Source organism: Humulus lupulus, chromosome 5, assembly GCF_963169125.1.
Source record: "Humulus lupulus chromosome 5, drHumLupu1.1, whole genome shotgun sequence".
Lineage (NCBI taxonomy): Eukaryota > Viridiplantae > Streptophyta > Magnoliopsida > Rosales > Cannabaceae > Humulus > Humulus lupulus.
In genome coordinates, this window is record NC_084797.1 from 243,134,952 (window position 1) to 243,207,037 (window position 72,086).

The window sequence follows — 72,086 nt, forward strand, 5'->3', positions numbered from 1 at the left end:
TTATTTTTAAGGATAATTGTATATTTTTGATGATTTTTGGTTGAATGATGATTTTGTAGGATTCTAACCATTGGAGTAAAGTGTTAAAGAGAAGAAAAATCGAGAAAAGAACAAAAGTACGAGAAATCTGAGAGCTTGCCGCTACAGGGAAAAGTCCCTGCCGCTACAAGAGAAACAGAGAGTCTCGTGCCGCGGCAAGGAAAGTTGCATACCGCGGCACGCAAAGCCTATATCGCATATCTGAAGCCTCGTGCCGCGGCAAGGAAATATGGCTGCCGCGGCACGCGTTTGAATTCAAATTTAAATTCGATTTTTCTTAATTTTTGGACGGGAAATAAAATGGGGATTAGGTTATATTCGTGAAGGGAGTTTTTATTTTACGTTTTTAGAGAGAGAAACTCAGAGAGAGCCTTGGAGGAGAAGGAAGATTGCAATCAACATCTTAATAGTTTTCTTCTTCCCCTACTCTATTATTCTTTATCTATGTTTATGTTTTTAATCATGATGAAGATTGTTGGCTAGTTTCTTTTAGGTTAAGGGTTATTCAAAACCCAGACATGAATGTTTGATTTGAGATGTGAATATTGTTCTTGATTTCCATAATGTTAAATTGCTTCTATTCTTCTATGCCTATTGTATGAAATATTGTGATTCCTTGTTAGGGTGTACAACTAATTAGGGCTTGCATTATTTTACTGTCATCTTAGAATTTCTATTCACCTAATAGTTTAGGATTCTAAGTGTTTGTGATAAATTGCAATTGATGATGTGGTCAAAAGCATTGTTGATTGTGATGAAGAATAGAACCTAGGTTAAATGAATTAAATGCTTCATTGATTTATTGCCTAGATTAACCTATCTCCACTGTTGTTAATGCTTTTCCTAAATTGAATGAATCGTATGCTTAATAGGTTTGTTGTTTGGTAAAAAGAATTGATTATTGAGCGCTTAGCCGTAATTGATTGTGATAGGGAGATTGGGATAATTGACTGCTTAAGCGTTATCTACAGGGTTAATAGTTTAATTGGGAATCAGAATAATATTCATTATTGATATTCATGCATGATTGTCTGAGGTGGAGAATAATTCTTAACCATCTTTGAAATCGTTGTTAATCTCTTCTTGCTATCAATTGTTTTCTTAATTCTTGCTTTTATTTTTACTTTCCAAAACCCCCCTTTCCAATTTAACTTTGTTAAGCTTTTGTGAATAATAAACTGAATATAGTTCCCTTGGGTTCGACCTCTATTTGCCGTTATACTAAATAATTGGTTTTAGAGTAAATAAAATATTTGTTAAATTTGGTACGCAATACGACACGCATCACTTGCCCAGAAAGATCATTTCAGACAACGGAACCCAATTTGACAGCGACTTATTCACCGACTTCTGCGAAAGGCATGGAATTATTAAAAGCTTTTCTTCAGTTGCGCATCCCCAAGCAAACGGGCAGGTCGAAGCCGTGAATAAAACTCTTAAAAACACCTTGAAGAAGAGGCTTGAAGATGCTAAAGGAGCATGGCCGGAGCAGCTGCCTGAAGTCCTCTGGTCGTATAGAACATCTCACCGAACAGCGACAGGTCATACCCCATTTTCCCTAGCTTACAGATATGAAGCTATGTTACCTGTCGAGTTGGATCCCCCCTCACATCGACGCCTAACATACGACCAGGACCAGAACAGCCAACTAATGATGGAATCCCTAGACTCAATTGACGAGATTCGGGAAAAGGCCCAGCTCCGAGTTGCTGCGTACCAGCACAAAGTCGCTCGGTACGTTAACTTCAAAGTTAAAGAAAGAAAATTCAACGTCGGTGACTTGGTACTACGACGAGTTTTCTTAAACACCCGCGACCCCACTGCTGGAGTACTCGAACCTAATTGGGAAGGACCTTACCAGATTGAAGAAGTCCTTCATCCGGGCACCTACAAACTTGCACGCCTAAACGAATATCTTGTTCCACGTTATTGGAATGGCGAACACTTGCGCAAGTATTATCAGTGAACAGTCCTTCTTAAAGGACTGGCTTGTATTAAATTTTACTTTTTACAAGTTTTGCAAAGAGGGTTAGCCACGTTGTATGGCTAATCGCTCGTATATGTAAGATTCTATTTTAGAATCACTTGTAAAGACATGTTTAGTCCATTTTTAATACGAGATTATAAGGGACTGTGCGCAACCAGTCATTCTTGCCAACCTTTGTAAATTTATATTTACAAGTATTTGTTCATTACGTGTGTTGTTTTGCTGTATTACAAGTATTACTTTTCCACTCGAGCAGAAATGTTCGAACAGGTTATGGTCAAGGCAAGTGACCAAGGACCTAAAGCTCCTCGATCACTTGGGGGGCATATAAGGCACATCGATAGCAAAGCGTACCATGAGGTATGTAAACACATGAACAAAATGAGTGAAAACATGCTAAGGTACTTAGAGTATTTTTCAAAGTTTATACTTTGTTAAATCAATCCAAAGTACTATGCTAAGTTCGGTCATGCGGACAGATGTTATAGTAAATGAAAATATTATAACATTATAAAGCAATCTTTTACACCGCAAGTATCACTGCTTGGATGTAACTGTTCAAATAAAAGGAAAAGTTTGCTGCCCATGCAGCAAATTCAAAAAAGGTATTGTCTTTACATCACAACCCGTGGGTCGTGTAATCAAAAGAAAGAAAAAAATAAAGATAAAAGCTCAAGAGGCATTAGGAGCAGGAGAGTCTTTATCAGCGTTCTGGTTGGTCGCATCCTCGACGACTCCTTTTTCCTCTGCGCCAGCAATGCTTGGAGAAGCAAGGATCCTTGCTCTTGCCTCCTCTTCAGCCAGTTGAGCAGTGCAGCGAGCCAGCTCAGCAGTTGTGAAGCCCCACATCACTATGGCTGCTTTCTGGAATGACGACTAGCCCTACAAACCAAGACAAGTCTTTCCAGCGTGCTTTGTCCTCACTCGCACACTTCCTGGGAAAACTTCCCAGGAGGTCACCCATCCCTAGATTACTCCAGGCCAAGCACGCTTAACCATGGAGTTCTCAAGTGATGGGCTACTGAAAAGAAGATGCCCCTTCCTGATATAGGTAGTATCCATCAATCCATTTAAGCCATCTTCAACTGTGTAGTCCCATACCTACACAGTCTTAGAATCATTACACTTGACCTTCCCCAGGCGGTGTGGGATTGCATAGCTTACCCGGTCTTTCCCCTTACGGATCACGGGATTCTGACTGTCACAGTAGTCCTGACATCTTTTGAAAGATAGCCGAAGTTGGCGCCCTGATTGTTTCTCCAGAAGTTGTAAAAACACCGGAGCGTCGCGTTCTTATACCTTTCCAGATTCTTGGAGTTGTCAAGCTTCAGCTGCTCCACTTGGCTCTCAAGAGTGGCGATGGCCTCATTCTTGGACTTGAGCTCCTCGCCCAGTTTCTTGCATTCTCGAAAATGGACTCGGTTGGACTCCTGATACTCCTCCCTCTGCTTCCTTATAGCTGCCTTCGAAGCTTCAGCCTCCGATAGCTTTGTCACCGCAGCATCCCTCTGCTGAACGATCGCCTCCAACTCCTTTGCATGCCTGGCCTCTGCAGCTGAAAGTTCCTCGGCTGCTTTCACCTGGTACCTCTCGATAGCCTTAGCCCGAGCCTGTTCGATGGTGGCTTGGGTGCGGGTACGAGCAGCCGTTGCAGACAGCAAAGCCTGGGGACAGAAGATAAAGTTAGAACCTGTTGCAAAGAATAAAAGACTAAGGCCAAAGAGATAAGAAGCACTTACGCTGGCTATTTCATTTAAGGCCCTGTTCAAAATCTGGTCGACCCCCATGGTCTCCGCCTCAGCCATCACGTCCTTGCAACGATCGTATTTCACGATGTGTGCAAGGTGGTCCTTGGCCGCTCGCAGAGCGTGGTTCAAGAGTTTGGTCCCGAGGGCTTCGTCCCGCTGAGTCTGTTCCTTGGCAGCCGCAGGTTGAGGAGTCGTCGTCGCAGGCGAAGTTTCCTTTTCAGCAGGAGCCGAAGGCTGAGCAGAAGTTTGCCCCGTTGGCACGTCCTTGGAAGGATCTTCTGTTTGACCCTTCTTGGCAGGTCCCTGGCTTGTTTCGCCGTTGTGTCTCCTAGACGACTTCCGCCGAACCAGAGAAACTTCTCCTTCCTCCTCAGCATGGTATAAGTAAAAAACGTTGGGAGTAGCCATATCTGCATACAAGTAAACACATGCAAATGATAAGATAAAGGCATATAAAAACTCTCAATAAAACAGAAAAGAGGTCACAAAGTTAATACCTGAGCTACAACTACTGGTCGCTACACTATTGACTCTATTAGTCATACATTCATTATCTGGCATGAAGAAGTCTGGCCCTAGATTTGGAGTATATGTAAAGTTGCCCTCCCCGTCAAACAAGTGACATGGAATTGGCAAGCTATTTAAAAGCGAAATAACTTTACCGTTATCATCGGAGGATTCCCCCAAGTCCACAACCGGCTCTTTTGCCTTTTGTTTCCCCTTGCCTTGGGGAGCAGAAGGCATTTCTGCGGAAGGATTGCCCATGGGCTCTCTGATTGTAACCCCCGTCGGCCTCCTACGTGGAGGGGACGCAGGGGGTTGCTGCTCGGGAACCCCCTCGGCAGTAGCATCGGCTACCACGGGTCCTCTTGTTTCATGGCGAGGAGCCAGAAGGCGAGCTAGCCTCAGATTATCATCAGTGACCAGCGACTTGACGCTTTTTTCTGCGTCCGTCATCCTGGCCAGTGCATTGGACCTCAACACCATGTCTGGTGTTGGGGTCGGATGTAACCATGGGCCTGAAAGACAAAACACAATTTAAGAAAATGAAGGGAAATTCGCTGATGAAAAGTATCGACCAGTAAAAGCAGCACTTACCTCCTCGAGCAAAGGCCAAGTTGTTGCTGGTTATGTCCGGAGTAAGAAAGTACTCCTTGCTATACTTCCCCACGTTGGATATATGCGTGGTGGCACTCAGGAACGTCCGATTTATCTCCTGGTGACAAAGATGGAAGAAGCCCGTCCCGTACTGTTGAGGGTTGGACTTGAGGTCAAAGAGATAATTGACCTCATGGGCGGTAGGTTCTGGCCATTTTTTAAGTTTGTACAAGATATAGAGTGCGGCCAGCATTCTATATCCATTTGGAGTAATCTGGAAGGGGGCGACATCGAAATTATTAGCTACCCCTGATAAAAAGGATGTAGAGGCAGGACGGCCCATCAATCCATTTAAGCCCTCTTCAACTGTGTAGTCTCACACCTACACAATCTTAGAATCATCACACTTGACCTTCCCTAGGCGGTGTGGGATTGTACAGCTTACCCGGTCTTTCCCCTTACGGATCACAGGATTTTGACTGTCACAATCACCCCCCTTACGGGCCCGACGTCCCCGTTGGCCACACTTCCGGCTGGGTCAATGCTTTGATACCATTATGTGACGCCCCACATCACTATGGCTGCTTTTTGGAATGACGACTGACCCTACAAACCAAGACAAGTCTTTCCAGTGTGCTTTGTCCTCACTCGCACACTTCCTGTGCTTTGTCCTCACTCGCACACTTCCTGGGAAAACTTCCCAAGAGGTCACCCATCCCTAGATTACTCCAGGCCAAACACACTTAACCATGGAGTTCTCAAGTGATGGGCTACCGAAAAGAAGATGCATCTTCCTGATATAGGTAGTACCCATCAATCCATTTAAGCCCTCATCAATTGTGTAGTCTCATACCTACACAATCTTAGAATCATCACACTTGACCTTCCCCAGGCAATGTGGGATTGTACAGCTTACCCGGTCTTTCCCCTTACGGATCACAGGATTTTGACTATCACACTAATTATTATACATCAAAATAAAAACTTATATGTAATTACTACTTGATATTCAAACACACTTTATATTTTATTTTAAAATATAGTTATCATGGATAAGAAATACCTGTGATATATCGCTATTGATGTAATTTAGAAAAATGCTAAAGAGCACCATTGGTGCCCTAACGAACGTGGGGAGCCACCTCGTGTGGTGTTTGACACTTTAAGATGCAAAATACCAATACCTTGTAATTTATTATCGGATCTCACATATTTTAATTGATTTAATTTAACACTCTAATATATTTTAAAAGTACTTAACTATGTAATTCTAAAATATACTATAGTGTTAATATTTGGTACCTTAAGTAATTTACTCATCCTTATTAATCCCCTATATTTAACTACTTCCATTTTTGGTCTTAGTTACACCATTAAATCAATTTCTTCTTCTAATAATCTAGTGTATTAATAATCAGCTCTAAGCTAAATTATTTATTTATTTTACTATTACTATTAGTTTATTAATTGCTTGAATTTGTTCATGTTCTTTAATAAACTAATAATAATAATTATTAGTTTATGGGATATTTGCGGCATAAGTACTTCAAGTTTGGCATTTGTAACCGGCATGGACCCAATCTTTTTTTTTAGTAGGGAAAGTACCCAATGTCATTAAAATTGTAATTCCGTCCAGTTTCATCCGTTAGGTCTGTTAATATGATGACTAGACTGACATGTGTCACCTTCTTATTGGTTTACCTAATAAGTATATAATTAAAATCAATTTTATTTTTAAAATTTTATATTATTTAAAAATATATTTTTTAAAATAATTATTAGGTAGACCAATAAGAAGATGACACGCGTAAGTCTAGTCATCACATTAATAGACCTAACGGATGAAACTGGACGAAATTACACTTTTGGTGACATTGGGTACTTTCCCCACTAAAAAAAAGATTGGGCCTATGCCGGTTACAAATGCCAAACTTTGGGTACTTATGCCGCAAATATCCCTTAGTTTATTATTCAGTTTGAGTCTTTTATTGATTAAATAGCTTAATATGATGTTACAATATGAGTTATAACATCTCTTCTATATAAAAAGTGTGTAGATAACATAAATTATTGGTTTTAACGGTTTTTTATTTTTTACCGTTAACTTTAACGGAATATTCTTATATTTAACAGGATATTCTTATATTTAATGGTAGATTGTAAACATGACTTAAACTTAAATAAATAAATAATTAAACAAATTAAAATATGATATTTTTGAGATATTTTACAATGATGATTATTTAAAAATAATAAAATCATACATTTTATAACTTAAATAAAATTTAATTAAACTTAATATTACATTAAACATATAATATATAATTTTTTTTTGTCATTGATAATTTCAAAAACTATAACACACATAAACTTAAACAAAAATAAATTAATTTATTTATTAAAATATGATATTTTAATATATTTTATGATAATTTAAATAATTAAATCATATTTATTTAAAAATAATAAAGACATTCATTTCATATTTTTATCTTATAAATTTGTGTGATAGTTTGTTTTTTATTAAGCGATTTGAGCTTTTTTTCTTCATCAAATTAACTAAAGGACATTGCGAGATACATTAGAACTAAAAATAGTTAATGCATGTATACTATTGTCTACACTATGATTTTTTTCTATTATTATTTTATTTATATTATTACTTTCTTTTTAAATATTATTGTATTTTATATATATGTCATGTAGCCATGTAAATATATATCTATGTCAACGTTGTGTTTAGATGTGATATATGTAGATATTATTGATATAAATATTTATATATACTATAGAACTATAATTCATTCTATTATATATATATATATATTTAAAAAAACAGTGAACCCGTTTTTATTAAAATTATAGAGAATGTTTACAACTTTAAAACTAAGAAAACGTTGCACGTTGCTTCTACCTAGTATATATATTGCATTATATATTAAGAGGAAATTCACAATATTATAAATTAAAGGGGTATTTGCGGCATAAATACCTAATATTTTACACTTGTTACAGTTAAATACCGAATCTTTTATTTTTATGAAAAAATACCCAATATTCAATATATGTTAAAGATAAATACCTAATATTTTTTCTTTGCGGCAAAAAATACTCAAAGTTACTAAAACATTACCTTTATCAATAATTCATCTGTTGGAGTTGTTAAGTGTTGACTCATTAGATATGTATTACTCCATAATTTGGGTATTTTTATTCTAAAAAAAAATGTATTTTTCAAATTTGAATTAATTTAAAATTAATTTTTAATTTATTTTTCTAATTTAAACTATTTAAAAAAATATATATTATGAAATGGACCGATTGCTGACAAATGTCTGGTTAGTCAATATGTTTAACAGCTCTAACAGATGAGGTACTTAAAGAAACAATGTTTTATCAGCGTTAGTTATTTTTGCCGCAAAGAAAAAAATTAGATATTTTTCTTTAACATATATTGAACATTGAGTATTTTTGCCGTAAAAAAATATTAAGTATTTAACTATAACAAATGTGAAACATTGAGTATTTTTACCACAAATACCACTAAATTAAAATAGGTAGATTTCAAATATTCACTTCTTTATCACAATCAATGAATGAGCCAAGTGAGGAAAAAATATAATTTTTTGATAATTAATTATTTTATTTTTATGTATAATCATTTTTAAAATTATTGTGCATTTTTTTATGTGTATGATGGAATTATTATGTGGATGGAAGTTATTTTACATTTTTGTAAGGGTTTATATTATTTTGGATCCTATGTTTTATCTCATTACTTGTTTGAACATTTTGTTTTGAAAAATTACTTTTTGGACCCTATGTTTTGTAAGATGGTTAAACGGAACCCTAAACTCAATTTTGATGAAGAAAATATTGAATATAATAACATAGTTTTTAAGTAGAATGATTTTATTTTTATTCTGAATTATTAGTTTGGTAAATTATTTGTGATTTTAGTTGAAAAAATATTGACCAAAATCGAGTTTAAGGTTGTATTTTAACAATTTTACAAAATATAGAGTCAAAAAAATAATTTATCAAAATACAAAATCTAAAAATGTATAAACTTTTTTTTTTTAATAAGTGAATGAATTTGGGCAAATTTAAGGTACTATTGGACAAGTGAAGACAGTGGCTGGTGAGTGGTGACTATTGTAATTATTAGTTTTATTAAAAAAGAAAACATAAAATATTAAAACAAATTTGCTTTGGTGAGTGGGTATTGAAACAAAACAATAGTGCAACTTGCCAAAATAAATAGACAATAACAATAGTGTTAAAGTTATGTACTTTTTTCATTTTGATGTGATGTCTTCGGTAGGGAACCTTTTCTCCTGTTCACATCCAACTTATTATGAAATATCTATTTATAATAAGATGTGGAATATCTATTTATATCTGTTCTATATAATAATTGTGTAGATAAAAAAAAATTATTTTAATAATTTTTAATTATTTTAATATTAACTTTAACGGATAATTTTTATATTTAATAGAATATTTTTATATTTAATTGTAATTTGTAAATTCTTAAACTTAAATAAAATAAAATAAATAATTAAAATATGATATTTTTATAAATATTTTACAATAATAATAATTTAAAAATAATAAATAATTAAATAAATTAAAATAATATATTTATGAGATACTTTACAATGATAATTATTTAAAAATAATAAATAATTAAACAAATTAAAATAGGATAACAGACTATTTTTATATTCAACTATAGTTTGTAAATTCTTAAACTTAAATAAAATAAAAATAACTAATTAAAAAAATGAAAATAGGATATTTTTTTTAGATATTTTACAATAATAATTATTTTAAAATAATAAATAATTAAACAAATTAAAATATGATATTTTTGAAATACTTTACAATGATAATTTTTTAAAAATAATAAAATCATGTTTTATAACTTAAATAAAATTTAATTAAATTTAAACTCACTTATTAGAATAATATCATATTAAATATATAATATAATCTACTGTCAATTAGCAATAAATGACTTTTTTTTAATCTAGGAAGAAATTTAAATTTAAAATCCACATATAATATTTAACATTACATTAAACATATATCATATGATCTCTTGTTGTCACTCTCAAATTCAAAAACTATAACAAACATAAACTTAAAAAAAAATATTATTTAATTAAAATAAGATATTTATTTGAAATTTATATGACATTAATATAAATTTAATAAAAATAATTAATAAGTTTTATAAATAAAACTAAGCAAACGTGCATTTTACACGTTGTTTGTATCTAGTATATATATATATATAAATAAGGGTTTATACATTTTTGGACCATGTGTTTTGTTTAATTACTTGTTTGAATCATGTGTTTTGATAAATAACTTTTTGTACTCTGTGTTTTGTAAAATAGTTCAAATAGAACCCTAAACTTGATTTTGGTCAAAGTTTTCTTAGCTAAAATTACAAACAATTCACCAAACTAATAATTTAAAACAAAAATAAAATCATTCTGTCTAATAAATGTGTTGTTATATTCAATTTTTTCTTCATAAAAATTGGGTTTATGGATCTATTTGAACCATTTTACAAAACCCAGGGTCCAAAAAGGAATTTGTCAAAACACAATGACCAAACAGGTAATAAAATAAAATACAAGGTCAAAAAAAATATAAACCCTATAAATAAATAAAGCAACTCTTCAACAAAAAAAAATACGTTCCAGTAAAGCATCGTGAAAATAAGAACATGTTTTAGACACGTAAATTAATTTTGATCTTAATTTTTTTATATGATAGTGTTCATGGTAATCATAGTAGATCTCCTATAAAATTTCATAAAATTTACTATATTTAAATCATAACTTAAATAGTTTGGTGCACACACATATTTTTTTTAATATGGATGAAATAAAACTATTTAAACTTAGTTTTCACCAACCTAAATTATTCGAATTTTGTTATTCGAGTAGGAGGCTATAAAAAAAAAAGCTTTCATAAAAGGCCTAAGACTTTATTTTACTGTCCCCACAAAAAAATAAAAAACTGTATTTTATTGATGCTTTACCGAAGCATACATTACCTTAGAGCATCTCCAACCCATTACCCTATTATGGTGCTGCACCAACACCAAAACTAAAGAATCTTAGCATCATATTTTTTTTCCATTCCAACCATAACACCAAAAGTTACACCAAAAAATATATTATTTATTATTATATTATTTTTTAATAAAATAGAATATTCTTTTTATTATTATATTATTTTATTTGATTTTAATATTAGGATGTAAGTTTGTAATATTTTAATTAACTTTTGTATATTTAATCAATTTCAATGTTAATTTTATTTTGTTATAGTGTAGAGTAAGAATTTTCACACAAATTAAAATAAATTATATAAAAAATTAATTATGAAATATTTGAAATTTTATTTAAAAAATTAAATTATGTGTATTTATAATTTAAAAAACCCAACATAAAATATAGACCCAAATAATACTCATATGTTTATATATATATACATATAAAAGATATAAATATATTTATATTTGAAAAAAAAAAAAAATTTGCCGTGTGAACAGTACACGGCATATATGCCGTGTTACTGTTCATCAACGGGTAAATGCAGTAAGTTTTGGAGTTGGGTTGGAGCTAGATTTGTGCTCTCCACGGCATATATTGCCGTAATCTCGTGGGATTGGAGATGGCCTTAGAATTTCCCATTACTAATTACCCATTTTTTAATCGAAGACATTAGTACTTTGACTTTAATTTTTTGGGAAGGGTTATTTGTGTTAACTCGAAAATGATCATGAATTATTTTTTTTTGGAAAATTTAAACTTATTTATTTGAGATTACTTATTTGATTTCGTATTTTGATAAATTATTTTTAAAATTTTATATTTTGTAAAATAATTAAAATAAAATTATAAACTTAATTTTGATGAAAAAAATTGAATATAACAGTTTTTAAGCATAATATTTTTATTTTTATTTTAAATTATTAATTAGTAAATTGTTTATGATTTTAGTCGATAAACATGGACCAAAAAATTCAATTTAGGATTATATTTTAATTGTTTTACAAAATAACCCTTTATTTTATATGGATATTGGGAGTCGAATTATCTTGCATAACCCATTTTGTCACAATCATTTGGTAGCCATTAATTGATAATATCCCAAACTGTTCAATTTGTTCTCCATTGCCATTTTGATAGGAAAAAGACGACGGCGAAATCCTAACGGACGGCCGTCTCCCCTGCCTTCCCGTCGGCATCGAGGAGTGCTACGTGGCTTTGGATAAGATCACCGGAAAAGGAAGGAAAATGGGTGTGATCTAGCACTGCTTGATATTTTGCTTCCACAAACTCAAAAGTATGATTTTTTATTATGATGTGTTTTGGATTATGCAAATTACAACCATGCAAGTTGGCAACTACCAGCCAGGAATGATATAGAAAAAGCAAAAAAGAAGAAAAGGCTATTTATGTCATTTCATCTTTGGCCCCTTCTCTCTTCGACATACTAAAAGGTGACGTATCTATGCATATTCATATCTAGGGTGAACTTCAACACAACTTTTAACAAGCCTATTAATGGCATAAACAAGTTTAATGAAGCAATGTCTAGATCCTATTATATGCAATAACCAATGCTTTTATCATTTTGAAATAATTTAAATACCTGATAGAAGATCCTTGAGAATACTTGAAATTTCTGAAAAAGATTCACCTTCCCCTTCTACTATCGCAAGGTGTTTTTAGTAATATATTTTGTTAATAAACTTATAAAATATTAACCCATTTTATAAGTTTATGAAGTATTTATGGGATAGCCTCTGGTTTTTCCTTTCTCTTTCCGTTTTTCTTCTGATGAACGTTAAAGTAAAATTAGGAAAATGGCTAAGGCCTTATATATAGACAATCAGAGGTGGAACAAAGGGATTAATCCGAGCCATTGGTCAGGATTCTTATCAAATCTGACGGTCAGGGACAAATGACAAGATGGCGCCGAAAAGGTGGCAGGTGAACGATCGTGGGCGGATTTCCAAGGTACTCGAGTACCTTGAATGAATAATACCCAACTGACGCGTGTCCATTTTCAAGTATGTGACAGTATGGTTCCCGAAGAAAGTAGTTCAAAAGTTTCCTTCTCATAGGATTCGAACAAATACTTTTGATGGGGCAAAATGTTACACCCAGATTTCGAGCCATAAGAATTGTGACCTCGAAAGCTGGATTCGTAATGAATGAGCTCGTAATGTCTGGAACATGTCCGAAGTCTAGGCATCGAGCCTGCAAAGCAGAGACGACCTCGAAGATGGTAGCCTCGAGATCCTTACAAGCTCGAAAGACAGACCCCGAATTACGTCTGTTCTCGGGATGGCCTCGGATCAGGGCTCTGAGCCTAACACACGTATGAGTTCGAAGTCATGTGATCTCGGGAGGATGCTATAGCTCGAAAGTCAATAAGAGACCTGGGTGAATAGGGCCTTGGTAATATAAGATAATAACTTTGAATATCCTACTAAATCATCAATGAGAGACGCAGTCTACATTGATTGCTATAAATTCCCTATAATCAAGGGATATTGATTGTTCAGTTATACGCCCCCTGATCTTCAGGGGACGTTTTCTTGTATATAGGATTACAGGCTTTGAATGCTATTAAATTTATTTGCATATACAGAATAACTTCCCGAAATATGTGGGATAGTATTCTGAAATCCTCTCTATAAATAGAGAGGTCATGTACCATTGTAAAGAAAAAATAGAAAAAACTTTGGTGATCTTGAGAGAAACTCTGGAGAATTCATTCTTAAAGAATTCCCAGAAATCATCTTAAGTCTTAATAAAAAAGACTCGTGGACTAGGCAGAGTTAACTGCTGAACCACGTAAAAAATCTCATTTGTGTTATCATATTTATATTGGCCATAACTGATTATTGTTTTTGTGCTCTTATTTCACTGTTGACGAAAAACGGCGTCAATACCTAAGACTGTATTTTATTGTCCCCACAAAAAAATAAAAAACTGTATTTTATTGATACTTTACCGAGGCATACATTACCTTAGAATTTCCCATTACTAATTACCAATTTTTTAATCAAAGAGAATAGTACTTTGACTTTTATTTTTGGGAATATACTTATTTGGTACTCTATGTTTTTATAAAATATCATTTTGGTACCCTCTGTTTTCAATAATGCTCATATGGTACCCTGGATTTTAAAGTTGTACATATTTGGTACCCTAAACTCAGATTTGATAGATAAAATTTTGTCAATATGATCAAACTGTCATCAGTTATATGTAATTATGTAATTAAATTTAAATTTGTAACTTGCATAATTGACAGCAGTTTGATTAAATTGACAAAATTTTATCTATCAAATCTGAGTTTAGGGTACCAAATATGTACGATTTTAAAATACAGGGTACCATATGAGCATTATTGAAAACAGAGGGTACCAAAATGATACTTTGCAAAAACATAGGGTACCAAATAAGTATATTTCCTTTATTTTTTGGGGAAGAGTTATTTGTGTTAATTCGAAAATGATCATGATCCTTTTTTTTTTTGGAAAATTTAAACTTATTTATTTTGGGGTTTATACATTTTTGGACTCTGTGTTTTATCTTATTACTTATTTGGATTCTGTATTTTAACAAATTACTTTTTGGACTCTATGTTTTGTAAAATAGTTAAAATAGAACCATAAATTTAATTTTGATGAAAAAAATTGAATATAACAACACTGTTTTTAAGCAAAATAATTTTATTTTTGTTTTAAATTATTAGTTAGTAAATCATTTGTGATTTTAGTTGATAAATACTGACCAAAATTGAGTTTAAGATTTTATTTTAATTATTTTATAAAATATAGAGTCCAAAAAATAATTTATTAGATCACATGGATAAAACAATTAATGAGAAAAAATAAACTGGGGAAGAAAATAAAATTATAAACCCTTTATTTTATATGGATATTGGGAGTTGAATTATCTTTCACAACCCATTTTGTCACAATCATTTGGTAGCCATTAATTGATAATATCCCAAATTGTTCAATTTGTTCTCCATTGCCATTTTGATAGGAAAAAGACGACGGCGAAATCCTAACGGACGGCCGTCTCCCCTGCCTGCCCGTCGGCATCGAGGAGTGCTACGTGGCTTTGGATAAGATCACCGGAAAAGGAAGGAAAATGGGTGTGATCTAGCACTGCTTGATATTTTGCTTCCACAAACTCAAAAGTATGATTTTTTATTATGATGTGTTTTGGATTATGCAAATTACAACCATGCAAGTTGGCAACTACCAGCCAGGAATGATATAGAAAAAGCAAAAAAGAATAAAAGGCTATTTATGTCATTTCATCTATGGCCCCTTCTCTCTTCGGTTTGCTATCTCTGTTTTCTCAACAACTGAAGCAAGCTCACTTCCACATAACCTAATCAAAAACCTTCCCAAGTATCACTTTTTAAAGGTTTTCTTGCTGAAAATCTATGGTTAAAGCTGAAAATTCTAATCTGGTTGACTCTGTTATTGATTTTTCTCCCTATTTCTCCAAGGTGAGTTGCTTTTCTTTTTTGATTTAATTGCCTATTAAAAGTATTTTCTTTGCCATGTAGAAAGAACCCTTGATTTTTTTCCCTTCTTTTTATTGGGATGGTACCCTAATGAATGAATATATCATTTTTATCAACACCCTTGTTATCCATTTGATACTATTATTTAGAATGAGTTGCTTTTCTTTTTTGATTTAATTGCCTATTAAAAGTATTTTCTTTCCCATGTAGAAAGAACCCTTGATTTTTTTCCCTTCTTTTTATTGGGATGGTACCCAAATGAATGAATCTATCATTTTTAACAACACCCTTGTTGTCCATTTGATTCTATTATTATTATGTTCTCTTTTGATTATTATTTAGAATGAAGAATTGACTATACCCTTTTAAAGTCAGTGATTTTTTGTGATATCAAAGATTGTTCATTTATGCCATTATGATGAATTTGGCTTGTTTTATCATATGTTAGTATTCTGTCTGTGTTAATTACTATTTAGTATTTACAATCAAGAATTTCATATACCCTTTTAAAAGTTGGTGATTGATTAGATTTTGTTTTCTTTTGTCATTCTGAATGTTTTGTGATTAATTAGTGATTGTGCTGATAATTATATTGTTCATTTCTGGCATTCCAAGTGTTCTGTGATAAAGGTGACTTGTTTTATCTTATAATCAAGATTTGTATAGAAACCCTTTGAAAAGTTAGTAACTGTTCTGATGTTTAGATTGTTCATATATGCCATTCTGAATGTTTTGTGATGAACTTGGCTTGTTTTATCATTTGTGAATAGTGTTTGGCCATGTTAATTGTTTAAATTATTGTTGGATTCGTTTTCTTTTCTGAATAAGTTGATTGTATTTCATTAGCTTTCATGCTTAGTTGATTTTAGTGATAGTTGAAGTTGAAGTGGATAAATGTTGTCGATTTTTTTTTTTTATGAATAAAAGCAATTTTATTTTGTCAGGAAATATACAGGCTCAATCATAGATGGTTGAATCAATACACAGTACTTGTTTGTGAATTGATTACTGAGTCTGATCGATTTTCGTTTGCGTAACAGTTTGGGGGTTTTGCTTTACATTTCTGCGAAGCATGAACTTTTTTGTGAGCCTGCTTACACATGGACAAAGCTGCAATAGCCAAGCCTTTTAAACTTGGTGAACTAGGAAGAAATGACATTGTTATATGTTTGAAGAATAAAGAAGGAAGACCAGAATGGTTCTATTGTCACTCCTCTATTCTTACAGATAGAAGTAAATACTTTGCTCATCAGTTTTCCTGTCCAAACGCCGGTAATCTTATTGAACTCCAGTGCTCGAAATTCAACTACGATCATCATGTCAAACTCTTGAGGTTGCTACATCTTCCAGCGCACTTGATTTTGGATTCATTGAGCTCGGTTACATCTGCCATAGGTGTTCTTGAATTAGCCGTTTCTTTTCAATGTGAAGAGATCATACAGTGTTGCATTCAGTACCTAGAGGCGGTTCCTTGGGAAGACAAAGAAGAGGAGCACATTTTAAAATCAGTGTTGAAACTGGGGCCGGTAGCCATGCCCGTATTAGCCAGGATCCAACCTGTGGATTTAACTGCCACGAAAAATGTTTTTGTCTCGGCAGTTCGCTTTGCCATGTCTATTAATGGACCTTGCCCTCCATTCGGTGAAGAGCTCAAAACCTCTGCTCAGGAACAAGTTGAGTACATGCTTGGGGAAGATGAGGACTTACCACTGGTTACTGCAGACGATGAAGTAAGATCAGTGGTCATAGAGGGTCTTTGCAAGTTATGTAAATCCTTTGAAGATGAATTAGCTTCCTTGCTTTTGGATCCTAATCTTGTATCTGACACAGCAGAGGCCAAATTATTGCATTGTTTATCTGATCTTGAATGGATGTGCAACATACTTCCTAAGATGGATCTAATGAAAGATTTTGTTTCAAACTGGACTGAAATCTCTTCCAATGTGTTAGGGCTTGTTCAAGATCAGAAACTTGATTTCCTTATGTGGGGTTTGAAAATTAAGCTCATAGAAGTTACTGCTAAAGTTTTGGATGCAGTTGGCTATGGGAATGTGATTCTTCCCGCACCATACCGGGTCACGTTACTAAAGACATGGCTCCCTTATATAAGGAAAATCAAACCCCTTTTGGATTCGAAGGGCAATGAGGAGATTGGCTTTCCTTACAAGATGGACGAAGATCTGTGCCAAAGCATCGAAGGCGCGATTGTTTCGTTGATATTGTCACTGCCTTCGAATGATCAAGCTGATATTTTTGCAGACTGGATGAAAGCCGATCAAGTTCGGTATCCCGATTTGAGCGAAGCTTTCGAGGTCTGGTGTTTTAGAACCAAATCTGCAAAACGAAGATTGGAGGGGCTAAATAAAGTTGGCAATGCCACAATAAGCCTGTAAACTCTCAATAGTTTTTAATTCTGCTTTATCTTTGTTTGATCAAAATGCAAATTATGGTAGTTATCAGTCCCAAGTAATTTGATATCAACTATCAAGTTCCATTTGATTATTATTATTATTTGGGATATTTGAGGCAATAATGCCTATGTAGTTCATTTTGTTGCACTTAAATGCTTATGTAAAATTTTTTGCGGCAATAATGCCTACCGTTACGATTTTAGAGCAGACGTTGGTCCCTGAGCCGTTAGGGGTATATTTGATACACGTGGCACAACCCGATTGGGTTAAATTATTAAAATTTAAAACAAAAACAATTAATGGTTATGGTTTTTAATTAAAAAAAAAAAACTAACTGTGATTAATTAATATAACCAAAAAAACCGTTTGTCTAAAACCAAGTTCTAAAACTAATCTAAAACAAAAAAAACTCAAAACTCCATACCCAGAAAAACGATGAAGATGGAGCTTTCCCCCCAACCACACCCAGACGATCCACCCCCGACAGTATAGCACGTGAACCCAGTAGAAGAAAACTTGTAATTCCTTCGAATTGGGGGTTAGGGCATCTTTTGCATCGGGTTAATGGAGAACGGAAAAAATTGCCATTGTCGACCATTAAGGCCAGTGGTAGAAAGAACGGCTTGGACAAACAAAAATCCTGGGCAAATATTCAGAACATGCAACAAGTATCGGGTAAGATCTCTATTTGTTTTTGTAATCTGATTCATTGAATAAATGGTTATGGGTGTTCACTAGAAATTTTGTATGTTTTGGTCAACTCAGATTCATGGTGGGTGTAATTTCTTTTAATGGATAGACCCTCCAATGTGCCATCGAGCAAAGGTGGTCATCCCTGGACTACTAAGAAAAATTGGTGACCTTGAAACTGAAATCACATCCCTAAGTACGACAACTGACATTGGAAGTCATCGGCAATGCAGTGGTTCTTCAAATGGATTTGAGACACAATCTCACTACCTTCAAAATGTTGGAAGAGAAAGCTGTGAAAGTTGTGCTGAAAGCAGGGGTAGAGTAAATGATGGAGGTCGAATGCAATGTTACTACTTTTTGAATACTATGTATTTTGCTGTAATTCTATTGGTTGTGGTTATTTGGGCTACAAAATCAATGTAGAAGTTATTGGTATTGTTAGTTTATTTTTGGGTAATCTTCATGTGCAGTATTGACAATGACAAAGCTATTGCACCCTAGGCATTGATTTGTAATGAATTTTGTTGTAAAATGAAACCCCAAATCAATGTAATCTATCTTGGTCTATTTTGAATTCAGTATTCTAGTTTATGTATTTTGTGAAATAAATATGATCAACAACTAGTTACATTCATTACCATAAGAGATAGGTACAAAAATATAGGCCTAGAAAGCCAAATGTATCTGATCTGTACATGACCAATATCATGGCCAGCATGACCCTGTCATGACTCAAAAAACAGATATGATCAAAAGGTGATTTGTACATGACTCTAAAATGGTCAACATAACAGACACCAAAATACAAGATTCGACCACTAGTTCAAAATAAAATCAAAAGATGAAACTCCTTCCAGTCAGACAGTATTGGGTTGAGCATTGGTTGCACCACTAGTTCCTCCTTTAGCATGTTGTTTCAGTCTTCTTTCCTTCCTTAAAAGTGTGGATTCAGTTGGGTTCTGCAGTGGTGGACGACCTCGCTTTTTTACCACACGATTCTAAAATAGGTTGAACAAACAAATATTTAGCTCCAAATTCACAAAACAATGATAAAGCAACTAATCAATGATAAAAATTATCTGGACTGAGAAGAAAGCATAAAGTTTATACCTCAACCACCTTAGCAGATTTGCATGTTTATCTCCTGTGGCCTGTTTTCAGACAATTGCTGCATGTTTTAACTTGTCCAGTTCTTCGATCTTTCTTTAAAGCAGGTGGAGGTTCATCTGTCTCCCTTCTCCTAGCTTTCTTAGGTCTTCCAGGCAGCTTCGTCTCAGGTGGTGGATCAATTGGGTTGAGTCCTGTTTGAGGCCACATATCTGGACTAGGCATAGGATGCACACTCTGTTCATATGCTTTTTGCAATGATTCTTTTTTATAGAATCCGTGGACATAATCAAAGACATTACCTCCCATGAACCAGATAGTAGCTAGTGTATGGCCACAAGGAAGCCTAGATAGTTGAAACCTCCTACATGTACAAGTTATGAATTCCAAATCGACAACCAAGGCACTACCATTGCTGCATTGAACCTGAAACTGAAACTTGTCAGACCTAGTAACCAGACAATGCTTTGCAACCTCTTTTTGCTTCTCAATTATCTTCAAAATTCTCTTCCCCACAGGTTGAGTCATCTTCTCCAGCTCAGCTTTTTTGTTATAAAACCGAGACATCAACCAAAATCTAATTTTCTCTAATAAAGTTATAATTGGCTTGTCGCGAGCATCAAGTATGGCTGCATTGAAACTCTCACACAAATTATTCACCAAAATGTCACATTTTGGGTACTCTGAAATATGTGACTTAGTCCATTCTGTGGGGTTCTTCCCTGCCAGCCAATTGTAAGCACCATCTGAGACATCCTTGACTTCTTGCATTGCTCGAGCAAACTCAGCTTGTGTTGTAGTATTAGCTGCTGCCCACAAAAGTTACTTAAGTAAAAGTCCAGAATATTCCTTTTTAAAGTTAGCATGAAGATGTCTAACACAAAACCTCACCTCACACCCACTAAAGATGGCTCCCACTGCATTTTCTAATCCTTTTTGACGATCACTCATCATTGTCACCTTGGTGGGACTCAAACTCCCAATATCAGCCTTCAATAGCTCCAAGAATCAAGTCCAAACCTCAGTGTTTTCCTTTTCAGCAACACAGTAGGCAATGGGAAACATGGAGTTATTACCGTCAATGCCTACTGCAACCAATAAAATGCCCTTACAATATCCTTTTAAAAAGCAGCCATCAAGACCAATTAGAGGTCTACAACCCCCCAACCAGCCATCTCTACATGCCTTAAGACAAATATAAGTACGCTGAAATTGCCTTCTCCCATTAACCAAATCAGTTTTCAACTTCACAGTAGAGCTAGGATTGGTAGCCAACAACCTTTTACAGTAGTCATCAAGAATGGTGTATTGTTCCTTGACAGACCCATCCAACATCTTCCTTGCTTTTGTCTTGGCCCTATAAAATGTCCAGCTAGACACACATGAGTACTTGGTCTTTGCAGTTATCTCCCTAAATACATTGTATTCCATACTCGGATTTAGCCTAAATTGCTCCAAAAAGTGCTTTGCAAGCCAAGTTGAGGTCAGCTTTTTATTGTCAAAACAATGCCACAACTATGCTTGTCAACAAGTGTTTTGACCCTCATTTTTTTGCCATCTATCTTGTTAACTATTGAAGCAAACAACATCCACTCACAGTTTGCACCCTTGCACTTAACTCTAACTCTATTTGAATCATTGGCAATAAATACATATTCTCGATCACCTTCAATAAAGTACTCCCTTATTGCATTCCTTAAAATTGTAACAGTGGCAAATTCCGTGCCAAGAACAAATTGGAAATTTTGCATTTTGGTTTTCGGGTTGAATTCTTGGGAATTTTTACCAGCATCAAACTCATCATCTGACTTCAATTCGTGTAACTCCTCCTCATAACATATACCATCTGAGTCTCCATCATCAAGATTTTGAGACAAAAATCTGAAACTGATCGCCACCACTTCCTAGGGTCAGACTGTGTACCCATCTCTATCTCAGCTTCAACATCTTGCTCAAACTCTTCCTCCTCCAATATGAAATCTTCATCACTTTGCTTTCCTTTCCCTTTTCTGTCACGCTGAACTTTGTCTTGGCTCTTCTTAGCTGTATTTTCCCTCACATCAGCTTGAACTTTGTCTTGGCTATCCTCATATGTATTTTCCCTCACATCAGCTTGCTTTCCTTTCCTATTTTTGTCACTTTGAACCAGGTCTTGGTTCTCCTCAACTGTATCCTCCCTCACATCACCAATGTCATCCTCTGAATCTGAAAGCACAACCACCTCTGGTATTTGGTCTTCCATATCACTTTCATCATCCATGTAGTCAAACTCTTCTTCATATTCCTCTTTATCAGGTTCATGAAAGGCAACATCATGAAATTCCTCAGAATATTGATCAGCATCAAACTCTTCTTGTTCCCCATCAATGGTTGCATCAACAGGGATACCAACAACATCTGTAGGGACATCACGATCATCTGGTAATTCCTCTATAATACATCTTTTCAGAGGAGGTAAAATGTTAGCAGGGACATGTTTAACAGCTTCTGAATCTTCCTTCCAATCTAAAGGTAGAACTGTTTCAGGAAAAACAAGAAATATGTCAATCTTTATAGCCCGATTCCTCTCAATATCCTCTACAATTCTTAGGATCTTCTTATCCCCTACCACCATGAAGCCCATATTAAGCACCTTTCCTATTGGTTTGTACATAAAACCCACTGCAAGTTTATGTCCTAAGTCTAAGGCCATTCCATCCAATTCCATCCTAGTGAAGTAATCAGTATCCACCCAATCAACATAATCAACTTTACCTCCCTCATATCTTCTATTGTCGAATGGAGTAAACCAGCTTCCCCCATGGTGTATTGCAATAGTGAAGATGTTAGTATGACCACCTGTCAATAGAAATAAAAAATGCAATGTCAACACTTTACACACACACAAAACAAAACACAATATAGTTCACACACTTGAAGAGCAACATAGTCTACCACACGATTGAACCATGGACCACAACAACAAAGATTCCTTTCAATAAACAAAGTATATATTTCAATGGACCCCACTCTGTCAATTGTATGCACATGCTTCCCAACAACATTTTTACCCAAATTTAATAATACCACCTACCATAAATCAACAATATTCTCACCCCCAAATTTTTTTAAAATCGACACCCTTCCCCGCCCAAACTGCTCTATATAGAGCATCATTATCATTCTCCCCCAAAAATAACTGCATGAAGACTTTGAGAAATGAAACCCAATCAACAGAAAAGACCTCACCGTAGTCGGGTGGTTGTTCCCCCGATTGTCGAATGGTCGGCATTGTATTGCAGTAGTGTCGTCGTCGTCTCCTCCGGTTGTTGTCATCTCTTCGATCGTGGGGGGAAAGATGATTTTTTTGGGTATGGAGTTTTGAGTTTTTTTTGTTTTAGATTTTGGGTCTCTGTTTTAGACAATCAGTTTTTCTGGTTATATTAATTAATCAAGGTTAGTTTTTTTTTTTAAATTAGAAACCTGAATAATAAATAGAGTTTTGTTTTAAATTTTAATAATTTAACCCAATCGGGTCGTGCCACGTGTATCAAATATACCCCTAACGGCCCAGGAACCAACGTCTACCCTAAAATCGTAACGGTAGGCATTATTGCCGCCAAAATTTTTACATAAGCATTTAAGTGCAACAAAATGAACTACATAGACATTATTGCCGCGAATATCCCTTATTATTTTTTTCCTATGAATTATATAACTTGGCTGCAAATGCATGATTTCTAGTCAACAAATATAAAAACCAGGCAATGATTGGTGTGTTCATTAGGGAGAATTATGCCTTAAGGTTTGCCAATTTGATTAGAATTTTTGCTGGTGGGGCCTTCAAAGTTGGTATCAAACTATTATTCTTTCTTCACTATAGCCAACCCAACCGACCAGTTGAAAATCTAACGGCTACAAAACACGTTTTGAGTTTGGTCATTTTTTTTTATTATCAAGGGAAAAGACTAAGAATATAAAAAGTAAGCAAGTTTGGTATGAAGTGATATTTTTATATTTTCAAACTAGTCGGTGTTGGTGTTTGTTTTTCCTATTTTGATTGGTTCCATGATTCTCGTTTTGGATCACAAGTTTTTAGTTTATTCTGAAAATATATATATATATATTATTTATTTGAATATTTAATGTAGATAATAAAGTAAAGTCTTCTTTTCTATTAATGCAGGCAGCCATAATCATCAGATTAGTGTTGGAGCCATCATCATTGATTGTTCGTGCTTATTAGTTATGGCAAAGGACTAAAGATATATATATAGATAGGCTTTATACTATTTTGGACCTTGTTTGTATCCTGTGTTTTAAAAAATTTAATTTTGGACCCTATATTTTATAAAATTGTTCAAATAGACATCTAAACTCAATTTTGATGAAGAAAAAATTGAATATAATAATACATTTTTTAAGCATAATGATTTTATTTTTGTTCTAAATTGTTAGTTTGGTGAATTATTTGTGATTTCAGTTGAGAAAACTTTGACCAAAACCGAGTTTAGAGTTCTATTTGAACTATTTTACAAAACATAGGATTCAAAAAGTAATTTGTCAAGACACAAATTCTAAACAGGTAATTTGACAAACACATTGTAAAAAAAAAAAAAAAAAATATAAACCCATATATATATATTTATATATCATAGTGTGACTCTCAAACTATTGACATTTTTTTTAGTAACCTGGTTATATTATATTTTGAATTTTTTTGACATGACATAACATACACTCTATGGCTATGTTTCTCTTTCCGACACGAGCCTAATCCTTCAGATCTCGTTGAACCCCGCACGGTCACTTGTGGAGTTTTTATCTTTCAGCCGAGTTGCTTTTCATTCCATCGTTGCTGCTATGCATAAACCTCGTACATGAGTTCCCTATCATTAATTAGAGCACAATCTAATTTTGGATCAAATGTTAGATTAATATGAAAGTGGACATATGAACAATTCTATATACATGTAGGCGGAATTAATATATAGAATGAACATATACAAAAAGAATCGAATATTGTATACCTCCAGCCATTGCTATTGATAACCTCGATCTAGCTTTAGATCTACAAAAGAAAAGGAACAGAAGTTAGAACGAGTACACGGACTTCCAAGCTCTCACTAACTCTTTTAGATGGAGTTACTGAAAGTCAGAATGAGCAGCGAGCTTGGGGACCGGTACTCTATATTTATAGAGTGAGACCTACCATCAGAGTCTCTGCCACAGATTGAGATATTTCCTCAATCAGTTGGGATATGAAAAATCGGGTAACAACAAATCAGGTAACAAACAATGTTGACCATTAATTAGAATATTTTGTCAATAAATTAAATATTGAATATATTAAATCAATTAGTTGATTTTATATACCAAATAAATAATATTCTAACATTCTCCCACTTGGTCAACATTTAAATTAATGTATTACTTAAGCCCGACGATCATCCCTGTTAGATAATAAACACATGAATCATGGCGATAGGTCCTCTTTTTATGACGAGTATTATCTTCCATGTATTACAATATATTTATTACATAACAATGTAATTTATGTGGCTATGTACTTAAACGAATAAACCTTATGTTTATTCAGGTCCTATGAAAGTAAAATTTTCTCAAATAAAATTAAGATGCGCATAAATATGAGAAAATATCAAAAATAAGAGTTTCATTGATAATAACTTCAGTTTGTACAATAAATTTACATAAGGGAACCAAGTCCCATGTTTACTACATGATCCTTGAATTTATGAGGTGGCAAGCCTTTCGTCATAGGATCAGCAATCATCAATTCAGTGCTAATGTGTTGAATGACCACTTTATTTTCTTTAACACGTTCTCTCACGGCTAAGTACTTGATGTCGATGTGCTTGCTTCGACTACCACTCTTGTTGTTCTTAGCCATGAATACAGCAGCTGAATTGTCGCAAAACATTCTCAATGGCTTAGATATAGAATCTACAACTCTAAGGCCTGAAATGAAACTCTTTAGCCATACACCATGCGATGTAGCCTCAAAACACGAAACGAACTCGGCTTCCATAGTAGAAGTAGCAGTCAGGGTCTGTTTGTTACTCCTCCATGATATAGCTCCACCGGCAAACATAAACACGTAACCAGAAGTTGATTTACGTGAATCAGTACAACCAGCAAAGTCTGAATCTGAGTAGCCAACTACTTCTAGGTTGTCGGTTCGTCTGAACATGAGTTTGTAATCCTTAGTACCCTGAAGATACCTCATAACTTTCTTTGCAGCTTTCCAGTGGTCTAATCCCGGGTTACTCTGAAATCTTCCTAGCATTCCGACAACAAAGGCAATGTCGGGTCGTGTGCACACCTGAGCATACATCAAGCTTCCAACAGCAGAAGCATATGGGATGTTCTTCATTTCTTCCTTCTCAAAATCATTCTTTGGACACTAACTCAAATTTAATTTATCACCCTTAACGATAGGAGCACACTTGGTGAACAATCTTTCATCCGAAATCTCTCTAAAACTTTGTTAATGTAGGTTTCTTGAGATAGACCTAAGATACCTTTGAATCTATCTCGATGGATCTTAATGCCAATGACATAAGATGCATCACCCATATCCTTCATCTCAAAGTTCTTTGAGAGAAATTGCTTCACCTCATGTAGCATGCCCTTATCATTGGTTGCAAGAAGAATATCGTCCACATATAAAACAAGAAAACAAATCTTACTCCCACTGACCTTCTGGTATATACATTGATCCATGACATTCTCTTCAAATCCAAAAGAAGAGATGACATCATGGAATTTTAAATACCATTGGCGGGACGCTTGTTTTAAACCATAGATGGACTTCTTAAGCTTGCACACCAAATGCTCACCATCACTAGAGGAGAATCCTTCTGGTTGTTTCATGTATAACTCCTCCTCTAGGTCACCATTTAGGAAGGCAGTTTTCACATCTATCTGCTGTAGCTCTAAATCGAAATGAGCAACTAATGCCAGGATAACTCTGAGGGAATCTTTCTTAGATACCGGAGAAAAGGTCTCCGTGTAGTCAATTCCTTCTTTTTGAGTGAATCCCTTAGCAACGAGTCTCGCTTTGTGTCTCTCAATGTTGCCTAATGAGTCTTTCTTTGTTTTGAAGACCCATTTACACCCAATAGCCCTCGCCCCATTAGGCAACTCAACAAGATCCCAGACTCCGTTGCTTTTCATAGAATTCATTTCTTCATTCATGGCATTGTACCACAGTTCCGATTCTTTGCTATTCATAGCTTGTGAAAACGTTTCTGGATCATTTTCGGCTCCAATATTGTAGTCAGATTCTTGCAAATACACAATGTAGTCACTAGGTATCGCCGATTTTATTGTCCTAGTGGATCTTCTTAAGGCTACACCAGCAGGCTCTTGAGGAGCGGGTGGTTCAGCTTGTTGTTCAACAATTATAGGCAACTCTTGAACAACTTGATCCATTTGAACTTCATCATTGACTTGTGGATCTTCAACAATTGGCTGTGGTGGTTCAACATCCATTTGGACTGCAGGGGTGTTATCGACCACAATCAATCTTGCTCTTGAGGTGGAGGGTTCTAAAGGATCTTTCTCAGAACCTAAGTCCTTGGATTGATCACTCCCACTAATCAAGGCATTTTCAAGAAATTTTGCATTCCTTGATTCCACAATCCTAGTGCTATGAGATGGACAATAAAACTTGTAACCTTTAGACCTTTCAGTGTAACCAATAAAGTATCCACTTATGGTCCTTGGGTCCAGTTTATTTTCTTGTGGATTGTATACCCTAACTTCAGATGGGCATCCCCAAATGCGTACATGTTGCAAACTCGGTTTCCAACCTTTCCATAATTCAAAAGGAGTTTTGGAGACTGCCTTGGTTGGAACTCGATTTAATATGTACACGGATGTCTTTAGAGCTTCAGTCCACAAGGATTTAGGAAGTTTAGGGTTGCTGCTAAGCATACTTCGCACCATGTCCATCAATGTTCGGTTTCTCCTTTCTGCAACACCATTTTGCTCGGGTGTACCGGGCATGGTATATTGGGCAACAATCCCATTTTCTTGAAGAAACTTTGCAAAAGGACCAGGTGCTTGTCCATCTTCAGTGTATCTACCATAATATTCTCCACCTCTATCTGATCTCACTATCTTAATTTGCTTGTTGCATTGTTTCTCTACTTCAGCTTTAAATATCTTAAAGACATCTAACGCTTCACTTTTGTTATGAAGTAAGTAGATATACATGTAGCGTGAGTAATCATCTATGAAAGAGATGAAGTATTTCTGACCATATAAGTCCATGTCTGGACTACATATATCAGTATGTATGATTTCTAATAGGTCAGAACTCCTATGGACACCACTTTTCTTAGACTTGGAGGTATGCTTTCCCTTAATGCAATCCACACAAGTATCAAAATCAGTAAAATCTAAGGTATTGAGTACCCCATCATTTACTAACCTTCTAATTCTATCAATAGAGATATGTCCCAATCTCCGGTGCCATAATGTAGAGGAATTCTCATTCATAACACATCTTTTATTGCCAGCGTGAACGTGCATAGTATTATAAGCGGTATTGTTTTGTAAATTAAGGCAGTAAAGACCATCAGACAAAATACCATTTCCAACACATTCAGATTTATTATATAAATTAAAAGATTTGTCTGAAAATGTAAAGGAAAAACCAAAAGGTACAAGTCTTGAAACGGAAATCAAGTTTCTAGAGAAACTTGGTACATAAAATGTCTTTTCTAACTTTAAAACAAAACCGCTACTTAAAACTAAATGGCACGTTCCTATAGCCTCCACATGTGAGCCCATCTTGTTTCCGGATAAGATGCTTTGCTCACTTCCCACTGGCTTCCTTAGGTTTTGTAAACCCTGCAAGGAATTTGAAATGTGAATTGTCGATCCAGAATCAATCCACCATGTGTTAATATTAACATTAGCCATATTAGATTCATAACATACGAATGAAATTGGATTACCTTTGTCGTCCATCCATTTCTTGAACTTGGCGCATTCCTTTTTCGCATGTCCCTTCTTTTTGCAGAAGAAACATTTGATGGAATCCTTCTTTATATCGCCTTGGGGAGGCACTTTATTTTTCTCCTTGTCCTTCTTGGATGGTTTGCGTTTCTTGCCTTGGGTGGCCATGTGAGCACTTTCACCTTGTTCCTGCAGGAGCCTTGCTTCTTCTTGAGCACACATGGTTATCAGTTCATTGATACTCCATTTGTCCTTATGTGTGTTGTAGGAAATTTTGAAAGGCCCATATTGAGGTGGAAGATGGTTAAGGATGTAGTGGACCAGGAAGGTTTCAGGAATGACTACATCAAGTTTCTTCAGTTGAGCAGAAATGTCCCTCATCTTTGAAATATGTTCTCTAACTCCTTTGACACCAGTGAGTTTTGTGGATGAGAACTGGTGGATGAGGTTGTTGTAAAGTGGTTTGTCCGAAGTGTCGAACTGCTCATCGATCAGTTTGATCAAGTCTTTGACTTTCTCAGGTTGCTCCACCGATCCACGCATTCCCAGAGGGATCTTGGACATGATGAACATGATGCTGAGGCGATTGGACCGCTCCCATTTCTCATATAGTGCGATTTGAGCAGCAGTGCTAGTCGCAGTGATTGCAGCAGGTTCGTCCTTCCTTATTGCGTAGTCCATGTCGGCACAGCCTAAATGAAGAAGAACTCGTTCCTTCCAGATTTTGAAATTATCACCCCTAAGCTCAGGTATTTCGGTAAGGATTTCAGCGAAACTAGAGGATGATGAAGAAGCTGCATCAATAGGATTACAAACTTAGATTTAGAAGATTGAGGCTTAATGAAGTCATGTTTTACCAATGTATAACATGCTGAAGATTGAAATTTTATCAAACAAAAATTGCCTGTGGGCTAAATTTTTAATTTAATAAAATTGGATGTAAAGGATGATAGATTATTCAAACGAATTATTTGGGATAAAGTAAGGTTTGATACTTCTATCTTTATTAAACTTTATGATAAAACTATTAAATTAATTATTATAACTCCTGTGGGTAAATTAAGAAAATTAATTTAATATATTATCCTAATTGATTATATAAATATAATAAAATCCCTGTGGGGTAAAATTGTTATATTTATATAATCAATCACAATTTTGTCCATTATGTGATCCTTTCAAATTAATATATAATTTTATATAATTAAAGATGCTGTGGCTACTCCCTAATTATGTAAAATTATATGGTTCACTAGACATTATGTTTTAGGCTCTAGGAAGACCTAAGAACAATTTCGTTATAACATAATAGGCAATCACAGAGAGTAGTGCTCCTAGTGTGGTCGTCCGAAGATCATTAAAAACCGTTCTAGATTTGAGCATTTGTCTCAGTTTCATGCGTTCTTATGTCAACCACAAAATTGTTTATGAATTATTCATAATTTTATTCACCCTAAATGTTTTATGAATATTTTATGAATAAATTATGAAGATTAATGTGCTAAATATTATTCAACCTATCTTAATGTTTTGAATATAATCTAAATATATCTAGCACAATAATGAAATATATATAATGTATTTAAAATTATAAAGGCATACATATAAAATTAAAGATAATTATACTCAAAATAAATTTTGCATGAATAAGAACAAAATAATCATACAAATTAGTATAATTAATTATATGTACGAAAATACAATAATTCCATATATATACTTAATGGTAGAAAAAATCATGCTTAATAAGACAATAACATCATTTACTGATTTCGTGAATTAATAAAATAATTGCACAAACTTAATTGTAAAAATTTCTTACATTCTTAAAATAGCACAATTATTTAATATTGCATGAATAAAAGAAATATACCATACACCAAAATCAAGTAAGTGCACATTTTAATTAATTTCCAAATATATAATTTACCAAAATTATATGTTTTAATTAAATTGGCAAGATAAAATTTATTGTCCAAATTGGTTCGAAATTCATGTCTAAAGAGATTTATGACGTTAGATTGATTAAACAACAACAAAAAATCGAAATTTAATATCAAAATTGTTTTTGGCCATAACCGGGTACATGAAGGTTGCAAAACTGATTTTGGATTCTCAAAACTTGATTTGGAAACATAGATCATTAGAAAAAATAATCTGAAGGATTTCTAATGGTACTTATGTGGAAAATTAGTTTTGAAACAAAAAATCAAAAAATATGAGACATTAAAACTCTCTATCAAAATAAAAATAAAAATAAAAATTATGAATATGGCCCTCAAACAATATATAAAACTATATACACGAATATATAATATATGTGTATAGATGAAGACATAGGCACATCTATAAATCATAAAAAAAAATATGTGTATAATTTGTTTATATTGCCAAAATATGTTAGATATAACATATATGTAAACACAAAACAATACAAACACAATAAAATTACCAAAAGAAATTTTGTTAAATGTAGGCCAACCAAAACCGAAGATATATGTATATATATATATATGAATATGAATATGAAGGCATATATAAATCAAATAAATATACATGCAGATAAAATTAGCAAGGCAGAGATGTAGACTGGCGACTGATACCAAATGTTAGATTAATATGAAAGTGGACATATGAACAATTCTATATACATGTAGGCGGAATTAATATATAGAATGAACATATACAAAAAGAATCGAATATTGTATACCTCCAGCCATTGCTATTGATAACCTCGATCTAGCTTTAGATCTACAAAAGAAAATGAACAGAAGTTAGAACGAGTACACGGACTTCCAAGCTCTCACTAACTCTTTTAGATGGAGTTACTGAAAGTCAGAATGAGCAGCGAGCTTGGGGACCGGTACTCTATATTTATAGAGTGAGACCTACCATCAGAGTCTCTGCCACAGATTGAGATATTTCCTCAATCAGTTGGGATATGAAAAATCGGGTAACAACAAATCAGGTAACAAACAATGTTGACCATTAATTAGAATATTTTGTCAATAAATTAAATATTGAATATATTAAATCAATTAGTTGATTTTATATACCAAATAAATAATATTCTAACATTTCAAAGATTAGTGGAGATCACAGATAATGATCAATGGAAAGTTTTACAATTCGATATTTCTCCAACTCATTCTTGCTATTCTAGGCTATAGGGAAGGAAGGATACAACCACCACCTCCAGACACCCCATGGCATGAGTTTCATCGTCCAATGCTTCACTTTCAGAGTCGTTAAAGTGTTGGGTGTTGGATATTTATTCAACAAACAGATCAATCTAAAAACTTAAATGTTCAAACACATCAAAGGTATGATTAGTGAAATTTAAACAGATCAAACCAGCAAGAATATAAACTAGCAATCAAAGAAGAACAACACATAATTTTTATCCTAGTTACGGTCCTAGAGATCAATTTTATCCATGGCCATACTCCAGCTGAGCATCATCATCTCAAATCCAATAATAAGAATCTGAACTTGTACAAACACCAATGACAAAGAATCTCTCAAGCTCACAGCACTCAAAAATGGAAGAACTCTCTTACTAACTGTTGGGCCCAAAATGTTCGGCCCGAAAACACTTGCCTCACTTATCAAATATTCAAAACGGAGCGTTTAGATAGAGGGATGTTCCAAAGCCAGAAGCTGTAGGTCAGAGGCAATCCGCGCCTCTGACCTCTGAGCGAGACATCTTAAAAGTCGGTATTTTTGGAGAGAAATTTAGTTCCTCTCCTTCCTCATTTTCAGGATCCACTTGAACCAACTAACTGTTTTGTATATTTCATCCTATAAATATGATATTTGGAGGAGGAAAAAGGCATCGAACTTTGAACTGACTTAGGCATCGGAGTGTCTTTCTTGCAGGAAATCCCGACGAGTCAAAGGCAGATTTCATCACCGGAGAAGAAGCAAGTCGTCAAACATCGTCGGGTCTTTACCTCCACAAATAGAAAGACAAATTGTTGCCCCAACACTAACAAGCTTTCTTAATCTTTGTTTCTCTCAAGATTTTTTATTACGAGTTACAAAACAAAAATAAGGGACTAAAGCTATTTAAAGAGCATAGCTAAAACAAGACTCGGTAACAGTCATTAACTAACTTTCTATTTTGGGCAGAGTTAGTTAAAGTAGTTGATCTTTAGGAGGATTAATTACCACATTGGGCTACACTAATTATAATATTTTTGTCTAATTTACTTGCTGAAACTTGCATAAATTACTATAAAAAAAAGTTATAGGTTACACATTAAATGTTACAAATTACTACACAACTAATCAATCATCATTTTGTCTAATTTTCACTTAAAAAATGTTACAAAAAAATCAGCTAGTAACATTTCACTCTAATTTACTTGCTTGCTGGTATAAAAAGTTACTCGATGCTTTAAAAAAAATATTTCCAAATGTTTATTTGGGAAAAATTATAACCTTTTTCTACCATTGTTTTTCTTTATGGTGTGTTTGGTGTTCAAAATTATTATCATATAGAATTTTCTCTTTCTCTATTTACATAATTTGATGCTCAAGACACCCTATTTTTTTTTAATGTGGAGTCTTCGAAGGGCATTTTTGCTAGTGATTACTCCTAAATTTACATTATTTATTATATTTAGTAAATTTGTCAGTATTAATTGTAGTCCATTAATGACAGAAACAACATGTTTTATTTATTTATGCACATGTGACATAATGTTATGTCCTTTCAATCAAACCCCAAAAAAAGCAATAAACAAAATATGTGAGTTTCAAAATGTTTTTCATTTTAAAAAAAATTAAAGTTTCTCTTTTTAATTAGACTAATTTGTCATTCAATATTTAATAAATGTATAAAATTTATGAAGTTCTCGGAAAAATTATATATTTTTTACTTCTTGTAATAACTTGCGGAGGATTCTATGGTAGGGACTTCAGGGATCTTTTGTATTATTGATCTATGAATAATTTTTGGCGCGATTTTTTTTTTATGATCGTGTATATTGTAGTCATTCAGAACATTTGTAAATTTTCAGAAAATTCCGAAGAATTTACAGTGTCGAAAACTAGGTTCAAACATGTTATTTTCCACGCGCATAAAAAAAATTAGTAACGCGTGCAACAATCTATTTTAAACTAGTTTTCGACACTGTAAATTACTCGGAATTTTCTAAAAATTTACAAGATGCTCTAAATAACAACAATATACACAGTTATAAAAAATTGCGCCGATAATTGTTCAGGGGATGAGAACACAGCCCCTACCATATAAATTTTCACAACTTGTAAACACAATTGACACTCTTTAATTATAAAAAAAATATTTATCATTTTACAAAATATCATTAAAAAAATTTCTATCTTTATCTACTACTCTTGTCTTAATCATATTTTAGAGAGGAAATAGTTATAAACGACAAGGCGTTGTTGTAAAAAAAGGAAACGACAAGTCGTTTTTAGTCAGGGTCAAGACTCGAGGTGAGAGTCAGAGCACAAGACAAGCCCTTGAGAATTGAGATAGTTTGGGTTAGATCAAGTACCGTCCATTTTCACCATCATCGTCATCAGCACTGTCACGACACCTCTTCTCTTCTCTTCTCTCCCAAAAACTCTCTCTCTCTCTCTCTCTCTCTCTCTCTCTCTCTGATACGCAAAACCGGTAACGATAAAAACTCCATTCGCCATAACCCAATCTCTATCTCCTCGTAACCCATCAATCTTGAATCGATTCAGCTTTGTTTTCGAATCAATCGATAAAGGAAGTCGAAGAAGACGATGTACGTACAGGCGGTGCCACCCACGGATCTGAATCGGAACACGGAGTGGTTCACGTACCCTGGGGTTTGGACCACCTACATTCTAATCCTTTTCTTCTCATGGCTCACCGTTCTATCTATATTCGGTTGCTCCTCCGGCATGGCCTGGACCATCGTCCACCTAGCCCATTTTCTCGTATGCCCATCTTCCCCACCTTGTCAATTTTTTGGGGCTTATTGATTATATTCATTTTTTATATTATGGGTTATTTTTGTTTTGATTTTTTTTCTTTGCCCATGTTCAAGATTCAATTTTGAATAATTTGTTTACTTTTTCTGGGTTTTTGACTTTGTATTGTTGGGGGTTTAAATCGAGTTCATTGGGATTTAGCTAAGACAATTTATATGTGTACATATATTGTTGCATTAATATCATGGTTGAAGCATTACGTGGTTTTAGGTTTTGGGCTTTAATGGCTTCGGTCACATTTGGTTTAATTTGGATCCCACTGAAATTGCTGCACATATTCAAAGCCTATAGGTGAATTGATACTGGTTAAATTATATCTTCTAATGATTTGTGATATAGAAAATTAAACCATTCAATTGGGTATCTCGATAGAATGAATGATATCACACCTATCGAAAGCCTTGAGTTTTCAGACTTGATTTTTTTTTTCAATGTAATTGAGCATTTCCTGTATAAATTAGTATCTATCGTTTCTGGGTTTTGGTCTCTTCTCTTGCTTATAGTGGTAGGTATGGTTGTGTATTTTTTGTTGGTGGTGTGGTTGATGATCTTTTGTTTTATTTCAGGTTACCTACCACTTCTTTCATTGGAAAAAGGGGACCCCATTTGCTGATGATCAAGGTATTTACAATGGATTGACTTGGTGGGAACAGATTGACAATGGCAAACAACTCACACGAAACAGAAAGTTTCTAACTGTTGTTCCTGTTGTGCTGTAAGTACTTCAGCTTTTATATATTGGGCTTTTTTTCTTTTGCGTTTAAAATTACTGGTATAAACCATATTTGCTAGCCAGGATGGTGTTTTCCATGCCCTTTTATAGTTGTAAAATTGTGATTTTTTTTGCTTGTAACTAAGCCTTCTATATCTCCATTTTATGAAAATAAGAACTTGCTTCGTCATCTTTTTGAGCTTTTCGGATTTAGGGGTGGTCACTTTCGAGTTCTAATTATTTCATTTGTAGACAAACCTGCCTTGTAGTTTCTCTCTTTCTTATCTAGTGAAATTTAATGACTTAGCCATCGTTGGATCAATCCTTAATTTTGTATGAGATTTGTCTCAACAAGGCTGCTCTATTACTTTTTATGGTTTTTGAGGAGGGTAAAATGTTGAGATTGTTGAATCCATGAACCCTAAGTTACTTCCCTTAAAAAGAGTGAAAACACACCCTTTGTATGAGGCAATGCAACAAAAGGGACAGACGCTGTCACTATGGGGTGCCATGAGTGTGAAGTTCATTCTTCCCTCTCCAGGATTTTACCTTGGATTTCTTTTCAAGTTTTACTGGGGGGTTGCAGGGGAAGTGGAGTGAAGAACAAAACATTATGAGTTTATGCAGATGCAACTCAGCACTATGGATGGATTGCGATAGATACCCTTAATTATGTGTTTTGTGTTTGCCCACCGTGTTTACTTTGTCACGCAAATAAAATAGGAATTTGTTCTATTTTATGATCAGGGATAGGTTTTCTATCGATAATGAAATTGAAATCTTGCTAATGCAAATGTGCTGCTTGTGCCTTTATTCCCTGTTGTGTTTTATGACCACTAGTGGCCATAAAAGTTATTATGAGTTATGACACCCGAGAAGGTTAACTCGAATGGTTAGGCATGCGGTTTTCTCCCACAAGGTCAGGGTTCGAGTCCTGGGTTCCCACATAACAATTGTTCTCCAAATATAGTAGCGCAGTGCTAGGCGGGGGGCGAGAGGGAGCCTAGTGTTAAAAAGAAAAACAAAGTTCTTATGACAGGTTTACCTTCATTAATTCAAATTCAGAGGGAAAATGTTGCTCTTTTCGGAATTGAAATATTCTTTGCCTGGAACTTGTATTCTGATGATGATGCATTGTAAAATAATACTATGAACACGTAAAAAAAACAATGAATAAACTGAATAAAGAGTGATTTCTCATGTTGTTTGTTTGGACACAGGTACTTGATAGCCTCTCACACAACAGATTATGAACACCCTATGCTCTTCTTCAATACACTGGCGGTTTTCGTGTTGGTAGTGGCCAAGTTCCCAAACATGCACAAAGTTCGAATATTTGGAATCAATGCTGATCATTGATTTGAGTTAATGACAAGACAGAATTCAAGCTTGGATTTACTCTGGTTTCCTGGTCTAATCATTTTGACCTTTCCAATCTCTGTAGAGATGTTGAAACTTACTTGGAAAGGGAGATATATCATGTCTAATGAAGTGAGCTTTTCCTCTTTTTTAAGCATTAGCTGTAAGTTACACATGGAAATATTTTCAATGCATTTTCTGGTTATACGAGCTAATCTCGAAAAATCTCACTCCTCTGTTCATTGATATCATTTTTTTATGTGACAGAACTCTTTTATTATTCTCTCATTAATTTTATTACTCAATGTTATTATACGTTATAAAACTTTTAACAAAAAATTATATCATATTTAATGAAGGTCTATTCATTATAAAGTATTTATTGATAGATAAGCAAAATGATCAAGAAGAAGTGTCCAAAAATTACATAACGTGTAATAAGTGATAATATAACATGAGAAAATACAAAAATTGGAATCAACCTTATAATAAACTCATAATTAATTATTAGAGAATTTGCTATGGATGGATTGTGATTAAGTTAAGAGTGTAATAGAATAAAAAATAGATATTTTTTATGGATATTTTGTAAAATGTATATTTTTTAATAATTCTTTATAATTTATTTTTGCTAAAGTGAGTGTGTTCGAAATGTATCAATTTACACATTTTTTTATAGGAAGTAAATAAATATATAAAATTTGCAAAAATGTTAGAAAAATGTCTAGTGTGTTTGTATTAGAGAATAGAATCCCACATGGAAAGTATGTGAGATCAGTATGAATTACTCCATTCATCACTAATAGGTTTTGAGATGGAACCTCATGCTTCTTACTATGCACCACTTTTCACATTCTAACATGGTATCAGAGCCATAGAAAACTCTATTATGGGTTACTCCACTCATCACCAATTGGTTTTGAGATGGAACCTCATGCTTCTTACTATGCACCACTTTCTACATTCTAGGAATCTTGCTAATGGCTTTAAACTCTGTGCCTATCAATTTTGAACTGAAATTCCAAGCAAATGGGTGTATATGTCGACAAATTTCATTAACATTAAGATTTTGTTTGGATTTTGGATTTTAGTATTGAAAATTTTTACTAGAAAATATTTTCCACAAATTTGATAAGAAACTTTTTTTAATATTTTTTTTTGTTGATATTTATAATTGTTGTAAATTTTAAAAATTATACTACATTTAATTTAAAAATTTTCTAGAAAAAAATTCTTAATTTATTGAATCAATCCAACTATTAGAAAATGGAATCCTTTGGATTTATTATGATCAACATTGTGATAAATTCTCATAATTTATGATTAAATAAAAGAAAATCACTATTAATAAAATAAGAGTAATTTGTGAAAACAATATTTTTTTTAAGTTATTTTAAACTTTGGTCTAGTTTTGATAATTTTTTGCAAAATAGTCTCTCTATCTAAAATTTTGCAAAAAATTACCAAAATTAGGCCAGTAAAAAATAACTTCAAAAAATAAATCATTTCACCGAAGGACTATAAAATAAATATAACAAACAAATAAAGTACGAGGAAAAATATCATTTATGACACAATTTGAAATGTTCATAAGAACTTATTACATGTCTCAACGTGTAAAAATTATGGTTAGTCAACTAGACAACAACAATATGTACTAGCCTTAGGTGATTTAGATGGGTCTTGTTCGCATAACACAGCAAAGTCACTATAATTTTTAGCTTTGCAAAGTGGTCCACATTCTTTTTTATCTTTGCATTGATGATCCAGGTATACACAATCTGCTCCTCTTGCATCTTCAACTCCTGAAAAACCAATATATTTATATATATATATATATGAATTAATTGATTAATTATTATCTTTTATAATCACATATAATATAAGTTTATATCACTTTAATTACTTAATAATATGAAAATAAAATAACAGCAAAATTCAAGACAAGAGGCATAAAAATATTGACTTCAAAGGGATCAAAATGTAAAAACAAAAATTTGAGAAGACAAATTAACTTTTATTTTTTTTAAAAAATCATGAATTTTTATTTTCAAAATTGAGAGGATTCTTCGTTCCAATGATGAGTATTTTATAAGTGAAAACTTACTATTAAAATATGACATATTTTATAGAATAGTAGATGAAAATTTGTGAGTATATGTATATATATATTTATATAAATATATATATGAATAAAAATGATAGTTACCTAAGGAGAAAATCAAGAACACCACGAGAAAGACAATAGTCATTTTTTGCTTGGACAACATGTTGATGAAACAAAAGAACGTTGTACAATAGTAATAATTTTTTGTTATGTGTCCTATTGAATCTCACAAGCTAGTAATTTATAGAGAAAATTTATTCAAAACAATTTTAATTTTAAAAAAAAATTTGACGAGAATTAATTGCAAGTAAATATCATTCTTAATTCCTCTCACACACTGCAAAACAATCCTAAATAGTAAAAGATTCCATTTATATAAATATATCATTATTAAGAATTATACAAATATGGAAATCTTACAATATTTTTTTAACAAAGAGATTACTTTTGTTAATACTAATTCTTGAGTTTTCGATATGATAAAAAAATAGCTCGGCTCATGTCAATCTAAATAATAAAGGGTTTATACTTTTTTAGACCATGTGTTTTGCCTTATTAATTGTTTGGACCTTGGGTTTTGAGAAATTATTTTTTAGACTCTGTGTTTTGTTAAATAGTTCAAATAGGCCCTTAAATCTAACTTTGATGAACAAAAAATTGAGTATAACAACACAATTCTTAGGCAGAATGACTGTATTTTTGTTCTGAGTGGTTAGTTTGATGAATTATTTGTGATTTTAGTTCAAAAAACTTTGATCACAATCGGGTTTAGGGATCTATTTGAACTATTTTAGAAAACACAGAGTCCAAATAAGTAATAAGACAAAATATATGGTCTAAAAGAGTATAAACTCAATAATAAAAGTGCATAAATACATTCAATTAGGATCAATCTTTAAAAGTAAATATGTGTCCTACTGAATCACAGAAGCTAGTAATTTGTAGAGAAAATTTATCCAAAATAATTTAATATATTTTTAAAAAAATTAAATTGATGAGTTTAATTATATAGATATATTTATTTATATGGTAAATATCAATTATTCCTCAAACACACTGGAAAAAAATTGTAAAAGGTTCCATTTATATAAATATATCAACATTAAGAATTAGACAAATATGGAAATCTTACAATATTTTTAACAAAATGATTAATGATGAATCTAATTTTTAAAATACATAAATACATTTAATTATGATCAATCTTTAAAAGTGAAAAATAAAAATGCCGATCTTTTTATTTTATTTTATTTTTTAAAAAGGAAGAAAAAAAGTATGATAAATAAGGATTTAATATTTGAGCGAATGATAATAATCATAATAATAGAATATACTATTCTAATTAGTATCCTATTCTTTAATTAATATTATGTTTATAAAATATATTTCTGTTTATTAATATTAAGTTTATTAAGGAAGAAAAAAATATTTATTTAACGGAGAGAGAAAAAATCTAATTCTTTTAATTTCTTAATTTTTTAGAAGCAAAAAGGTAACATATACCCCATTTAAAATTGATTGTTTCATCAATTTAATATAAAATATATTTTTAATCAAGACAAATAATATAAAAAAGGAAACGGCAATCAGTGAAGTAATATTAAAAAATTAAAAAAAATTATTATAAAAAAGGAAATAAAATCATTATAATACATTACAGCTATATATTTTCAAATGAAATTATGTTTTACATGCATATAATTAATATAATGTGGATACTGATGTAAATTAATATTATAATGTAATACAAATTTAATTTCTTACAAAAATATTTATACTAATTTGTAATTGTTAAAATAAAAATACCCCCCCTTCAATTTGATATGTTATCTCAAATAAATTTGACATAATTTCTCTACAAGGAAAAAAACAAATTTACCACTACTTATTTGGTAATGATATGAACACCAAAATTATGCACAAAAACATTAGACAAACTCACATGACAGTTTTATTTAACCAATTAAATTTATTTCAGGCAGTACCAACTGTTTTAAAAAACAATGTCATGTTAGTTAGTATAATGTTTTGGTACGTATATATTATTCACCAAATAAACTCCATATATTTATATATGAGTAGTGATATGTGCACCAAAATTACGCACCAAAACATTAAACAACTGACGTGACAATTTCATTTTAACCAATCAATTTATTTCAAGCGGGATCCATTGTTTAAAAAAATAGTATCACATCAATTGGTGTAATATTTTGGTGCATAATATCAGGACAAATATCATTATTCTTTATATACAAATGACTATTTAATTACAGCTATCTTATCATCTAAACTTGAGAAGATGTGGAAGTGCATAATACTAATATTACTATGAGTCAAAAAAAACCTGCGTCGAAAATACTTCCCGAACCAAAACCTAAAAAGGAGTGCACCGATGTGCCTCTTTTTTGGGGTAGTTTATGAGGAAGATTAATATGAGGAAGAGGAGGGAAATGAGGGGGAATACCATGATCTCGAAACTAAGGATCCCGCAATCCCTGAAGAAGTAGACCCCAACCAGGAGGACCCGGAGGTGACTAAACTGAGACAGCAAGTCCTAGACCAAAAGGCTAGGATTGCCGAACAAAAGGAAGCCACTCGACGGATGCAAGAGTCCCTCCAATCCCTGCAAGCTTTCATAGCCGCCCAAGGCTTAGCGGCTAACCCTCCAGTCGTTCTGCCTCCAGGAACACAACCGCCCACTCCGCAGGCTAGGAATGGTGTGCTCGGAGATGCGAGGCCGATTCCTACCCCAGGACAAGATCCTGGACAGGGCCCGGTTAACCCGGCCCAAGAGAGAGGGAAGGCCAAAGCAAACCCCCAGATGGAAGTCCCTCCTGTCCAGAAGATTGGGCCTCGTCCTCGCCACTCCCTAGGAAAGAGAAGGTGCGCCCCATCCTAGGACAGGGCCACCCAATCAATCCGCGAGGGACGTGCTCACAGGGTACTAGGCCCCGCCCCGACCCGCCCCAAGGTGGACTGGACGGGGGTCTTTCCACCCAAGTGCTTCCGTGAACCAGGGCCACCGGGAGCGCCAGCAGAATAACGATCCAAACGCCCCTTGCTTCGGGGACGATACATCTCGGGTAGACCTGCGCGATGGGCTGAATGCTCGCAAAAGAACGAGATACAGCTGTGATGGATTGGAAAGAGTTTAGGCAGCTATTTAATGAGAAGTATTATTGTGATGCAGCTAAGACTGCTAAGATGAATGAGTTTCTGAATCTCGTTCAAGGAAAAGCCACAGTAATCGAGTATATTAATAAATTTGATGGGTTGGCCAAGTTTGCTTTTGACATGGTACCCACAGATATGGCTCGGAAGGAAAAGTTTGTTCAGGGATTGAATCCTGGAATAGGTAAGGGCATTAGAGTTACCCCAGTGCATGAAGTATCTACCTATGCTCACGTGGTAGAGAAGGCTCTTGCTGTTGAGAGCATAAGAGATGAGAAGAAGAGTGCTAGGGAGCATGGAGCTCAGATAGTGGTATCTCCACTTATTGGAGCAAATAAGAATGAAAGCTGGAAAACTCGTCCAATATGCACGCGGTGTAAGAGGCGTCATATGGGAGAATGCCGAGCAATGGCATGTTTCGCATGTGGCATGGTTGGGCATTTAAAAAAGGATTGCCCAAAGGCTAAGAGAGCTTGAGAAAAATGGGATAGACAGCTCGATTCAAACTCCAGTGTTAATTCTGAGGCAATCAGAGTCTGAGACTGAGACTAGTTCCTCAGAGGTGGTAGGACAGTTTTCTAGTTTTGAGTTTTGAGTTATGCTGACTGGTTTTGGTGCCATGCTGTTCCTTTATTTGATGTATATAGAGAGGTATAAAGTTGATATACAGGTCATATGGTTATGTTATGATGAAAAGTGATACTGTATTGGTAATTTAAGTGATCAGGTGAATTGTTGTGGAAGAACTTATCAGTGACTTGGATAAAGCTGGTTATGATAGGCTTTGGTTTGATCCAGGGTATGGATTGGTTAAGTAGTTATGGGGCAATGCTAAATGGCAAGGAAGGGATAGTAACTTTTGGGCTTGAGAGTGGGAAGCTTTGTGATAGTTTGCATGGTGCATGGTTCTGTATGCTTATGACATCTGTAGTGAGAGCTAGAGTTTTGTTGTAGGGAGATGCATAGAAATCTTAGCTAGTGTGGTGGATACCACTTAGATCGTGCCAGTGAGATCAGGATAGACTGGACTAGTCTGTGAGTTTCTGGATGTGCTTCCAGGGGACTTGCCAGGGTTTCTTTTATATGAAAAGGTAGAATGGTGATTGGCTTAGTGCCAGGAATAGATTCAGGTTTTAAGGCACTGTGTTGAATGGCTCAGCGGAGTTGTAGGAATTAAAGGTTCAGCTAGTGAGTAAGATGGAATTCTCTAAGGTGAATCTTGGATCTGGTTAGAACCAGATAGAGATCAGGGAGAAAGTTATATAAAAGATTTTGTTTGTATCAGATAGGAGCACTAGGAGTGCTGAGTTATCTAAGAGGGTAACTAATGTTGAGTTGCCTTTTTGAGTCAGATGGACAGAGCATTCAAAGGTTTATTTGAATGGGATCTGTGATCGTCTTGGATGATGGTATTGTGGTATTTTCTCTGCGGAGATTTGCCAAGGTCAAGGAACGCCTCAGAAGGCAAGAGTTTCCTTGGGTAGTAAGGATATCAAAGGTGCCTTGGGAAGAGTTTTGAGTCTTCTTGCAGTTCAGAATCAGTTTGTGGATTGTTATGACATCTCAGTACTAGAGAAAAGTAATTGCCTATGCAATATGTTGGTTAAAGGATCTGACCAGAACTAGAGTAGAGTTTTTGGTGGGCCAGGTGGCCAGTTTTATGTTTGAGATTTTCATTTCCGAAATGATCAAAAGGAAAAAGTACTAAGTGAACCACAAATAAGAAAGATTGAATGGGAAGTCATAGCTGGATTAGCTAAGAGTTGTACAGTGTCAGATATGAATTTATTATGGTATAGGGTCAGATTTGGAATCCGATAGACACCGAGATTAATTGGGAGATTTTGGATGAATCTCATGCTATTCTTATATTCTCTTTATTCAGGCATTATGAAAATGTAACAGGATATGAAAGCTTTATAGTGGTGGTCTGAGATGAAGAATGATGTAATGGTATGCGTGGTAAAGTTCTTAACCTAATAGCAGGTCAAATCAGAATGTAAGAAATCGGTGAGGCCATTGTAGCCTTTGAGTATTTCATAATGGAAATAAGAGAGCATCGCGATGGGCTTCGCGGTGGGATTGCCCAGGATAGTGGGTCAACGTGAGTTGGCATTGGGTCATTATGGGCCAGTTTATCCAAGTGAGTTCACTTTTATCAATAAGGATAAGTGAATAGTACAGCCGATCAGTATTCAGATCTCTTTGTGAGAGGAATAGAGCGCCTTCATGAAACTCAATGTCTGTCTTATCAAATGAAGACTCTATTGCGACTTCCAGGTCTTGGAAGGGATAAGGAAGGCGATGAATATATAGAAGAAATTTAGTATAGTTTATTACTCTCAGACTGATGGTAAATCAGAGAGAGAGGGTTATCCAATTATTATTTGAAGAACATCTTATAAGACGAATGAATTAATATATATGTCTGGATCCTGTGCTGGTTCAGGGGACTATTGAGATTATTAGAGGTTGAAGCTTGGATGTTCACTTCTCAGAGTAAATGGAAAAGTTTTACTGAATTGAAAAGTAGGAATCATGGAGTTCCAGGTAGAAGATTGTATCTTCCATAAAAGTATCACCATGGAAAAGGGTGACGAGTTAAGGGCAAGCTGAGCCCTAGAGTAGTATGACAGTTTGAGTCATGGGTGGGACTGGTTAAGTGGATCTTTGGATCAGCCTTATCTTTGGCATTGTCGGTTATATACAGTGTATTTTGTATTTCCATGCTGAGGACATGGGTTGAAAGAAACTCATAAGTTGAGTTATAAGAATCTGGGGATTTGTGGCTAAGTTATCCTGTAAGGAATAGCCTGTTGAGATTGAAACAGAAAGAATAAGGTTCTGAGGAACAAAGTGTACCTTGAGTTAAGGTATGTTACAAAAACAGTGAGGTCGAGGGAGCGACCTGGGGAAACTGGAGTTCATGGTGCGGAATTCTTATTCCGGGCAAGTCAGATAAATTTCGAGGACGAAATTTCTATAAGGAGGGAATAGTTGTAATGGCCCAAATTTCCTAATAAGGTTTAGGACCTTGATTAGGAGGTCGGGAGGGCCATAATTGATTTATTATGATATTTAATGATTAGATGCATGTTTATGTGAATTATATTATTATATGGTAGTAAATGCATGCATATGGGTTCATATTTTATTATAAGAGCATTTTGGTAATTTGGCCCGTTGAGGGCGTGATTGTGTATTTTCATGCATGTGGGTAAATTATAAATAATACCACATTATATGTGGATTGGTTCGAGCCATTCAGCATGAGACGATCATGGAATGCAAGTTTTCGGTCTAGTCATAACGGGGTTAGTTCGGGGCTCGGAGTGAGTTTCGGGGTAATTTGGTGATTAGAACGTTGCCGGGAATTAAAGGGTAACGGGATAAGAATTATTGGTATTTGGGAATATTGAGAATAACAAAAATTGGAGGGTGTTGATTATAATTAACGAGATAGGCGGGAAATGACGGTTTTACCCTTGGAAGTTTTTAGAGGGATTTAAATGGCCTAGGGGCATTATGGTCTTTTGACCTTAAGGATTTGTTTCAGCCATTAAGCCTTAGAAAGCTGTAGAAAGTGTAATAAAAACAGAGCATCATTATCACCCTCATATCTCTCTCTCGTACCTCTCCTTCTCTTCTTTTCCTTTTCTGATTTTTAACCTCAAATTGAAGATCAAGCTAGGAAATCAAAGCTTGGAGGTTATAGAATTAGTTCATCCATTGAGGAGGATTCAAAACTAGCTTGAGGTAAGAAATCATCCATGAACTTTAAGCTTTACTCTGTTTTTCTTTTAGGTTTCAGTCAAGGAGATTTTGATGTGGATAGTTAGATTTAATGGGAGTTTTTGAGTTTGGACGCTTGGGTTTTGATGAGGGTGTGATATAGATGATGATTTGGGGTTGAATTGGATGTTTTGGTAAGGTTTGGGGCTGGTATGAAGGGTTATTTTTCAGGAGAAGTCGCAAGGAAGGAAACCAGAAGGATTCTGGTCTGTGATTGGCACAACAGCGCCATTCAGGGCGCAGCAACGCTAGGCAGGGCAGAGAGTTAGGCCTCTCTGACTTGGAAATAGCGCCTCAGCGCCATTTAATAGGGCTGCAGTGCTGGTCCATTTTTCAGCAAGCCTATTTTAGGGCTCGGGATGACTTTTAAGGCTCGGGGATGGGTTCGTTTTCCTCGTTTGGGTAGATTGAGATTCCCGAGAATGTTGGATGGATCCCGGGAGTGAGGTTTTAGATTATAAACCTTTTTATGATTTATTTTATTAATGGGATTCCATATTTGGTTATGACTAGGTGACCGTTAAAGGATCAAAGGATTGATCGTTCTCAAGGGTTGTTCTTTTACTAATTCTTGCTCGAACCCGAGGTAAGAAAACTGCACCCTGTGTATATGTGACATGCATGGTTATTCTTTATGCATGTTGGATGTTTAAATGTAATGCACGAGAAACATGTGATTAGGACATGCTTTGTATACTGAGTATGATATTGTTCAGAGCTTGAGCCTCTGTGTTTATGCAAGATCCTAATTGTGCTAGTATTTGTTAAGAAATCATGTTGAATGCCTTGTATTCAGATATTGGATATGTGATATATGTTTGGTGGCATTGCTTACTTGTATATGGCACTGACTAGTCAGGGATACTGACCTAAGAGTCAGAAATGGCATAGCGTCATGAACGCCGAGCCAAATGAAGATTAGATCTAATCGATATCAGCGTTGAATGACTCTAGGAGCATTAACGCTAGACCGACCCTAAGGTCGATGAACTTATAAGCGCTTGCCTTGTAACGCCCTACTACCTTAGAGCCGTTACTAAGTGAGTTTAAAACAGAAATTGTGTATTTAATTGACTCAAAGTGGTTTCTAAAACCAAAAGTGTGATTAAACCAGAGTTTAAGGCTGTATTCTTTTAAAATGTTTAACTTCATTGAAAACGTTAGATATAAAACATCTGGGATCCCAAAATAAGGTTTACAAAACATTTACAACTCAAAAATAGATTTACAACAGGTTTGACTATCAAAAGAATGAGCTAATACAACCATTTACAAAAAAGCTCCCAACCAAAGCAGTCGGGCAGGCCGAACATGTACGCGCCGCCCCCACGCTCTCCATACTCATGGTCGGTTGACTGACTCCTTGCTTTTACCTGCCACACGGAGCACCCGTGAGCCGAAGCCCAGCAAGAAAACCCAAATAACACATAACATATGCACACAATATCATTGGCATAATTCACTGATAAATAGGAAATCATCAATTAAACAAGCACGGACATGCCGCCCCAGAGGCCTTACCAAAGCTTGGGGTCTCGGTCATTACCGTAGGATAACCCATGTATCCCTTGGGTCCCACCCTGGCTATAGCATCCCATGTGCTGAGCGTTACTTCCGGCCCCGCTGCCGTACCCGGCCTACGCCGCTCTCGGCCTTAGCCGTTCATTCCAATACAATCACACATATAATACATTCAGAAATAGCCATTCAAACATACAACAATTTATCTAAGATTACACATTCGCACGCAATACAATCTAGGGCCGTGCCCTGCAATCATACAGTGGGCCTATGCCCTATTCCCGGGTGTTACGGTTTTCTTACCTGTATTCCGTGCTTTCCGATGCACCACGGTCACGAGCACGGTCCCCTTAGCACGAGCCTCTCCGAAATCCTAGTCACAACACACACATCAACACTTTAAATACTAATCATGCCAAAACCACTTCCCGGGACCAATTCTGTACTCCCGGGACCTCTAAAACCTTAAAACAACACCCCGGAGGCATCCCCCGAACCCCCGGAGCTAAGACCTAAAATTTGCCAAAAAGCTATCCTGAAAATTTGCCTTATGCCGCGGCACAACTTTCTTGTGCCGCGGCACCCATCAGTCAGAAGCTCCCCGCCGCGGCACGCAAAAATCCTGCCGCGGCACACCTTCGCAGACCCAGAATTTTGGGTTTTTCCTGCAATTTTTCTCGAGCTTTAACCTCTCCAAATCACCCCAAACCAATACCTAAGCCCCGAAACTCAACTCCAAACCTCATATGAACAATCTAACACCCTACAAACACTAGGATCAAGGTCAAAACATCAACACACCCAAGATCCAAACCTTTGATCTTCAAATTCAGCAACTCAAACAAAAACCCATGAAAATCCTAACTCAAGCATTACATTCCTCAAATCAACACAGAAAATAAACTTAAATAAGCATAAGATCCTTACCTCAAGAGTAGAATCCACCCTAAAAGTTCCTTGATCTCCTCCTAAGCTTCCCACTTCAGCCCCCTTCAACACCTCTTCTTCTTTCTTCTTCTTGCCCTAGCCTTTCTCTCCTCTTCTTTTCCTTCTCTTCTAATTTTATCAAAACCACAAGTGAACCCAAATACTCCAACCGTATACCCCATATACCCAGCTGAAACTTGCCTATTTGCCTTGCCAAAAGACCAAATTACCCCTTCTTACTAATCCTTCTAAGCTAAACCTTCAAGGGTACTTAAGTCTTTACACTATCATTTCAATTCTACCACTTTCTATCTTAAAACTTGTTACTCACAGCAGTTACAAATGGTTACCAAAATACCAATAACTAATCACTCATTCTCAACTCAACTTATAAGATTCCCGAAGTACCCCTAGGCTCCTCCCGAGCCGGGTACAACATCCCGTTGTGACTTTAGACTAATTGGCTCACTAGGACCGTCTCGGTGCGTGCATCCTGATAATAACATCACACTCACATTGCACGATCACATAATACAATTATCACAGTCGTGCTCTAAAATGGCCAAATTACAATCATGCTCATTCTAAGACAATCAGGTCTACATGCATACTAATTCACATAGTCATGCATCTAAAATAATCAAATAGTTATATAACGTGCAATAAGTCATAATCATGCATAGAACTCATTAAAGACACACACAGAATTCCATTATGCCCTCCTGGCACACTACTCCAGGCCCTTAAGCCTTAACACTGAATTTGGGTCGTTACATGCCTAGTCTAAGACTAGTTACTAGAGCCAAGACCTAAGGCCTAGGTGACCGTTTGTCACATGGCTAGGGAATGATGTTCCAAGGTTATGACTCTATGGTCATGAGGAATGTTATGTTGGTGACTAGTCAACATGCACCTATCCTGTTTGAACTAATAAAAAGTTCACTTGTCTATTAAGCCCCGATGACCCTATCGTCACAAGGCTAAAATGGGCTATACCCAACTTAGTGACTTTTGCGACTGTCACCTATTTGTTTGGACTGAAAGTCCTGGATGATTATTATGATCATTGGTTGATGTGTTATACTCAACATTACATTTCTATATTGGGCTAAAAGCCCTGGATGATTATTATGGTCATTGGTTGATGTGTTAAACTCAACAGTACGTGAACTCATTTGCTTGCTGGAATAGGGCTATATCTGCTAGGCGTGTGCCTTATGATTTGATGACATGTATTACTGTTCATGAGCATATTGAGTTTTCTTGCTGGGCTTCGGCTCACGGGTGCTATGTGGTGCAGGTAAAGGCAAAAGAAAGCTAGACCATCTTTGAGTTGGAGAACTTAGGTGACGATGTGTACATATGCAGCTGCTCGACCACCACGGCCGAGGTTTGAAGAGGAACTAGGGTTTAACCCTGTTTTGCCGCTTAGACCGGCTGGTTGTAAATATTTTCTTGTAATAGACCTTTAAATTATATTTTTGGGATCCCAATGTATATAATAAATGTTCTAATGAAACGTTACATCTTAACCAAAATTTTTAAATTCCTAAACCGCTAATCATACTTAGTTACACGATTTTGGCCAAATGACTCGATTAGCGAGTTTAGCATTGTTTACAAGGTACACCGTAACGGTCCCTGGAGTTTAGGGCGTTACAGGTCGCCTCCTGCCAATCCTTTACTCGAAGAAGCTTCGCCTCTAAACTGGCCACCAGCTTGCCGTTTTCGGCTTCTTTCCGGGACATAGTCTCTTCAAGCTGAAACTTAGTCCGGGCAGCCTCTTCGCGGTCTGGTAGTCCCCACCTGATCCAAAAAGTCCGCTGCGAACGGAGTCGTGTCCTGCCTTAACTTGGGATTAAATCCCGTCTCGGCGACTAGCCGGTCCACGATCCGTTGGGGAGCGCTGAATGCTGCCGGACGCTCCGAGAACTCAACCTGACAATGAATCATCAGGACCCAGTAGGCCTCCTCTCTTTTCTCCCATCCATTCTCCCAAGTCCGGGATATTAGCTTGGACTGTTCGTCCCGCAGGACTGCCTCCCCCTCTTCGGGTAAAGCCGGATGGACGGGAAGTGTGGGCGCTTCCGGGATTTCCTTGGCGGCAAGATGACTCTCCCCGGTGGAATGAGACTCCAGCACCGGCTTCGGTTTGGGTGCGCCTCTAGCAGCTTTTTTGGCCGCATCCCTCGTCTTGGCAGCCCGGACCTCGAGGGCCTGCTTCATTTTGTCCACGGGGTTGGACATGTCGAAATCCTTTGGAATAAACACAAACAAAAAGGGATCAGCAAAATAAACAAGTTAATGCGAATGAGTAAGAACAAAACTAAAAAGAATCTGGGACGAACCCTTGTCTAGACCTCGGACTCGACTCAATTCTCCTAAGGCGAAGGAATAGATTTGATCTCCCATGTCGTCCGGGTATAGGAAGTTCCCATATTGTAGGAAACCAGACGAGTACATGAGAGTTTCTGAATCAACAGTGATGGGAGACGAAGGCCTCATCTCCCCATCAGCCTCGAATAGGTGGCCTCGATAAACTAGTCTACCCCTAACTAAGTACCCAACTCGGGAAGCATGAGTCAAAATCAAAGGTGAATTACCTTGCCCTGATACACTAGCACCGAGGGTCCCCATGTTCGGTTGGGCCTCATCAAAGAGGGCCTCCAGCTCCTCGGAGGAGGCCCTCTCCTCCTGCTGAGCCTGGTCCCGTTTCCTTTTGGCGGTGTCTGCCCGAGCTGCATCCTCTACAGCCCTAATGTGCTCAAGGGCCAGCGCCTCCCTCAATGCGGGGTCTTTCATGCATTGTATCCCTCGGAGGCTTGGGGCCTTGATCGTTTGTTTGGCCGCCAGCATCCCGACCACTCGGAGGTTGTTGGCGTTGACGTAGCCCCCTATGTCCAAATCCTCCGCGCTTAGCTCGGAGTAGAATTTCTTCTGATCCAGGATGAATTGGGTGAGGGGAGTCTGGGCATAGGGTCCTGCCATCCAAGGCATTGTGTTGAGGATAAGGAATAAAAAGCAAAAACAAAAAGGAAACTAGGGAACGAGAGACCACTTACCCACTCGCTGGAAGTCCAGCATCAGCGTGGGGTTATTTTCTATAAGAAACCTGGACGTCATGAACCAGTAATGTCGGACGTCCGGGGGATGCTTCCAGGTGTTGGTAGGAGCAGCGTAGTTGCCCCGCGGTTTTAGCCTATAGAAGTCATCTAGGGTCCTGTCCTTGACGTTGACCTGCAGCTCCAACATGTAAAAATACAACACCTTTGCCGGGGTCAGATCCGGGATCTGCTTTGCGATGCAAAAGACGCACCATCCCGCGAGCAGTCGGTACGCTTGAGGCAGGAGTTGGAACGGTGTAATCCCCACAAATTTGAGGAATTGCACGAAATAGTCGTGGAGCGGGAGAGTTGCTCCCGCACTAATGTGGCCTACGCTCCAGGCCCCAAACTCGCCCACGCTGGTGTGAGCCTTCTCCTCTATTCTGGCCAGGCGGTTATAGAATAGTCCAGGAGTCAACTCCACGCCCAAATGCTTCTCCAGGGCGTACAACATCCTATAGTTTGGAACAGGTTCTGCACCCCGTCCATCTCCCACCTATTGCCACTGGGAGTCTTGAACCCGGATAGAGTGATATGGGCCGCATTAACTTGTTCTTCCGAATGAAGGGTGAGGCCCGAGGTCATGGCTAATGATTTGCGAGCAAAACAGAACAAAACAAACAACCAAGCAGTCAGCACCAAAACCCAAGAAGGTCGGTTAAGGTACGGGGGCTCTCCTTCGAACTGCTTGGAGGAGTCCCCTCTGGATCAGGTCCATGATCACTAAGAAGTCGCGGAACCTTGATCGGGAACAAAAAAAAAGGGAGGAAAGGATCTAGCTGTTCTCCTAAGTCGGCCTATTGCAACTTGTCCGGGAACCACCCGAACATGAAGAGATCTGGGACGGTCCAAACTAGTTTTCGTTTCCTAACCTAGTCTAATACACTTAGAGGCAATCTAAACATAGGCAATATTTAATAGCCTAAACAGATAAATATGACGATATGGAAAACTCAAGAAAATAAAAACAAAAGTCAATAAAACTTACTGTAAAAGGCTGGTGGTGAAGAATGAAGGGTCTCCGACGGCAACGACGGTAAAATCACGGCTTTGAAAAGGTAAAGGCGGTCCAAAAGCTCGTCTAGGGGGCAGGCCGATGTCGTCTGCTCAGGCGAAGGTGTGGATATCGGGCGCGTTGGGAACAGGCGACGGTGTAGACGAAGAAGACGATGGAAAATGTCGTCGGCAAGCTCGGTCATAAAAGATCCTTTAAGCATTTTTCTTTTCTGAGAATGTAAAGATTTCAAATGAAAACCTGAGGTTATTTATAAGAACCAGAAGGTTGTTTTGATCCAACGGTTAGGTGCGATCCCCCCAATCGGATGGTCTTCGATCGTGCAGGGACATTAATGGATCTAATTGAGTACTGGATCACGGTACCCCCGAGGCATGATCCGCACTGCCCCGATCCAACGGCCCAGAAAAAGGGCACCTCAAAGGTCGCCCCATCCAACGGTCCTCCTTGTCGTAGAGGTAATAATGGGAACACTCGTGCGTATAGGGCGCTTCGTAAACTGAGCTGACACGTTAGCCCCCAACATAATAATTGATAGGGTGTTTGCAGATCTTTCAAGACCAAGTGCCATCAATGCGCCAATTGCAAGGGGACACGTGCACCCTTCGTGATGAACCAGGGCTCTGGTAAACGAACCCGGATCCTGGTAAATGGTCTGGGCCCTTTGGATTCAGTCCGGGACATCGTAGCTGTAACGCCCCAACTCCAGGGACCGCTACAGTGCACATTGAAAACAGTTCTAAACTCGCTAATCGAGTCGTTTGGCCATAAACGTGTAACTTAGTATGACTAGCGGTTTAGGGGTTAAAAACTTTGGTTAAGATATAACGTTTCACTAGAACGTTTACTGTATACATTGGGATCCCAAAAATATAATTTCAGAGTTTATTACAAGAAATTGTTTACAACAGGCCGTTCTAAGCGGCAAAACAAGGTTCAGCCCTAGTTCCACTTTCAAACCTCGCCCAAGTATTGGTCGAGCAGCTGCATATGTACACGTCATCACCTAAGCTCTCCAACTCAAGGATGGTCCAGCTTCCTTTTGCCTTTACTTGCACCACAAAGCACCCGTGAGCCGAAGCCCAGCAAAAAAACTCATATGCTCATAAACAGTCATATCATGATATCAAATCATATCTGGCATGCCTAACAATCATAGCTCTATTTAGCATCCAAATGAATTCCAACAAATGCTGGGGTATCCAAGATAAGAAATCCTGGCCTTCTGATTGGAGGACTATCAAGTCAATCCTAATCAGATGAGTGTCGTAACACTTGAGGTTCTGGTAAACCATGCTGAGTGACCGACAAGCGAGCCACTAATTCAAATGGAATGGTGGCTGTTGGGTAAGCCTCTAGCCTTCAATAGGTTCTGGTAAACCATACTGAGTGACCAACAAGCAAGTCACTGGGGCCTCAGTGCCCAAATCCATGCATATGATGATCAAAATGATCATACAGAGCTCTTAGCTCTGATCAGATGAGTGAATATCACTTTGAGGTCCTGTTAAACCATACTGAGTGACCGACGACCAAGTCACTAGGGGCCCAGTGCCCATAGCCGTGTAACGACACCGTTACCTAGGCTTTCCTGCAATGGCTCTTATCAAATGAGTGACTGACAAGCATGTCACTAAGGGGTCGGTACCCATAGCCATGTGACCTAACAGTCACGGGGCTCGCTGGCCCTGGCTCTAAATGACTAGCCTTTGGCTAGATAAATGCTTGTTTATATTCATCGAACTTGAGGTCGGTCCTGCATTAATGCTCTTTGAGTCATTCAATGCAGAAGGTCGATTAGGTCTAATCGACATAACTTATACTAAACACACTAGGGTCGTCCTGACTAGTGAGTTAGCACAATGTGACCAGTGCCCAGTACCACTGCCGAACCTGACTAGTGAGTCACAGCTTCACAGTTGATACTAGCACCTTGCCCAAATCTGACTAATTAGTCAGTACCATGCACAAGTAAGCAATGCTATCAATGTGTATCATATGCCAATTATCCAAATGTAGGGCATTCAACATGCTTACTTAACAGTTGCTAGCATAATTATGATCATGCACAAACACAGAGACTCAAGCTCTGTCCAGTCTCATATTCATCATTCATGGCATGCCCTAATCACATGTTTCTCGTGCATCACATGCATCTCACTTAATCATCCAGCATGCCTCAACAATAATCATATGCAAATGGGAAAGATTGCCAAGCATTAATTATGCTATCAATGTTTACATTTAAACATCCAACATGCATCAAACATAACCATGCATGTCACATATGGGGTGCAGTTTTCTTACCTTGGGTTCGAGCGAGAATTAATAAAAGAAACGACCTTTGAGAACGATCAGTCCTTTGGTCCTTTAACGGTCACCTAGTCATAACCAAAAATATAGGATACCATCAATGAAAATGAAAGCAAAGGTTTCCAAACCAATATCTAGCCCCCGGGACATCAATCCACACTTAACCGGGTAGTAGGATCGACCCCGAGGCCTTAAGCTAGCATCCCCAAGTCAAAAACCTATTTCTGGGCAAATCTGCCCTGATGGGCCACGGCTCACCATAGCCATGTCGCGGCTCACCCTCAAACAGAGGCAAAAACTTGCCCAGAAGCACACTCAGGCCGCGGCACATCACGCAAACCAGCAACAGTCTGATTTTCTTCCCCTGCGTTTCCTTCGAAACCAAACCTTCAAACCAGTCCCAAACCTCAACCTAATATCCAATTCAACCACCAAACATCATCTACAGCTCACCCACATCAAAACCCAAGTTAAACATCAATTAAACTTCCATTGATTCCAACTAACCACCAAGAAATCACAAGCTGAAACTTAAAAGAAAACAGAGTATAACCAGACTTTCATGCCTAAGTTTCCTTACCTCAAGCTTGGTTTTCAATCCCCTTCAATATCTGAATCAAGTCCCTAAGCCCAAACCTTGATTTCCTAGCTTGTTACCTCAAGATGGCTCTCAAAATTCCAAAGGGAGAAAGAAGGGAAATGGTGTACAACAAAGAGAGAAGGATGAGGATGATGATGCTCTGTTTTGGTTCTGTTTTTCTACATCCTTAAAGTCCATATAAATCCAATCCAATGACCAAAATACCCCTAGGTCACCTAAGGTTCCTAAAGCCACCCCAAGGGCAAAATCGTCATTTCCAACCTATACCGTTAATTATAATTAACGCTCTCCAATTCCCGCTACTCTCAATATTCTCAAATGCCAATAAATCATATCCCATTACCCTTTAATTCCCAGTAATGTTCTAATCATCAAAGTGACTCCGAGACTCACCCCGAGCCCCGAACTTAAACCCGTTATGACCGAACACTTACATTCCCATGATCGTCTCATGCCGAATGGCTCGAACCAATCCACATATAATATGGTAAAATTATAATTCACCCATATGCATGAAATTACACAATCACGCCCCCAACGGCCAAATTACCAAAATGCCCTTGCAATTGAAATATGAATCCATATGCATGCATTCACCATCATATAATAATATAATTCACATAAACATGCATATAATCATTAATGGCTGGTAAACAGTCCGAGATCCTGGTAAATGGTTCGGGACCTTGGTGAACGGAGGGGGACGTTGGTTGTAATGCCCCGGATTCCCTAATATGGATTAATGGCTGGATTAGTAGGCCGGGAGGGCCATAACTGCTTAATTACGCCATTAAATGTATTTATGCATGTATATGTGAATTATATTATAATATGATGTTAAATGCATGCATGTGGGTCCGCATTTTAATTACAGGGGTGTGATGGTCATTTGGCTCGTTGAGAGTATAATTGTATGCATGTCGATGATATGTGTTGAGATCACATTATAATGTGGGTTTGTTCGAGCTATTTGGCATGAGACGATCTTAGAATATTGATTAGCGGTTAAGTCATAACAGGTTTAAGTGTCGGGGCTTGGGTTGAGTCTTGGGGTGATTGTAATGATTAGAGTGTTACCGGGTATTAAAGGGTAACGGGTTGTGAATTATTGGTGTTTGAGATTATTGAGAATAGCGGGAATTGGAGAGCGTTAATTATGATTAACGAGTTAGGAGGGAAGTACCAAATATGCCCTTGGGAGCCTTTAGAAACTATTAATTGACCTAGGGGTAAATGGACATTTCACCCCTAGGATAGATATATCCTTTGATAGCTGAAGAAGATAGTGGAAAAACAGAGCATGCCTAAGAGTTCTCCCGTACCTTCTTCTCTTCACCTTTCTTTGTGATTTTTGAACCAATTTTGAGGATTCAAGCTTAGGAAGCAAGCCTTGGGAGTTTGGGAGTGTGTTCCATCATTGAAGAGCATCATAAGCTGAACTTTGGGTAAGTTTCTAACCATGGATTTCTCTGGTTTGCCTTGTTCTGGTTCTGTTTTGCAGCTGAGATTTCTAGGGTGAATTCTTGGTTTTGTTGGGAGTTTTGGTTAGGGTTCTCATGCTTGATATGTTTAGGGTGTGTTAGGATGGTTTTTGGGTTCATTTGGCATCAAGAATAGGATTTGGAAGCTTGGAAATCGAGTTAGAATCGAAGGAGTTGAAGAAGGTCGGTTTAGGGGAGTTTGGGTCTGGAGGTAGCGCTATAGCGCCCACCTTAGGGCGCTGTGGGCGCTACAACGCTCCTCAGGAGGCTTTTTGGCAGTTGGGTGGTTCTGAGTATAGCGCTGGGGCGCTAGGGGTTGAGCGCTGTAGCGCTACCCTGTTCCTTCTAAGTCCCGTTTTGAGTGTTTTTAAGGGTTTTTGACTTGGGGTTTCAATCCTTAAGGCCCGGGATCGTATCTACTCACCGTGTGGGCATGTTTCGAGGTCCCGAGAGTGGTGCTTAGGTTAAGACCCTATTTATGTGGATTCTCATTAATGGAGGTTATATTTGGTTGTGACTAGGTAACCGCTAAGGAGCTAAAAGATTGATCGTTCTCAGGGGTCGTTCTTATAATAACTTTCACTCGAACCAGAGGTAAGAAAATAGTGTATGGATACAGTTGCACCCCGTATATGTATATGACATGCATGGTTTTCTATTGAAGCATGTTGGTTGATGTATGTGAACGTGGATTGCATATTAAATGCTAGCGAATGTTGATTACTTGTTTATGGCACTTACTAGTCAGGGACCGACCCTAAAGTCGATGAACATGCATTGAATGGCTCTATGGCATTGATGCTGGACCGACCCTAAGGTCAAAGAACTTATAAGTGCTTGCCTGGTCTAAGACCAGATGTTCATAGCCAGGGCGCATGGCCCCGGTGACTGTTTGTCACAAGGCTAGGGGACGCTGTCCATAGTTACGACTCTAGTGTCGGGATGAAGGTTATGTTGGTGACCAATCACCATGCACCTATCCTGATCAAACCTATGAAAGAATCACTCATTAGTTAATCCCTGGTGACCCTATCGTCACATGGCTAAAGGGAGTTGTACCCACTTTTTTACTTTTGCTACTATCACCTATCTGTTATGGACTGATAGTCCGGAATGGTTATGATGACCATTGTTGATATTATGTCATGCTTTATTGTGTTTTCTTGCTGGGCCTTGGCTCATGGGTGCTATGTGGTGCAGGTAAAGGGAAAGAGAAGCTCGCCCAACCTTGAGTGGAGAGCCTTGGCGGTGTTGTGTACATATTTGGCCACTTGACCACCACGGTCACGGAGTTCTCAGAGGGACTAGGGGTTTACTCTGTTTTTGCCGCTTAGGTCGGCGGGGATTGTAATTGGAAACAATAGCGACCATTTTGTATTGTAAACAACTTGTAAACGTTTTGAATAGCTCATGAGAAGTTTATTTACTTAATGCAAGTTATCCTTTCCTTTTTACTGGTTTTTACACCTTAGCCTGTTAATAACACTTAGATCACGTTTTTAACCAAAGGACTCGGGTAGCGAGTCAAATTTTCGGTTCACTGTTCACCGTAACTGTTCTGGGGTAACCAGGGCGTTACATTGGTAAACGAACTCGGGTCGGTTGTCCGAGTTTGGCAAGATAAAGTTCCAGGATACTGACATCGTCCCATGAAGCGTGGGGTTTGTCCCCTCGCTTAACCTGCAGAAGAGGCTACCTCGAGATTGTACGTCGTTGGTTCAAACCTGCGCCGCCACTACTCTGACCGATCTTGTCCCCCAAATCTTCCTCGTAGCCCAGAATACTGTAATGCTCTAAACTTCAAGGACCGTTACGGTGCACATTGCAAACGGTGCTAAACTCGCTAATTGAGCCATTTGACCATAAACGTGTAACTAAGTATGATTAGCAGTTTAGGGATTAAAAATTTTGGTTAGGATATAACGTTTCACTAGAACGTTTACTGTATACATTGGGATCCCAAAAACATAATCTAAAGGTCTATTACAAGAAAATATTTACAACCAGCCGATCTAAGCGGCAAAACAGGGTTTAGCCCTAGTTCCTCTCCTTCAAACCTCAGCTGTGGCGGTCGAGCAGCTGCATATGTACACATCGTCACCTAAGCTCTCCAACTCAAGGATGGTCCAGCTTTCTTTTGCCTTTACCTGCACCACATAGCACCCGTGAGCCTAAGCCCAGCAAGAAAACTCAATATGCTCAAGAACAATCATATCATGATATCAAATTATATATGACATGCCTAGCAAACATAGCTATATTCAAGCATGCAAATAAATTCAAACAATGCTGGAGAATCAAGGATAAGAAATCCTGCCCTCCTGATTGGATGACTATCAAGTCAATCCTAATCAGATGAGTGGTTTAACACTAAAGGTTCTGGTAAACCATACTGAGTGACTGACAAGCAAGTCACTACGGGGCTCAGCACACAAAGCCATGCAAATAATGATCAAAATGATCATACAGAGCTTATAGCCCTGAACAGATGAGTGAATATCACTTTGAGGTTCTGTTAACCATATTGAGTGACTGACAAGCAAGTCACTATGGGGCTCGGTGCCCATAGCCGTGTAACGAAACCGTTACCTGGGCTTTCCTACAATGGCTCTGATCAGATGAGTGACTGATGGGTAGTCACTAGCTTAAACAGATGAGAGACTGATGGGTAAGTCTTTAACTTAACAGATGAGTGACTGCTGGGTAAGTCACACAAGCGCTTTTAGTTTTCATCGAACTTGAGGTCGGTCCGCCATTATTGCTCTTGTTGAGTAATCTAATGCAGAATGTCGATTAGATCTAATCTTTTATCGGTCCTGCGTTCATGACGCTTATGCCGTTACTAGCTCCCAGGTCGTTAACACACGACCAATGCCAAATCTGAGTGATCAGGGCCATGCACAAGTAAGCAATGCTACCAAACATATATCATATATCTAATATCCAAATACAGGGCATTCAACATGCTTACTTAACAATTACTAGCACAATTAAGATCATGCATACATACAGAGGCTTAAGCTCTGAACAATCTCATATTCAATATTCATAGCATGCCCTAATCACATGTTTCTCGTGCATCACATGCATCATATTTAAACATCCAACATGTACCAAGAATAACCATGCATGTCATATATGGGGTGCAGATTTCTTACCTCAGATTCGAGCAAGAACTAGTAAAAGACAACCCTTGAGAACGATCAATCATTTGATCCTTTAGCGGTCACCTAGTCATAACCATATATGGAATCTCATCAATAAAATAAATCATAAAAAGGTTTATAATCTAAAACCACACTCCCGGGATCCATCTCGCACTCTCAGGACTCTCAATCTACCCAGACGGGGCGAAGGAACCAACCCCCGAGCCCTAAAATAGGCTTGCTGGAAAAATCACTAGGGCTGGGGCGCTGCCTAGTGGCGCTGGGGCATTGCCCCAAAGTTAGAGAACCCCAGAATCTGCTCTGCCAAGCGTTGGAGCGCCAGGAATGGCGCTGGGGCGCCATCAGCAGACTAGAAACTTTTCTGGTCTTCTCCCCTACGATTTCCCTTGAAAGCCAAACCTCCAAACCAATCCCAAACTTCACCCAAACATCCATTTTAACCCCCAAACCTCATCTACATCACACCCTCATCAAAACCCACTCAAACTTACACAAAAACTTCCATGAATTCTCACTATTAATACCTCAAATTCTCAACTGAAAAACCATAAGGAAAAACAGAGTATAGCCTATATTCAAGGATGAATTCTTACCTCAAGCTTGATTTAGACCCCCTTCAATGATTGAACCAAGGTCCAAAGCCCTCAAGCCTTGCTGTCCTAGCTTGGATCCTTAAATTGGCTCTCAAAAATTGAAAGGAAGAAATAGGAGAAATGGTGTACGGGTGAGGGAGAGAGATGAGGATGATGATGCTCTGTTTTCAACAATTCCACAACCTTCTAAACTCAAAGGGCTGATATATATCTTAGGGGTGAAAAGACCATTTTGCCCCTAGGTCAAATAAAGGCTTCTAAAGACTCCCAAGGGTACAATCGTCCTTTTCTGCCTATCTCGTTAATTATAATTAACACCCTCCAATTCCCGTTATTCTCAATATTCTCAAGTACCAATAATTCATATCTCGTTACCCTCTAATTTCCAGCAACGTTCTAATCACCAAATTACTCCGAGACTCACTTCGAACCCCAAACTTAATCCTGTTATGACTAGACCGAAAACTTGCATTCCATGATCGTCTCATGTCGAATGGCCCGAACCAATCCACATATAATGTGGTATTATTTATAATCCACCCACATGCATGAAAATACACAATCACGCCCTCAACGGGCCAAATTATCAAAATACCCTTATAATAAAATGTGGACCTATATGCATGCATTTATTATCATATAATAATATAATTCACATCAACATGCATATACTCATTAAATATTATAATAAATCAATTATGGTCCTCCCGGCCTCCTAATCAAGGTCCTAAACCTTATTAGGAAATTTGAGGCATTACAAATACCCAGACTGAAACTCGAGTTTGTCGCATGTCTTAGAATAGGATATTGTTTGGGCTGGCCCAATGGGCTTTGGTTATTATACATTTCATATTTTAATCCTTTTTATTGGGCTCTCATCAGAGAAGCTAATGGTATTTACGCTCTTATTGGGCCAGGGTCAGCCCGGCCCAAGCCCAGTGCACTTCTGTGCCTATAAATACGAATAGTGGTGCACTGAGGAGGGGATCCGAAATCTTGATTGTAAGCAGTTACTCTGCTCAAACTTGTAGAAAACTCTATTGTCAAAGGTTCTCTAAATTTCAATACAACTGTCTCGTGGACTAAGACTCATTAACGTCCGACCCACATAAAAATCTTGTCTTTATTCCTCAAACTCTTTCTTCTAAGCTCTTTAATTTTTTATTATTAAAGTTTCCGAAGAACGGGTTAAACATTATAGTTGAAATCCAAACATGCACAAGACATGCACAAAGTTCGAATATTTGGAATCAATGCTAATCATTGATTTGAGTTAATGATAAGACAGAGTTCAAGCTTGGATTTACTCTGGTTTCCTGGTCTAATCATTTTGACCTTTCCAATCTCTGTAGAGATGTTGAAACTTGGAAAGGGAGATAAACCATGTCTAATGAAGAAAGCTTTTCCTCCTTTTTAAGCTTTTAGCTGTAAGTAACACATAATTTGAGGGGAAATATTTTCAATGCATTTTCTGGTTATACGAGCTAATCTCACTCCTCTCTCTGTTCATTGATATCATTTTTTACTTGACAGAACTCTTTTATTATTCTCATTAATTTTATTACTCAATGTTATACGTTATAAAAATTTTAACAAAAAATTATTAAGTAATTATTGATAGATACGCAAAATGATCAAGAGCAAGTGTCGAAAAATTACATGGAATAAGTGATAATATAACATGAGAAAATACAAAAATTGGAATCAACCTTATCATAAATTCATAATTAATTATTAGAGAATTTGCTATGGATGGATTGTGATTAATTTAAGAGTGTAGTAGAATAAATAGTAGATTATTTTTTATGGATATTTTATAAAATGATATTTTTTTTTTTCATAATTCTTTATAAATTCATTTTTGCTAAAATGAGTGTGTTCGAAATGTATCAATTTACTTATTTTTTTTTTATAGGAAGTAAATAAATATATAAATTTTGCAAAAATGATGAAAAAATGTCTAGTGTGTTTGAAATCTTGCTAATAGCTTTAAGCAAATCGGTGTATAGGGCTCTCAATATTATAAAATATTACACTAGTGAATAAAAGATTTCATAACATTAAGATTTTAGTATGGAAAAATTTTACTAGAAAATATTTACCACAAATTAAATAAGAAACTTTTTTTAATATTTTTTCATTAATATTTATAATTGTTGTAAATTTTAAAAAATTATACTATATTTAAATTTAAATTTTTCTAGAAAAAAAATTCTTAATTTATTGAATCAATCAACTATTAGAAAATGGAATCTTTGAATTTATTATGATCAACATTGAGATAAAACTCATAATTTATCATTAGAGAAAAGAAAATCACTACTAATAAAATAAGAGTAATTTGTGAAAATAACATTTTTTTTAAGTCATTTTACATTTTGAAATAATTTTAATAATGTTTTACAAAATAATCTCTCTATCGAAAATTTTTGCAAAAAATTACCAAAACTACAAAATGACTTCAAAAAATAAGTCATTTCACCGAAGCACTATAAAATAAATATAACAAACAAATTAAGTACGTGGAAAAATACCATTTATGACACAATTTGAAATGTTCATAAGAACTTATTACATGTCACAACGTGTAAAAATTATGGTGCATCAACTAGGCAACAACAATACGGACTAGCCTTAGGTGATTTAGATGGGTCTTGTTCGCATAACACAGCAAATTCACTATAATTTTTATCTTTGCAAAGTGGTCCACATTCTTTTTTATCTTTGCATTGATGGTCAAGGTATACACAATCTGCTCCTCTTGCATCTTCAACTCCTGAAAAACCAATATATTTATATATATATGGATTAATTGATCAATTATTATATTTTATAATCACATATAATATAAGTTTATATCACCTTAATTACTTAATAATATGAAAAAATTCAAGAAAAGAGGCATAAAACTGTTGAATTCAAAGGGATCAAAAAGTTAAAAAAAATTGTGAAGACTAATTAATTTTTTTTTTTTAAATCATGAATTTTTATTTTCAGATGAAAACGTACTATTAAAATATGACATATTTTAAAGAAAAGTAGATGAATATTTGTGAGTATATCTATAGATATTATATATATATATATATATGAATAAAAATAATAGTTACCTAGGGAGAAAATCAAAAACACCACGAGAAAGACAATAGTCATTTTTTGCTTGGACAACATGTTGATAAAACAAAACAACGTTGTACAATAGTGATAATTTTTTGTTATGTGTCCTTTTGATTCTCACAAGTTAGTAATTTATAGAGAAAATTTATTCAAAAGAATTTTAAATTTAAAAAAAAAATTAAATTGATGAGAATTAATTGTAAGGATTTATATGGTAAATATCATTCTTAATTCCTCTCACACAATGCAAAACAATCCCAAATAGTAAAAGCTTCCATTTATATAAATATATCATCATTAAGAATTATACAAATATGGAAATCTTACAATATTTTTTTAACAAAGAGATTACTTTTGTTAATACTAATTCTTGAGTTTTCGATATGATAAAAATACAGCTTGGTCCATGTCAATCTAAATAATAAAGGGTTTATATTTTTTTAGATCATTTGTTTTACCTCATTATTTGTTTAGACCTTGTATTTTGAGAAATTATTTTTTCGACCCTGTGTTTTGTAAAATAGTTCAAATAGGCTCCTAAATATGATTTTGATGAACAAAAAATTGAGTATAACAACACAGCTCTTAGGCAGAATGACGGTATTTTTGTTCTGAGTTGTTAGTTTGATGAATTATTTGTTATTTTAGTTCAAAAAACTTTGATAAAAAATCAGATTTTGGGGTCTATTTGAACTATTTTAGAAAACACATGGTCCAAATAAGTAATGAGACAAAACACAAAATCTAAAAAAGTTTAAACTCAATAATAAAAGTGCATAAATACATTCAATTAGGATCAATTTTTAAAAGTAAATATGTGTCCTAGTAAATCTCACAAGCTAGTAATTTGTAGAGAAAATTTATCCAAAATAATTTAATATACTTTAAAAAAAAAAATTGATGAGTTTAATTATATGGATATATATTTATATGGTAAGTATCAATTATTTCTCAAACACACTAGAAAAAATTGTAGAACATTAAGATTAATTTTGCTAATACTAATTCTTGAGTTTTCGATACGATAAAAAATAGCTCATGTTAATCTAATTTTTAAAATACATAAATACATTCAATTATGATCAATCTTTAAAAGTGAAAAAAAAATATCGGATCATTTTATTTTATTTTTTAAAAAGGAAGAAAAAAAATATGATAAATAAGGATTTAATATTTGGGCTAATGATAATAATCATAATAATAGAATATACTATTCTAATTAGTATCATATTCTTTAATTAATATATATTATTTTAATTAATATTATGTTTATTAAATATATTTTTGTTTATTAATATTAAGTTTATTAAGGAAGAAAAAAATATTTATTTAACGGAGAGAGAAAAAATATAATTCTTTTAATTTCTTAATTTTTTAGAAGCAAAAAGGCAACATATACCCCATTTAAAATTGATTGTGTCATCAATTTAATATAAAATATATTTTTAATCAAGACAAATAATATAAAAAAGGAAACGTCTATCAGTGAAGTAATATTAAAAAATTAAAAAAACAATTTATTATAAAAAAGGAAATAAAATCATTATAATACATTACAGCTATATATTTTCAAATGAAATTATGTTTTACATGCATATAATTAATAAAATGTATATTATAATATAAATAAGTTAATTAATATAATGTGGGTGCTGATGTAAATTAATATTATAATGTACTTTTCTACCAATAGACAAAATTGGCACACGATAGTGCAAAAACCATACTAAATTTATTTTCTTTAAAAAATGTATCTTTTATTGTATTTACTAAAATAAAACCGTGAAAAAATACAAATTTAATTTCTTAAAAAAATATTTACACTAATTTGTAATTGTTAAAATATAAATAAAAATCAAATCACTCATTTATCCCTTGATATGTTATCTCAAATAAATTTGTGTTGACGCGGTTTTTCGCCAACAGTGTATTATGAAATTAGTTGGAATGAATTAGTGCTTAAGGATAAACCATAATCAGGAAAATAACACTTAAGGATGTTAGAAATGAAATATCAAGAACACTCGTTTCTTTTTTACGTGGTTCGGAGTCTAAAATCTCCCTAATCCACGAGTCGATGTTATTACTGTATATCTCTCTATATTTTTGCAGAGTATTCCATTATAGAGAAAAAACCCAACCCCCTCCCTATCTAAAGTCTTGGTATTTATAGAAGAATCATCCGGGTCGGGGTCATCATGTGAGTATAAATCATTCCTATCACCCTTTTACACAAATGATGAATATTATAATTTACATAAAGGTATGGTCTAGTCATTAGGTAAAAATGATCATGGGTCGTCTGGCATAATTAGACATGTGATGTCTGATTATGCACGTTTATAATACGTGTCCGAGAATTCAGGAATAAACGGACATGTGATGTTTGATCACGAACATTTATATATAACGTATTCGGGTTTATAAATGTTCCTGAAAATGACAGATTTTGCTTATCTATCAATAAAGTATTTATTGATAGATAAGCAAAATGATCAAGAGAAAGTGTCGAAAAATTACATAACGTGTAATAAGTGATAATATAAGATGAGAAAATACAAAAATTAGAATCAACCTTATAATAAACTCATAATTAATTAATTATTAGAGTTTGCTATGGATGGATTGTGATTAAGTTAAGAGTGTAATAGAATAAAAAAGAGATATTTTTTATTGATATTTTGTAAAATGATGTATATTTTTTTATAATTCTTTATAATTTTTTTTTGCTAAAGTGAGTGTGTTCGAAATGTATCAATTTACACATTTTTTTTATAGGAAGTAAATAAATATATAAAATTTGCAAAAATGTTAGAAAAATGTCTAGTGTGTTTGGAATCTTGCCAATGGCTTTAAACTCTGTACTTGTCAATTTTGAACTGAAATTTCAAGCAAATGGGTGTATAAAAAACCTTTTTTAATATTTTTTTTTTGTTGATATTTATAATTGTTGTAAATTTTAAAAATTATACTACATTTAAATTTTGATAATTTTGTGCAAAATAATATATCTATCAAAATTTTTTGCAAAAAATTATCAAAATTTGACCGGTATAAAATAACTTCAAAAAATAAGTCATTTTACCAAAGAACTATAAAATAAATATAACAAACAAATAAAGTACGAGGAAAAATATCATTCATGACACAATTTGAAATGTTCATAAGAACTTATTACATGTCTCAACGTGTAAAAATTATGATGAGTCAACTAGGCAACAACAATATGTACTAGCCTTAGGTGATTTAGATGGGTCTTGTTCGCATAACACAGCAAAGTCACTATAATTTTTAGCTTTGCAAAGTGGTCCACATTCTTTTTTATCTTTGCATTGATGATCAAGGTATACACAATCTGCTCCTCTTGCTTCTTCAACTCCTGAAAAACCAATATATTTGATTAATTATTATATTTTATAATAACATATAATATAAGTTTATATCACCTTAATTACTTAATAATATGAAAATAAAATAACAGCAAAATTCAAGAAAAGAGGCAAAAATTGACTTCAAAGGGATCAACAAGTTTTAAAAAAAAATTGAGAAGAATAATTATTTTTAAAAAAAAAAAAACCATGAATTTTGATTTTCAGAATAAGTGAAAACGTACTATTAAAATATGACATATTTTATAGAAAAGTAGATGAATATTTGTGAGTATATGTATATATAAATATATATATATATGAATAAAAATTATAGTTACCTAAAGAGAAAATCATGAACATCGCCAGAAAGACAATAGTCATTTTTTACTTAGACAACATGTTGATGAAACAAAAGAATGTTGTACAATAGTAATAATTTTTTGTTATGTGTCCATTTGAATCTCACAAGCTAGTAATTTATAGAGAAAATTTATTCAAAAAATTTGAGAAGACAAATTAACTTTTATTTTTTTTAAAAATCATGAATTTTTATTTTCAAAATTGAGAGGATTTTTCGTTCCAATGATGAGTATATTATAAGTGAAAACTCACTATTAAAATATGACATATTTTATAGAATAGTAGATGAATATTTGTGAGTATATGTATATATATATTTATATAAATATATATGAATAAAAATGATAATTACCTAAGGAGAAAATCAAGAACACCACGAGAAAGACAATCGTCATTTTTTGCTTGGACAACATATTGATGAAACAAAAGAATGCTGTACAATAGTAATAATTTTTTGTTATGTGTCCATTTGAATCTCACAAGCTAGTAATTTATAGAGAAAATTTATTCAAAATTTTTTTAATTTAAAAAAAATTAAATTGACGAGAATTAATTGTAAAGATTTATATGGTAAATATCATTCTTAATTCCTCTCACACGCTGCAAAACAATCCCAAATGGTAAAAGCTTCCATTTATATAAATATATCATCACTAATAATTATACAAATATGGAAACTCTTGCAATATATTTTTTTAATTAGGGAAATCTTACAATATTTTTTTAACAAAGAGATTACTTTTGTTGGTACTAATTCTTGAGTTTTCTATATGATAAAAAAATAGCTCCGCTCATGTCATATACCCCATTTAAAATTGATTGTGTCATCAATTTAATATAAAATATATTTTTAATCAAGACAAATAATATAAAAAAGGAAACGGCTATCAGTGAAGTAATATTAAAAAATTAAAAAAAAATTATTATAAAAAAGGAAATAAAATCATTATAATACATTACAACTATATATTTTCAAATGAAATTATGTTTTACATGCATATAATTAATAAAATGTATATTATAATATAAATAAGTTAATTAATATAATGTGGATACTGATGTAAATTAATATTATAATGTACTTTTCTACCAATAGACAAATTGGCTTACGATAGTGTAAAAACCGTACTACATTTATTTTCTTTACAAAATGTATCTTTTATTGTAATTACTAAAATAAAACCGTGAAAAAAAATACAAATTTAATTTCTTAAAAAAATATTTATACTAATTTTTAATTGTTAAAATAAAAATAAAAATCAAATCACCCATTTACCCCCTCAATTTGATATGTTATCCCAAATAAATTTGACATAATTTCTCTACAAGCAAAAGAACAAATTTACCCTTACTTATTTGGTAATGATATGAGCACCAAAATTATGCACAAAAACATTACACAAACTGACATGACAGTTTTATTTAACTAATTAAATTTATTTCAGGCAGTACCAACTGTTTTAAAAAACAATCTCACGTTAGTTAGTATAATATTTTGGTACATATATATTATTTACCAAATAAACTCCATATATTTATATATGAGTAATGATATGTGCACCAAAATTACGCACTGAAACATTAAACAACTGACGTGACAATTTCATTTTAATCAAGCGGGATTCATTGTTAAAAAAAATAGTATCACATCAATTGGTGTAATATTTTGGTGTATAATATTAGGACACATATCATTATTCTTTATATACAAATGACTATTTAATTACAGCTATCTTATCATCTAAACTTGAGAAGATATGGAAGTGCATGATGCTAATATTATTCGTGGCCAAGCTAAGTTATATATATATATATATTTATATATATTCATACACACATGGCACATGCATATGTTCATATAAAGAAGCCCCATATAGATAAACATTATTGTAATAATTAAGTACTTTAATTTGATCGTAAATTAGTATTATATAACTGTAATGCCCCAAATTTTCTAATAAGGTTTAGGACCTTGATTGGAACTCCGGAGAGAGCATTACAATGTTATTTGGGGATGCAAGCAAAGTCAATGGTGACAATTACATATGATAATTGGCATGATGTTCCTGCTGCAACTTTAGAGAATGTTTGGAAAGATGTAAATGTAAGATTCATAGACTGAAGGTGATGAGTATTGTTAAACTTGTATTGTTAAACTTGTATTATTATTTACACTGACTTGTATTGTTAAACTTTGTAGCTAGCTTTTCATCTTAACAAGGGAATGAGAAAGGAAGTGATGAGTTCAGTAGGCATCAAGTGGAGGACATTCAAAACATTTTTTACCAGAAGATTTGTAGCTCCTTACCTTAACAATCAAAATTTATTGGAAGCAAATCCCACTGCATTAGATGTGCCTCCAAAAAGATATAATATTCCTGAGGAGGAATGGAAAAACATCGTCACCAAAAGAAAAAGTAAAGAATTTCAAGTAAGTGTACAATACCAAGTTTCAATTTTTTTTATTCATATATTAATTTATTGAAAAGTTAAATTATTCCAATTGAATTAGGAATTTAGTAAAAAACAAAAAGAGAGGTGTGTTGCTTTGGAGTATCCTCGTCGTTCATCACGACGCAGTTATAAAGAAATAGAAATTGACCTTGTAAGTGAGCTTTTACTATTGATTTTAATTTTTGTAGTGGTTTAATACATAACTAATTGAGTTTTATTTTGTTATAGCAAATTAAACTAGGCACAAATGAGCCAATAGATCGATCTATACTTTGGAAGGAGGCAAGGAAAGATGCATCAGGAAATTATGTAAATGAACGTGACAAGCTTATAGGAGATGCCATTGTATGTTGTAAACTATATGAACTTGGATATTTTTTTTATCCTTCATTATATTGTATTACTAAATTTATGAAATTAAATAGTGCAGGATGACCTTCTAGATAAGAGAAACGAGGGGACACTTGTAGAAGTTGGGACAAATGATATATTGACACAAGTGTTAGGAACAAATGAGCATCTTGGTAGAGTAAGAGGCCAAAGTCGTGGCGTTACACAAAGAGACTACTTTTTGAAGCCACCAGGAGGTTTTAGTGGACTTCAACAATATCAATTTCAATTTCAACAACACCAATCGCAAAAATATTTAGATGACTTTAAAAAGTTAGAGCAATCCTTTGAGCAAAGACTACGTAGTCAAGCTGAACAATTTGAAGTAGAACGAAAACGAGACAGAGAAGAACGAGAGTTATTTTTGACAAAGTTTACAGAATTAGCAAACCAAATTTCATTATTAAAAGGAAGTGAAGTGAGTTTGCCTACGATAGTTTCACCAACAAGTGAGACCCCTACGCCAATGGAGGTGGTAAATGAGTTTTTAGTTTCTTCAAGGGTATTTTACTCTTTACCTATTCATATTATTATTGACAAAAATATCTATTATAACATAAATATTATTTTGTCCTCATCTTGAGCTAGTAGGATAATCAGAAGTCTAGATTATTGGCAGAAAATGGTGATACTGTTGCTATTGGACGAATAATGGCAACAAGCGGAAAAATTCATTGTGTTGACTTAAGAAAGGGTAACTATCGTGTGCAAGTGGATGAGTGCTGCAATGATGATGCTAAACTTATTTTCCCTATTGGAGATGAGATTTCTTTAGTACGTCATGCTGTCGGCCACTATGTTGAGTGGCATTCTCATCTAATCATTCCTTACGATTCAGATTTGGTAAGACATTGACAATAAACTATATTTAGTGATTAAATTATTTTTCATGACTAACATGTGTTACTTTCATGTTGAAGCTACCTAAGAAGACAAAGAAGCAAAAAAAGAATGGTTCACCAATACCTAATGCCCCAATGACACAAGAGAAGTCACATCCTTCCCAAAGACTTCCTAGTCAAAATGAAGTAGTGTCAATTAAAGCTAGTGCCCCAATACTCTTCAAGATTCCTAGTGGGTTTCCTCGCTTTCGCAAGTGTCTACTAACTACCATGAAGTATGTGGAGCCAAGTTTCATGATCAAAGTTCCGATGGATTTTGAGATATTAGGCCATGAGAATGAATTATATATTGTAACGCCCTACTTCCTTAGAGCCGTTACTAAGTGAGTTTTGAAGGCGAAATAGTGTGCAATGAACTCGCTAACCGAGGTTTTGAGCAAAAGTGTGACTAATTAAAAGTTAAGGCTGTAATCTTTGAAAATGCGTCGTTTCATTAAAACTTCTATCATTAAACGTTTGGGATCCCAAAATAAGGTTTGAAAACTAATTACATCTTGAAATAAGGTTACAGTTAAGAAATCGTAAAAATCATAGATTATTACAGCCATTTTCGAATAAACCCCCAACCAAAGCAGTCGGGCAGGCCAAACATGTACGCGCCGCTTCACGCTCTCCGTACTCATGGTTGGTTGATTCAGTCATTGCCCTTACCTGCAACACAGAGCACCCGTGAGCCGAAGCCCAGCAAGAAAACTCATGCAGAACATAACATATGCAATGTATACAGTTTTATCATAACAGATAATCCATAAATAAATAAGTCAACCATTTAGACTAAGCAAACACATGTATCCACCGGGCCCCGCCCTGATTATAGCATAACACATGAATCCACCGGGCCCCGCCCTGATTATAGCATCCCATGTGCTAGGTGTTACTTTCGGCCCACGGCCGCCCCGGCTTACGCCGTACTCGGCCCACGGCCGCCCCGGCTTACGCCGTACTCGGCCCTTGCCGCTCATTTCATCATAATCACACATATAGTACATTCGAAA

The 72,086-nt window shown here is 35.2% G+C and overlaps 2 protein-coding genes across 4 annotated transcripts; both read left to right on the top strand.

Moving 5' to 3' along the window:
* The first annotated feature begins 14,939 nt into the window (after positions 1–14,939).
* On the top strand, positions 14,940–17,964 carry LOC133778673 (BTB/POZ domain-containing protein At3g05675-like). Of its 3 annotated transcripts, none has more exons than XM_062218677.1 (2): positions 14,940–15,123; positions 16,500–17,964. In XM_062218677.1, exon 2 carries the CDS (start codon positions 16,560–16,562, stop codon positions 17,850–17,852), a length of 1,293 nt encoding a protein of 430 aa, XP_062074661.1. In that variant the 5' UTR covers positions 14,940–15,123; positions 16,500–16,559; the 3' UTR covers positions 17,853–17,964. The 3 variants fall into 3 exon arrangements, with proteins under 3 accessions (XP_062074661.1, XP_062074660.1, XP_062074659.1); XM_062218676.1 differs by lacking the exon at positions 14,940–15,123 and adding an exon at positions 15,166–15,441 and having other exon boundaries at positions 16,404–17,964; XM_062218675.1 differs by lacking the exon at positions 14,940–15,123 and adding an exon at positions 15,166–15,441.
* A 16,213-nt stretch (positions 17,965–34,177) lies between these two features.
* On the top strand, positions 34,178–36,917 carry LOC133778674 (uncharacterized). The gene is made up of 3 exons (XM_062218678.1): positions 34,178–34,577; positions 35,198–35,346; positions 36,564–36,917. The coding sequence occupies exons 1-3, from the start codon at positions 34,401–34,403 to the stop codon at positions 36,700–36,702; spliced, it is 465 nt and encodes a 154-aa protein (XP_062074662.1). The 5' UTR covers positions 34,178–34,400; the 3' UTR covers positions 36,703–36,917.
* Positions 36,918–72,086: the final 35,169 nt, after the last annotated feature.

Coding starts and splice junctions, on each gene's coding strand:
- LOC133778674 (XM_062218678.1), top strand. CDS start 34,401: ATGTACGTACAGGCGGTGCCACCCACGGATCTGAATCGGAACACGGAG. Junction 34,578..35,197: donor TCCACCTAGCCCATTTTCTC/GTATGCCCATCT, acceptor GTTTTATTTCAG/GTTACCTACCACTTCTTTCA. Junction 35,347..36,563: donor ACTGTTGTTCCTGTTGTGCT/GTAAGTACTTCA, acceptor GTTTGGACACAG/GTACTTGATAGCCTCTCACA.
- LOC133778673 (XM_062218677.1), top strand. CDS start 16,560: ATGGACAAAGCTGCAATAGCCAAGCCTTTTAAACTTGGTGAACTAGGA.